The sequence below is a fragment of the Misgurnus anguillicaudatus genome, chromosome 18, assembly GCF_027580225.2.
Source record: "Misgurnus anguillicaudatus chromosome 18, ASM2758022v2, whole genome shotgun sequence".
Classification (NCBI taxonomy): domain Eukaryota; kingdom Metazoa; phylum Chordata; class Actinopteri; order Cypriniformes; family Cobitidae; genus Misgurnus; species Misgurnus anguillicaudatus.
The window spans coordinates 34,963,645-35,035,733 of record NC_073354.2 but is presented as its reverse complement, the minus strand read 5'-3'; the positions used below and the strand labels follow the sequence as shown (position 1 = coordinate 35,035,733).

General features: G+C 41.1%; 7 protein-coding genes across 7 annotated transcripts; all 7 read left to right on the top strand.

Annotated features, from left to right (window-relative positions):
* The first annotated feature begins 931 nt into the window (after nucleotides 1-931).
* LOC141350302 (trace amine-associated receptor 2-like) lies at nucleotides 932-1,951 on the top strand. Its single transcript, XM_073855400.1, has one exon. The coding sequence runs from the start codon at nucleotides 932-934 to the stop codon at nucleotides 1,949-1,951; it is 1,020 nt and encodes a 339-aa protein (XP_073711501.1).
* Nucleotides 1,952-28,382: 26,431 nt separating this feature from the next.
* LOC141350352 (trace amine-associated receptor 4-like) lies at nucleotides 28,383-29,402 on the top strand. The gene has a single exon (XM_073855425.1). It carries the CDS (start codon nucleotides 28,383-28,385, stop codon nucleotides 29,400-29,402), a length of 1,020 nt encoding a protein of 339 aa, XP_073711526.1.
* Nucleotides 29,403-32,584: 3,182 nt separating this feature from the next.
* On the top strand, nucleotides 32,585-33,604 carry LOC141350351 (trace amine-associated receptor 4-like). The gene has a single exon (XM_073855424.1). The coding sequence runs from the start codon at nucleotides 32,585-32,587 to the stop codon at nucleotides 33,602-33,604; it is 1,020 nt and encodes a 339-aa protein (XP_073711525.1).
* Nucleotides 33,605-39,449: 5,845 nt separating this feature from the next.
* LOC129429350 (trace amine-associated receptor 3-like) lies at nucleotides 39,450-40,478 on the top strand. Its single transcript, XM_055185957.2, has one exon. It carries the CDS (start codon nucleotides 39,459-39,461, stop codon nucleotides 40,476-40,478), a length of 1,020 nt encoding a protein of 339 aa, XP_055041932.2. The 5' UTR covers nucleotides 39,450-39,458.
* A 10,743-nt stretch (nucleotides 40,479-51,221) lies between these two features.
* On the top strand, nucleotides 51,222-52,241 carry LOC129429000 (trace amine-associated receptor 4-like). The gene has a single exon (XM_055185422.2). The coding sequence runs from the start codon at nucleotides 51,222-51,224 to the stop codon at nucleotides 52,239-52,241; it is 1,020 nt and encodes a 339-aa protein (XP_055041397.2).
* A 4,493-nt stretch (nucleotides 52,242-56,734) lies between these two features.
* LOC129430003 (trace amine-associated receptor 4-like) lies at nucleotides 56,735-57,826 on the top strand. Its single transcript, XM_055187012.2, has one exon. It carries the CDS (start codon nucleotides 56,735-56,737, stop codon nucleotides 57,824-57,826), a length of 1,092 nt encoding a protein of 363 aa, XP_055042987.2.
* Nucleotides 57,827-64,781: 6,955 nt separating this feature from the next.
* Nucleotides 64,782-65,801, top strand: LOC129429066 (trace amine-associated receptor 4-like). The gene has a single exon (XM_055185541.2). The coding sequence runs from the start codon at nucleotides 64,782-64,784 to the stop codon at nucleotides 65,799-65,801; it is 1,020 nt and encodes a 339-aa protein (XP_055041516.2).
* The last annotated feature ends 6,288 nt before the right edge of the window (nucleotides 65,802-72,089 follow it).

The window sequence follows — 72,089 nt, the reverse complement described above, 5'->3', positions numbered from 1 at the left end:
TTTTGCATGGAGGTGTGCACAGGAATTTTTGTAGCCTGGCTCCGCATCTGAAAATGACCGACCTTGAGGCGATTCCATCCGAGAAGGCAAGCCAGTGATGTATCTCTTTGAACAATTCATGTAAAACAATGCATACTGTTTATCTGACACTCTTAAAGTAAAGTATGGAAACTTTGCCATTTTAAACACAAATTCTTTTAAATGTGATCTTTGGTATTTTTTATTGAAATATTGGTGTAGTTATGGTGTGCTTATATTTGTATTAAATGTATGACTGAGGAAAACAATACTAACCTTGAGATTTCTGTATTGTTTGTTTAGTAAAAAACATTAATGAAATGATAATGTTTAATAAAGACATATTTAAGAGATTGTTGTTTTATTCATGGTCTCATATTTATATATCAAGCTCTTATGTTGCAAGTACCAGGGAAGGACTTTGTCTATCCTCTTCTTTGTCTTGGTTTTGGACACGATTGCTCAAGTTGCCCCCGGTCGTTTCAAAGAATAGTGCAACAGCAACTCAATCAGCATAGGCTTGCGGTTTGGAGAAAAGCACACCCCTACATGTTTTTTTGTTCATATACTTTCTAATATGTAAATAGCCACCATATTATTTTTAACCACACCATTATACATTTATTGACCTTAATTCAGAACACATAGTTCAGTTTTTTATTGTAATCTCATGAGTCACAATGTTGGTTTATCAGTTACGTATACAGCTGGGGAGGTTGAGACCTGATCTGCACTGTATAAATGAACACATCTGAGCTATATCACATTCATTTAGGAAGTTAGATTGAATAGACATGTACTGTATTTATGTTACTTTATATTTTTGCCTGAACCATGTTGTGATTTCTAAAATTATTTTGTTTAAACTTTGGGTTATAATTGTCTACCTGTTAACTAAGTCCTCTCAGGCACGATGTCTTCCAATGAGACTGAGAATATTCTCCTGTGTTATCCTTTACATCCAGACTCTTGTCCTAGAGCTCATCGACTCACTGTAGTTAAAGTGGCAATGTACGCTTTCATTTCACTCATAATCCTCATGACAATTTTTGGGAATCTACTGATCATCATCTCCATCTCTCACTTCAAACAGCTTCAGTCTCCAACTCATCTGATCGTTCACTCATTGGCTGTGTGTGACTGTCTGCTGGGTTTACTGGTGATGCCCTACAGTATGGTGCGATCTGTTGAGGGCTGCTGGTTTTTGGGAGATGTTATTTGTAAAGTACATTTTAGTTTGGACTACACCCTTTGTATCGCATCTACACTGCATCTTTGTTTAATATCTATTGATAGATACTGTGCCATATATTACCCTTTAAAATACAAAATGAGGATCACAAACAACAATGTGACTGTATTAATCACCCTTACATGGATCTTTTCATTTGTGTACTGCTTTTCTGTTGTTTTTTCAGGGGTGTTTGCTGTTGGTCTGGAAGCTCTTATATTACAGATGTCTTGTTTTGGTGGCTGTGTTTTGTTTTTTAACAAAGAATGGGGACTAACTTCTATTATCATGTTTTTTATTATTCCAGGAACTATAATGAGCACTCTGTATATCATCATATTCAATGTTGTGAAAAAACACGCAAAGGTTTTGTCAGAGAAAGTGTCTGTGACCACCACAGGTGTTAACAGTCAAAGCTCTGCACACAGAGAAAGAAAAGCAGCTAAAACTCTGGCTCTTGTTATGGGTGTTTTCTTTATCTGCTGGCTGCCTTTTTCTATTGCTGCTGCTGTCAATCCTTTCCTTAATTTTGTGACCCCAGCTGATGTTTTTGAGGCTTTATTTTGGTTTGCATATTTTAACTCAGCTTGTAATCCTTTGATCTATGGATTTTTCTATCCTTGCTTTCAGAAGGCCTTTAAGACTCTAATATTCACTTATATCTGTGGATTTAATCATTCACATACTCTGACATTTGAATGAATACAGTTTATAAAGATAAATAAATGTACTGTAAAATGAAGTTGAAACAACTTGGTTTTGCAAGTCATTTTAACTTACTAAGTTTTGACCTGTGAATAGTTGACATAACTAAAAACAAGTAAAATAAGTAAAATAATAATAATAAGTTAAAGTAGGATAAAAATATATTGACTGCATTTGGCTGCATTTTTTACACTCTGTGGCTAAATAAATGAAGCTGGTAGTGTTTATGTAATTATTTAATTCATTTATCATACTCACATACTACAGTATGATTTAATCTTTTGCTTATTTGACATTATTCATAACATAAAGTAAATATGAGTCTACAAAAAACTTCAGGCCTGCATGATATCAATAGGAACATCATACATATTAGGTCATTATAATAAACAGCAGAGATTAAACAACACAATAAACAAACAGTGCCCAACAGTTATAGATCTGATATATAGGGTAAGTGTTTTTAACTTGTCTTTTAACGCCATGACCTCAATAGTCTGTATGTTTTGCGATATAAGACATTTAAACCCAAGATAATGATACAAAAGAATTCACAAAAGTATTGACAACTGTGCCACAGGATATTGTTCTCATAATGGGGAATTCATTTGGGCACTATGTAAAAGCCAAGAAAGTTTAGAATATGTCCAACATTTTATTAAGTGCATAAAAATAAATAAAAACATATGCACTGAGACAAATCAACATATTAAAATGTTGCAGAATCGGCTTGTGGCAATCTGACAGTGAGCCAAAATGGCATGCGAGCCCTTAGTACCATAGTTGATGGTTCCCTTTCAGTCGGTCACTACGACGTCACGTCGTGACCGACGAATTGGGAACCGCTTCGCGGGTGACCTATCTACTTCGAGAACTATCAAAAACGCCAATGAACTTGGCATGCAGGTATTTGCATAATGCCGGCGCCGCCCCGCCAGGTGCGTATATAAGGCGCAGGTGCATAATACCAAATCAGCTTTATTGCTTCGAAGCCGGCAGACATCTGCTCACGAGAAGCTGTTCTAAACTGATCTTCGTAGATCCTGTTCTGTGGGAAGAAAAAATCTCAGCTTGCTGAAGTTGGTTGGGCAAAGACACCTCAGCGGAGGCTCGCAGTGTTTTCTCCACCCTTTCTCTCTCTCTCTGTCTCTTTTTTTAGGACTTGAGTTCGAGTGAGTGCGTTTGCCTCTCCCTGTGTGTTTCACCAGCTCGCACAAAAGAGTGATTTCCCTAAAAGAGCAGCACGTTTGAGCTTTGTGTCTTTTTAAAGACAGCCACTCATTCGTGTCACGGTCGGGGTCGTCTTTTTAAAGATGGATTTCCGTCCGTGCTCCGTTTCTGGATGCGGTGTGTTCATCGCCCCCCAGAATGGCCACAAGTGTTGTCTTTCGTGTCTGGGGCTCCAGCACGCAGAGGCAGCGTTGCGTGATAGCTCATGCCCCATCTGCGAGGGCATGACTATGGCGGATTTGCGGAGACGGGTGTTGTTCCTCCGGCAACGGCTCCCGCCTTCCCAGTCTGGTGCTGCTAAGGGCGCAGCTACCAAACTTGCGAAGGATGACCTCCATATAACGGTGCTGGTTCGGTCTGCTGGTTCGTCCAGTAGCTCCCAGCGCCCTGATCCGTTGCCAGTGGAGGTCCCGATGGAGACGAGCGGCACCTGACGCGATGTCCACCGTAACGTCGGAGGGGGGGTTGTCAGCCTCGGACGCCGATCCGGATCCGCTCCCGCCTTCGGGCCAGGTTGCGGGTTCTGCGTTCGACCCTGAGATGGCAGCCATGCTCGCTCGGGCGGCGGAGGCGGTCGGCTTGGAGTGGACTAAACCTCCCCCACCTGAACCGTCCCGCCTCGATGATTGGTTCTTCGGGGGTGCCAGGGCTTCTCAGTCCTCGCCCCCGGTGGCTTTCTTCCCCGAGGTGCATGAAGAGCTGACGCGGTCGTGGAAAACCCCGTTTTCCGCCCGGAACCGGCCGTATCAGCCTTCGCCTCTCACCTCTCTCGAGGGTGGGGATGCCAAGGGGTACACTGGTATCCCGTCAGTGGAGCGCCCGGTCGCGATGCAGTTGTGTCCGGCCGGTGTCGCTTCCTCCTGGCGGGACCAGCCTACTCTCCCCTCACGGGCCTGTAAGCAGTCTTCGGCGCTGTCCGGTGCTGCTTACAAGGCTTGTGGGGAGGCAGCCTCTGCCCTGCATGCCATGGCATTGCTGCAGGTTCACCAGGCTAAGGCTCTGAGGGACCTGCACGCGGGAGGTCACGACTCGGCGGAGTTCTCTGAACTACGTGCGGCTACAGATCGCGCCGTCGGGCGTGCGATGTCGACCCTGGTAGTCCAGGAACGCCATCTCTGGCTGTGTCTGGCGGACATGAAGGACGCCGATAAAACCCGGCTCCTGAATGCTCCGGTTTCCCAGACCGGCCTGTTCGGCGAGACGGTCGAGGAGTTTGAGCAGCAATTCTCCGCGGCCAAGAAGCAAACTGAGGCCATCGCTCAGATCATGCCACGTCGGAAGCGTCCTGCGCCTGCCCCATCCACGTCGGCGCCTCAGCCTGCTCCTCGCCGAGGGCGTCCTGCGGCGGCCGCCTCCGTTCCTCCCCGGGGCTCTTCCAAGAAGCGAGGAACCGGTCGTCAGCAGCCCGCCCCGCCCGCTCAGCCCGCTTCAAAGGGTGGTAAAAGGAGATCTAAGCGGCCCTGAGACGGGCGACCTAGAGATGGAGGGGATCGCTCTTCGGGAGATGGTGAAGGCACCACTCCCCCCACCGGAGGAGGGCCGGTTGGAGAATCTTTTGTTTCATTTTTCTGTTCCGCCGACTTTTCAGTCGGCACCCACAAATTCACAAAAAGAGCGAATTCCACTTCCATCTCTAGGTCTTCAGATGAGCGCCGGAGACACGAGCGGGCTCATAACCCCCCCTCGTTCTCCGACTCATCAGAGGAGAACGAGAGCGGCGCACGGGCTCATAACCCCACCGCGCTCTCCAACTTCTCAGGCGGTAGGAGAGAGCTACGGGCTCATAACCCATCGTCTCCCTCCTCCTTTGCCAGAGGGTGCATCGAGTGGCGTGAGGTGTCTTCAGCAGAGCCTCCCTTACTCGCCCACCCAGCAACGGACTCAGGTGAGTGTTATCACACACAACACTGCTGTCGGTGCGGCCGTTACGCACACACCGGCGATCACCTCCGTTGCGCCCGCCGCGGGTACTTCACAGAATGCCGTTCAAAATGCTGACGCCCAAACGCATATTTCCATGCATTTGTCCAAACGATTGGTTCGCATCTATCGACCTGAAGGACGCGTACTTTCATGTATCGATTCTCCCCCGGCACAGGCCGTTTCTCCGCTTTGCGTTCGAGGGGCGAGCATACCAGTACAAAGTCCTCCCATTCGGGCTCTCTCTGTCGCCCCGTGTATTCACCAAAGTAGTGGAGGGGGCTTTAAAACATCTGAGAGAGAGAGGTGTGCGCATTCTCGCGTATCTGGACGATTGGCTAATAATAGCTCAAACACGTCAGACGCTGTGCGATCACAGAGATTTAACTTTAAAACACCTCGCTCGTTTGGGTCTTCGGGTCAACTGGGAAAAGAGCAAGCTTTGCCCCGTGCAGAGAATCTCTTTTCTCGGTATGGAACTGGACTCGATCGATTTGACAGCTCGTCTAACAGAGGCGCGTGTACAGTCGATTCTGACTTGCTTGGATACATTCAAGAGCAAGAGCGCGGTCCCGCTGAAACAATTTCAGAAGCTTTTGGGGCATATGGCAGCAGCCACAGCTGTAACTCCGCTCGGACTGCTTCATATGCGACCGCTTCAGCATTGGCTTCACGATCGAGTCCCGAGGAGAGCGTGGCTGCGCGGCATTCACCGTGTTACCATTACACCTGCGTGTCGTCGCACTTTCACTCCGTGGTTAGACCGTGCGTTTCTCTGAGCCGGTGTGCCTCTGAGACAGGTCTCCAGGCATGCGATAGTATGCACAGATGCTTCAGACACGGGGTGGGGGGCCACGTACGATGGGCTTGCGGCTTCGGGGGTCTGGACGACACCCCAGCTGCATTGGCACATAAACTGCCGGGAAATGTGGGCTTTATATCTTGCGCTCGTCCGTTTCAGCAACGAGTTACGGGGCAAAGATGTATTAGTTCGAACAGACAACACTGCGACCGTGGCGTACATCAATCGTCAAGGCGGTTTACACTCGCGTCACCTGTCGCATCTCGCCCGTCACCTCCTCACTTGGAGTCAGAAGAATTTGAGGTCTCTTCGTGCCATTTACATCCGGGCACGCTCAATGTAGAGGCGGATGCGCTCTCTCGGGCTGCGCGTCCCGGCGAATGGCGACTCCACCCCATTGCGGTTCAGCAAATTTGGAGACGTTTCGGCAAAGCGCAGATAGATCTGTTTGCTTCCCCAGAGACGACCCATTGTCGCCTGTTCTATTCACTAGCCGACGACTCGCTCGGCGTGGATGCATTGGCACACAGCTGGCCGCGAAACATGCGCAAATACGCGTTCCCTCCGGTGAGCCTCATTGCGCAAACCTTATGCAAAATCCGGGAGGACGAGGAGAGCGTGCTGTTGGTGGCACCGTATTGGACAACCAGGAGTTGGTTTCCAGAACTCTCTCTCCTCGCGACAGCCCCTCCGTGGAAGATTCCCCTGAGGAAGGACCTTCTTTCTCAACAAGAGGGCACATTATGGCACCCGCGCCCCGACCTGTGGAACCTCCATGTGTGGTCTCTGGACGGGGCACGGAGGATATGAGTGATTTACCGCAAGAGGTATCTAACACTATTGCTGCTGCGCGAGCGCCGTCTACGAGACAGGCTTACGCGCTTAAATGGAACCTGTTTGTCGATTGGTGTTCTTCCCAAAGTGAAAACCCCCGAGAATGCCCGATTAGTGTTGTGCTTTTATATCTCCAGCGTCGTTTGGAGAATAGGCTGTCACCATCCACTATTAAGGTCGATATCGCAGCTCACCATTCACCCGTAAACGGTAGAACAGTGGGTCAGCACGACCTAGTCATTAGATTTCTCAGAGGCGCTCGAAGACTGAATCCTTCGCGTCCTCCCTCTATTCCTCCTTGGGACCTGTCCTTGGTGCTGAAATCACTCCAGGAAGCCCCATTTGAGCCTCTGCATAGTGTGAGTGTTAAATTTCTTACAATGAAAACTTTAACTCTCCTTGCTTTGGCTTCTGTTAAGAGGATAGGGGATATTCATGCATTTTCGGTCGATGAATCGTGCCTTCAGTTCGGGCCCGCTGCATCCAGCGTGACACTGAGACCTCGGCCCGGCTTTGTGCCCAAAGTTCCCACCACTCCTTTTAGAGATCAAGTGGTGAATCTCCAAGCACTGCCTTTGGAGGAGGCAGACCCAGCCATGGCTTTGTTATGCCCTGTTCGTGCACTACGTGTGTATATAGACAGGACGCAAAGTTTTAGGACCTCAGATCAGCTCTTTGTTTGTTACGGTGGTCAGCAGAAAGGAAAAGCTGTCACCAAGCAGAGGATGTCCCATTGGATTGTGGAAACTATAGCCCTTGCATATCAAAAGCAGAATGTGCCTTGTCCTTTTAATTTACGTGCCCACTCTACACGCAGTGTGGCATCATCTTGGGCACTGGCTTGCGGTTCCTCGCTAACAGATATTTGTAGAGCTGCAGGCTGGGCGACACCTAATACGTTCACAAGATTCTATAGTGTTCGTGTCGAACCGGTTTCCACTCGGGCTCTTTCTACTAACTAGTTAAGAATGCCGAGGGTCGGCTCGTGTGTCGGCTTGGAGCCTCTATTTTGGTGCTGTACAGTTGCACCAATATGGAAGGCCATCGGGGCAAAAACGTCACAAAAACTGTTTTTGCCTCTCCTCCACCGCCCTGATAGCTGGTGTTGCGGAGCATCCGCTGTCAACCTATCACTGATGTATTCTCTGTAAACCTGTGTAGGCTAGGCGTCCACATTTGTCCCCTACGTGGGGTTCATTTGTGTGTATAGTCCGTGGGGTTCTAATCCTCCACGTTTTTCCTTAGCAGAGCCTGCTCTGCATCTCTCGACATACCATGTATTGTTCAGAGACTTTATTTTGAGCAACCTGTCGGTTGCTTCATATATTTTTATGTCATCCATTTAACCTTCTTAGGGGATGGCTTCCGCAGTGTTCTAGCTCCGCTCAGTTTAGACGCTTCCCCCAGTTCGCTGCTTCACTATCGTGGGTTAAGGAACAGGTAGTGACCGGCCTTCTGCATTTTGCCTTAGGTTCCGCCCCTTTGTGTGGAGGGCGGAGGGCTTTTGCAGGCACTGGAAGGGTTAAGCTGCAGTGGCGTTTTGGTAGGGATTCCCAATTTGTCGGTCACGACGTGACGTCGTAGTGACCGACTGAAAGGGAACGTCTCGGTTACGTATGTAACCCTCGTTCCCTGAAGGAAGGGAACGGAGACGTCACGTCCCGTCGCCACAGTTTGCTGTTCCATTGCTGTTTCAGGCCGGGCACTGTTGCTCGGCTTCTCAGCAATAATATAGCTGATTTGGTATTATGCAAATACGCACTTATATACGCACCTGGCGGGGCGGCGCCGGCATTATGCAAATACCTGCATGCCAAGTTCATTGGCGTTTTTGATAGTTCTCGAAGTAGATAGGTCACCCGCGAAGCGGTTCCCAATTCGTCGGTCACGACGTGACGTCTCCGTTCCCTTCCTTCAGGGAACGAGGGTTACATACGTAACCGAGACGTTTTTAAACAAAGAATGCAAGTAGCATGTCCTGATGTGTCATCCTTTTTTAAGAAATCGGATAATGGAAATATGTGTGCTGCACCCTTAATGTCCATAGCTACCTCAAGCTGCTTTTCCAGCAGTCCCTCACTCTGTCCCAGGGGCGTAGCCAGTAATGGGCCAGGGCGGCACTGGCCCGCCCACATAACTCCCTGGCCCGCCCAGGCAAGTTTAATCAAAATACATTTTTTTTGTTTATTTTTATTATTCAAATGTATTTAAGAAAATATATTAATATAATCCTGATTTATTGTTGACCGGTGTGTGTATAATTTGCTTTCTAAATAAAATGGAGTTGTTAAAGCAAGTTGTAGAAAGCCTCCGGAACGTAATTGGTTGCTAGGGGTTCTGACAGGTAGACTCTGTGGGGAGCGACGGGCTCTGGCAGTCAGCCAGCTAACTTTGCTAACTGCTTTTTTAGCTAATATTAATATTGCCACAATAATGGCTAAAGTTTCTTTAATGTGTTATTTAAAAAAGCAAGAGTTGAGGAAGATGATACGCCACTGCCTCCATCTGCCGAGTCCTACCAGCCCAGTTCTTCAGACTCATCAACCCACAAGGCGGCTAGTCAGGCGCGCTGGTGGCGCTGGTTGCCGCTTGCTCCCTGGCGGCAGTTCCAGTGCGCTCTCCGGTCAGCCTGACACAGGTTGACCCGCCGATCTAACAGCAATTGATGAACCACGTACGACCCAATTTGAATCCACGAGTACTACTCGCCTCAAAAACCTGTGCCTTTTGTTTTTTGAAAAATAACTCTGTGACTCTTTGGACTATAATGAGATATTTCTGTTTTCAACATTACACCCAGGCGTTTGCGTCTTGTTTTGTAGAATGAAAACAACAAAGGTAAGCCTGTTGTTTAACTCATTTCCTTAATTTTTGCTCGGAAAGTGATTTAACTAAGTGGTGTGTTGTGTATAGATGTATGCCTTATAGCAGGGGTCTCCAACCTTTTTTCATTGGAGAGCTTCTTTCTAAAAAATAAAAGTGGTCGAGAGCTACTTGTGTCACATAATACCTTAGTGAGTTAATAGACACCTGTCTATTAACTCACTGTGATTTGAACTCTATCCCCGCCAGCATTTTTTTTAAAAGTTGCCAGCCAGTGCCAGCATTTTTTTCCCCACAAAATTTTAATATCTTCCAGAAAATGCTTTTCTTTAAACATAAACATACGGTACATCAAATGAAAGAACCTTTTTAGACAACAACAAAAAACTTTCATGTTGTCTTTATTTATACTTTTTTATCACCTCTTAGATATGGGTAGGATTCTTCAAAAAAAAAACACGTTTTGAATAAATTTTTTTTTATTAAAGATCAGATTTTGAAAGATGATCCAAACATACACAGAATATTTACTGCTTTTGGATTCATAATAATAGGGATGTGCATGTATGTCATTTTTTCATTTCGATTAATCCATAGGTCTGAAAAACGAGTTCTGGATTACCTGAGGGCGGGGCAGTGAAAAGGGCGTCATTTTGAAAATGAAAATATTTTTTTATTAAAAACACTCAAATAAAACTTAATTTTGAAGAAACTATGACAGAAAAATGAACCCATACTAGATTAATAATGAAATAAATGTTTTTTTTAACAGAAACCTCTAACAGGAAAAGATGGGTGATGAAGTGAAACTAAAGGGTTATAAAAAAACAGACTGATGCGCTTTACATAATATTAAGCCTTAATACAACATAAATGTATTATACAACGTGCATCTGCACAAAATGCAAGACTTAAAGTAAGTTATGTACTGGACAGAAAGTTTAACTCCTGTTGTGGATGCGCATCATCAGCATGCTTTTAAACACGTCCAGTCAAAGCACAAGCTTCATAATATTAAGCAGCTTTAAGTCTTTTGCTATCATTTTAGCGATTAACCATAGCTGTGTCATGTCGTACTCTCACCTGTTCTCAGTCAAGATATAATGCTCGTATGGCTCTCTTGGTAGGCTATCTCTTGACATTTGATGTTTAAGTATGAGATGATAACCCATTGAACTTGTGATGACGACTGTATTTTCGTTTTATCAAAAGTGAATCCGAAAACCACGGCATCCTTTTTAACTATAGTGCCTCGACTCGAGGTGTCAGGCTTAACAGCGTTGCGCGGATCGTCCGGTTCCCGTGGCGCGGGCTTCACAGCATTGGGGGGGATCGGCCAGTAGCCGCGCGCGGGCTTCAAAGCGTTGCGCGAATCGGCAGGTTGCAGCGGCGCCGGTGCGCGGACTTATCTATTTGTTTTTGAATCATACATGTTAAATTACTGATGTCATATGACGCCGGTCTATAGACCCCTTCACGGTTCACGTCACAGGCGGTTCCCACTGCGCATGTCGGGGTCAGAAAAGCCATTACAGCAGATTGAGTTGGGTATTATTCGGTATCGTCAAAAATTCCTACTGACATCGTGGGCTGTGAAAATCGCACCAGGTCTTCCGTTAAGTTTTCGCGATTCATGCAGCATCTCAAAAACAAAAAAATACAACATCTGCGGTTGCAAGCAATTAACGTGCAGACTGGAACAATGCAAATATCAAAGAGGCTTGTGTTTGTAGTGCTCACTTCATTTGAGGTAAGTCATCATTTTTCAGCCCTGTTAGATTAAAGAATAAAGTCTGGATGGTATGAACAGTTTGACCCCATGCTGCGCGCGCACACGATAGTCATTCAATGTTTACAAACCTTGGAGGGGTCTATACCGCTCAACGCGATCAAACACGCACCCAGTCTTTACTACTACAGGCGCTTGTAACACTAACCAGACATCCAAATGCGTCATAAGAACCACAGAAAATAAATAAACCCACAAGCGAGATACCTGCAATTAAGAGACGAGCTACCAGTAGCTCGCGAGCGACGTGTTGGAGACCCCTGCCTTATAGGTAAAGTTACATTGTTTAATTTAAACGAGTTGCTATTTTTTGGCACAAAAGCTTAATTTCCACCAGGCTGATTGCACTGTATATGGTTGATTTAATATAAATTAGGCAGTGTGTTGTTATTTATTTAAAACCGCGTGCTCTGCTGAGAGTTTTCATTATTTCAGTTTCCTGTTACTTTTAGGCTACTTTATTTCAGGTGAACTGTTTTTGCACTACTGACTAGCCTAAATAAGACTGCCTGGCCTGGTTTGTCCAGCTTTTATTGAGCTATGTGTTGGTTGAAAATGTTTAGACAGTGTTTTATTATGGCCTTCGCCGAAAATTGCAAAGGAAAGATGTCACTGTTTTTACAGATTGTCTATTCTTTTTTCTACTCTAAGGTTTAATTATTATTTAAGTCATTTTATTCTAGGATAAACTATTGGCCCACTCACTTTTGCTCCGGCCCGCCCAAAATACATTTTCTGGCTACGCCCCTGCTCTGTCCTAATTCGGTCATCCTGAAACAGAACCAGTACACCTCCTACTGTTGATCACAGATATTGTCACCAGGGTTTAAAACAAACTTTTACTTACCAGCCAATCTGACTACTACAGTTTTAAGTCACACTGTAAAAAAATGTCTTCCCTAAAAAAATTTAAAAAGCTACAATCATAACTACATACTTGCCAGCATATGTAATTTCAGCTTAAATTACATCAAAATGACTTAAAAATTAGATTTTTAAAAGTAAAAAAAACCTTGATGACTGATTTTAACTATTGTAATGTCATGGCTTATTTATGACGTAATTTGTACAGTGTACTGGCTTTTTAGAACATCTACTAGGCATAACCAAGTCACAGTTTATATATAATTAGTTTTCCAATATCATTTAAAAATAACAGGCATCCATTTATGCACTTAAATACATTCATATGGTCATTTTTAAATTTTCTTTAGGAAAGAAATAAAAAAAAAAAACAGTAGACTCTACTTAAAAAAGTGCTAATTTGACAAAACCCTCCACAGTTGTTTCTGCAGGCAATTGACAGGTTGGCATTGTTGGTGTCTGCGGATGTTAATTTTAAACCCTGCAATATTATGAACTGTGAGCAAACTTTTTTATTATGTCATGGATAGGATAGCATACTGTTGTCGAGCTCAATCAGTCTGCATTTGTTGCAAAACTTTAATGCTAGTATCGTTTTGACGTGTTTTCTCCTTATCATAGCAGAACTACAATAGCCTACAATTAATATCCCCTTGTCGTTTTTGAACTATACTAGAAGTCCCCACCTCTCCCCGCTGGAAAAAAAGTAATTTTTACTCTGAGTAAAGTTAAAATGAGTAACTTTTTACTTTTACTTGAGTAGATTTTTAGACCAGTAACTTTACTTTTACTTAAGTAAAATATTACTAAAGTAACTTTACTTTTACTTGAGTACAATATTTTATTACTCTTTCCACCTCTGCACGCGCGCGGACATACACACACACACGTGCGGGCGTGCACACACACACACACACACACACACACACACATACATAATCTGGTTTCCATGTTTTGTGGGGACATTCCATAGATGTAATGCATTTTATACCGTACAAACTGTATATTCTATTCCCTTTCCCTAACCCAAACCCTAACCCCAACCATCACAGAAAACTTTCTGCTACTTCACATTTAGTGGATATTTTTATCCACAAACAACACAAAAGGGCAGTAAATTTGTCCATGGTCTATTATTATGTTTTTGAAAAAAACCCTCCTGGAACATTTTAGATGTCTTCATATAGAAAACACCTGATTCAGTTCAGCAGGTGTGTTAGTGTGTTAATTAAGGAAATGTTTCAAACATTCTGGCAGGAGCCTGATGAGTAAAATCAGGTCATATAAGGAGACATCTAAAACATTTTAGGAGGTAGGATAACAGAAAGCAGGTGTGGCAACAATCAGAGCAGAGCAAAGGAATGGAGTCCTGAGGCTGATGGCCGGTGGCCAGCAGGGGCAAACATGGTGATGATTGTGACACAAATCTTACAAAAAACATTACTGGTGTGCATCTTGAGACAAAACAATGGCACCGATATATTTTAAGATATGTCAGTGCCAGATGCTTTCAGTTAAAACAACTCAAACACACATTTAAGTCTTGGACTGCACTTAAAGCGCCATTTTATCGATAGGAACATCTTCATTGAAAGTGGGTCATATTTGTAGCCGAAACGTAACATAAATTTTGAATTTTGTGCCTATTTGACCAAGAAAAGACAGAACGTGACTTTAAAGCACATTTGTATGAAAAACTACAACTCCCACTATGCACCACAATGCACAGCTCTGCAAGCCACTTCCATTCATCGGAACACGGCTCCAATATGCTATTGTGTACATAAATGCCACATTAGTAAAACAAAGAAAATAGCCACCACTGTGTCTTAGGGCTGCTTGATTATGAGAAAAATCATAATCCCGATTGTTTTGATAAAAATCTTAATCTCGATTATTTAACACGATTACTTAAATTACTGTAAAAACATGCATTTATACATGGGCTTGACATTAACTTTTTTGCTCACCAGCCAAAATGGCTAGTTGTGTATCACGTGCGTCCGATGAAACAGTCTATAGATCATATCATATATTTAGGTGCATAAAAACAGTCCAGTAAGGCATTAATAGCTTTACATAGAATGAATATATTAAAAGTGGAGCAGAGGTGTAGAAGATTAACTGAAAAGATAAACACAAAACCCCTCGACAACCACTTTAAATATTTATTAACAACAGCAGAAATGTACATGAATTTTACTTTCAACTTGTTTATGCAGATTGTATTTTATATGCTTGATCATGTTTTCTGTTAAAAATGATTTAAGACTTTTAATGACTTACTGTCGAGAGGGCGTTATTGTTGCCCAAAGTAGCCTACATTAAAATGATGCGCAAAGTTCGAACCTCTCAGCTGGCGGGTTTCCTTTGATTTCATGTGCATTCAGGTATGCGCTGAATTTCTCTCTGCTCTTGCCCTGAGAATGTGCACGCAATATATATCTCTCTAATCACTTCCATGCAATTGTTTTGTCTTTCCCGAAGTGTGTATGCGCTCAGACTGCGTCCTCTTGTGCATTCGCTAATCCATCACCTCTGGCGCGCTCTCTGGGAGGTGGCGCTTTGGCCCGCAACGCTCCGCTGTCTTTGTGTGTTGCGCTCGGTGCAGGGAGTGATCATGGGAGTTGTAGTTTTCCAGTGTCGAATTGCGCATTGGTTATCATTTTGCATAACTTTTAAGAAAACTACAAAAATGTATATTCAACCAGCCAAAGTGGCTAGTAAGATTGTCTTACCCGCCGCAGCCGAAATCTACCCGCATTTGGCAGGTGTTAATGTCAAGCCCTGCATACATTCAATGCATTGTTTAGTGTTGCTGCAGAAGGCTACACGTGTCAAAGCAGTAATGTTTAAGTGCCAGCAGAACGCGATTCACGTTTTAAACACGATCGCTTAAAATGCATATAGCTTTACAAAAATAATAAGGATTATTACCTAGTGGTCTGACTTTAAACAGATGCCTGAGCGCGCAGCTCTCTGCACGTGAGAGAGAGAGAGAGAGAAAGAGAGAGAGAGAGAGAGAGAGAGAGAGAGAGATCGGCGCCACGATCCAGCTGATAATATTTTAAATGTGAGTGATAGTTTGCCTCCGCTCGCTTGAAAAGCATAAAACTGAACTAATACATGAGGATTTCTACTTTGTGTGCGAGGCGCAGCTACTTATGATGCGCTGGATTAATGACTCAAAACAAAATAACAGAAATGCGGCACACTAATCGATCTCCCTCGATTATCTTGTTTTTGCAATCGAAATGTGCAAAAATCGAAAAACGATTAATTGCACAGCCCTACTGTGTCTGACAGACACCAATTATGACTTACTTTTAAACGTGATGTTACGTTGTGTTACACACAATAACACTCTGGTCTGGTGTGTAGCAAAGTCTTATTCAAATGGTAACGTGAGGTGTCAGATCCGCAGTACAAAAGTCTTTTCAAGTAATTAAAAAAGGGTATGCATATTAAATGTTTATTTAGTTTTACCAATTTCCTTTTTGTCTCTTGTTTACTGTAATTACATATGTGTTATATCGGCCTCACTGAGTCACTGCTCTTACAATATAGACATATTAAGCACTGCTCCGATATGCTATTATGTACATAAATGCCACCTTAGTATAACAAGAAAATAGAAACACTCACTTTAGTCAGACGTCCGTTTATCCCTGCTTTCTCCACACAAATGCGTCCCCTGCACAATATCTCCACAGACGCGCCGCCTAAGCTCTTGGAGCTTGTGCTCGTAAGCCGAAACACGTCTTTGAAATAACACGCCAAAGTGCCCGGAAACATTCACAAAACAAACGTTCATATCCTTATCTGATGCATAAACGTTAAACAGAAAGCAGACAGTGAGAGTCAGTCCAAGCTCATATACTCCGCAGCGTGTCTGCTTGTAAGCCGAAACACGTCTTTGAAATAACACGCCAAAGTGCCCGGAAACATTCACAAAACAAACGTTCATATCCTTATCTGATGCATAAACGTTAAACAGAAAGCCGACAGCGAGAGTCAGTCCAAGCTCATATACTCCGCAGCGTGTCTGCTTGTAAGCCGAAACACGTCTGTGAAATAAACACGTCCAAACACGCGCAAAGTTGCTCTCTTGCCGGGAAACATTCACCGAACAAACGTCCATATTCTGATCTGATGCAGAAATGTTAACAGAAAGCACACAGAGAGAGCCCCTATTAGTCCGTTCAAGCTCAAGCCAGTCCGGGCTTCTCTACGTAGCAGAGGCCGAGGGTTGCGACATTTTCCCTTGGCTCCTCTACTCAGCCGAAGCCCAGGCTCTGGCCTACTCCTCGGGCTTCTGTTTCTCCATCTGCCTCAGCTCTTTGCTGTATTGTGGCTCATAAAGCATGACGCTTGCAAAATCACCCTCTTCCATATCATATTGATTAACTTCCGTTGTTATTGTAACATGAAGTCTGGCTCGCTCCACATTGTCTGTTTATCTTAGCTTAGCATAAAGATGGCAGCTGATCGTTTTTCGTCTGTGTTCGTATATTTTCGTAAGTCCCACCCACTGATCTGTGTAACATCTGGCTGGACATCAACTGGAGGTCTCTTCAGTCTGGGTCGTTAACGGTGTCATGCTGTGACCCTAGATTGACTTTTGTCACCAGGTCGGCTCGGACGCTTTTGTCATGCCCAGGGGCTGGCTACTGTTTGACTAAGCCACGCCCCTTTACAACTTCCACCTCGAGGAGGTCCCCAAAGCCAACCCAATTACCAGACAACAACAAGAGCAGGTAAAATATAAAACAATCTTTATTGAATTAAATATTTAAAAGAACTGGGAAATGGGGAAAGGGGAATTAAAACTAAACTTCTACGCTGCCTTCCAGGCAGGCTATGGCCCAGCGAGTGACAGAAAAGGGGGGGGCAGCGGGGGTCCAAGGCACTGCAGGCCCAAGGGAGACGTGGAAAGCAGGCTCCTGCCTGTCCCCGCTATCCGTGGCACCCTCCTTTTCTTTCCTGGAGGCAGAGGTAAAACGGTGTAAGTTGCTGAAATATATCTCCTATTCCACTTCGCGGCACTTCACCGCTCGGACTCGTACAACTCTTTGTCGTCTGCTCACTCTCCTTCCCTCTCTCTCCACAGGCAGTGGCTGGGACACAAAGGACACGATTAATCTGACTGGGATGGCTCTCACCTCTCCGCTGACTACAGCTCTTGGTAAGTACAGGTTCCACAACGCTCGTTCTCTTAGTGCTCACTCTCGTTCTCTTTCTCCACAGGCAGCAGCTGGGACACAAGGACACAATTAATCTGACTTGGATGGCTCTCACCTCTTCACTGGCTACAGCTCTTGGTAAGTGCAGGTTATCTCACAGCTCGTTCTCGTAGTCCTCACTCTCGTTCTCTTTCACCACAGGCAGCAGCTGGGACACAAGGACACAATTAATCTGACTTGGATGGCTCTCACCTCTTCGCTGGCTACAGCTCTTGGTAAGTGCAGGTTTTCTCACAGCTCGTTCTCCTAGTGCTCACTCTCTTTCTCTTTCTCCACAGGCAGCAGCTGGGACACAAGGACACAATTAATCTGACTTGGATGGCTCTCACCTCTTCGCTGGCTACAGCTCTTGGTAAGTGCAGGTTCTCTCACAACTCGTTCTCTTAATCCTCACTCTCGTTCTCTTTCCCCACAGGCAGCAGCTGGGACACAAGGACACAATTAATCTGACTTGGATGGCTCTCACCTCTTCGCTGACTACAGCTCTTGGTAAGTGCAGGTTTTCTCACAGCTCGTTCTCTTAGTGCTCATTCTCTTTCTCCACAGACAGCAGCTGGGACACAAGGACACAATTAATCTGACTTGGATGGCTCTCACCTCTTCGCTGGCTACAGCTCTTGGTAAGTGCAGGTTTTCCTCACAGCTCGTTCTCTTAGTGCTCACTCTCGTTCTCTTCCTCCACAGGCCGCAGCTAAGACACAAGGACACAATTAATCTGACTTGGATGGCTCTCACCTCTCGGCTGGGTGTGACGTACCGTAAGTACGGGGTTTCGACAGTGGCTCCTCTCGTGCCAATGTACACCGCACACTCTTCGTCTCTGTCGATCAACGGGCTTAACAGGTTAGTATACAACTTTACAGGGTGGCGGACTTACGACAGCTGGTATCTACAGTGTGTCAGATGGGCAGTAGTTCCTATATGGCACCGGGGACAAACCCTCTCGGCGAGCTCGTTGGTCTGCAGAGGGGCGGGAACGTCACACTGTCTCACCGGGTCGAGCGCTGCCCTTTCCTCGCAACCCGTTGGGCGATCGAACACTGGACAGGGGCGCCCTTTCGTAGAGACCTCGGGGCGGCGGATCTCCTTCGCCTCTAGCTCTGCGACAATGGAAATCACACAGGTAAGGTATCAATGTTAATAGTCCGAAGTCATACTCACACACTACCAACTTTTCAGTTCTTCACCACCACTCTATAAAGTCCGCCAAGTGTTCAGATGGGAAATCGTTCCAGGATACCACACCGTTGCTTGACGCTGAAACACACTCACAGCATATAATCTACAGGTTTCTCTAGGGCCGCTAGCCTCTTCGTCTTTCCTCGACGAAATAAGTAAAGGCAGGGGTACGTCTGACAAGACACAGCAATTTCACTGCAGTACACAGCAATACACAGCACCACTTCAAAGTGAAAGTTTCTATATCCAAGGACTCACCCACCACACTCAGGTGCACACAAGGGACGCCCGTCTTCCTCCACTTCGCTCTGGGCGAATACGGCGATGGATAACACGGCCTAGTTGCTTGTTTCGTCGCTGTAGTTGCTTCGTAAAAAGGCTCTTTCGGCTCACCCACCACGCTATCTCAGGGGTAGGGCCGCCCTCCTTCTCCTGGAGGTACTCAATAAAAATGCAAGTCAAATATACACTTCGTTCCAATAGAACAGTTTGTTACTCACGGCTGCTGCGCTTTCTTCGTCCCACGTTTCTCCGCTTGGATCCACACTGCAAACACTCCAAACGCACTGACAGGGCGGTTTCGTTCGCCAACCGGTATGCCACACTTCCGGTAAATCACCACTTCTCCACAGGTGTATACTCACAACAATACGTTTCCTTCTCCTTTGTTTCTCTCCATATATGTCGGCATTCGATCGTTCTTCAACCTATAAGGTTCGCTGTATCTCCATCAACATCCAACAACAGCACAAGAAAGAGAGAGAGCATAAATAGCTACCAACAGCGTACCGGGCGAGCACAACTCAGCACTTCAATATACACCAACAGCACTGCAAACTGTGATTTAAACTGTTCTTAAGTACTGCCCTGCATGCTCCTGTCTTCCAATCACCCGGCGCTCCTCTTAACAGCGCACAGCTGCGCTCGATTTCCTGATTACAGCCCTCGCGGCGCTACCGGATGTCCAGTGTTTCCTCTTCCCGGCCCGGGTGGAAACTTCTTTTGGTTCCGCCCCTAAAAGATCGTCACCTTGTGACACTTTCATCAGAAGATCCTAATCTCCTGATAACACACATTTCCAGACCTATCGACTCTCTCTGGCTGTCTTTATTGCGCCAATATAAGCAAATTAACACCTCAAAGCAAACTTCAAACTGTGGCAAGAGACGAAGCAGCCATGACACAAATGTGTGTCTGTCTAAGATCACAGCTAAGACCAAAATAAATTGGTTTAAATTGTATATAATATAGGGGTGGAACGGTACACAGAAGTCCCGGTTCGGTTCGTACCTCTGTTCAGGCGCCACGGTTCGATTCACTTTCGGTACAATGGAGGGAAAAGCAAAACAAAAATGAAGAAGGCATTTTTTTAGTACTTAAGCTAATCTTAAAAACATAGGTGTCCTTATCAGTGTTATTTTGAGATGTCATGAATATGAACTGAAATGCATTTAACATACTATCTCGTATTTCTAAAATGTATACCACTTTAAGTAATCTTGTACTCATCTTTCATACAAATATGGGTTCAAATGCATTACAAGTGTTACCTAAATACATTTTAAAATTACATTTTTATTTCATATCAATGTACTAAAGAACAAAAAAATAGGCTTGTAGGATGAATTATTAGGTGAGTACGACTTCACAAGGCGCTGCAAAAAAACGACAAGTGGATGACGTCAGAGTAACGCGAGAGCGATTTGAAATCAGCCTCTTCCGCAAGATTTCTCACGGTACTCTGACGCTGATGGCGCTGCGTAAAGTTGAGCACGCTTAAAAAACTGAAAGCAGCTGAACTCGACAGAACTGCCCTGCGTATGCCTGTTGTATATAGCAGGACAATTTATCTCCTACTTCTCAGCGTGAGAAATACAAAGTGTGGCGTTTGAACTGACTGAAATGCAGGTGTGTCAAGGTTAATGCGTTAGACTTGAGCGCCCTGATTAGATGTATTTCCACTTACATACCTAACAACTGCTGAACAACGCCGACGCACTGTCCTCGTCTTTCCCACCACTCTCTCGCCTGTACTATTGTAACTGACTGGAAAACGGAAGTTTTGCCAAACTTGCTATCTTAAAGAGGCTGGCGGAGTGTCTAACTCTTGTGGAACACCACTTGCCATCCTCGCTATCGCTGTTCACTAACTGACTGGACCGGCGTCGACGTGACAAAAAAAATGCAGAGTGCCAGAGAATGTAGACGGGCTCTGATAGAGTGCATGCATAGGCGGAGCTCGGCTGCATCGGCGCTAATCAGAGGTTCAGAGCTAAAGCGGGGCAACAGATTAGCTGTCCATAAAGAACCCGCGTATCTAACAGTAGTTCCGCATTACATTAATTATTTTGCACGCAAGTTTTTTTATTTTCATACTGTGTATTCTCCATTTAAATTCATGCACCGAACCGTGACCCCCGTACCGATTCGGTTCGAACCGAATACATGTATTGTTCCACCCCTAATATAATATATATCCTTGTATTGCATGTTTGTATCTGTAATGTACCACTTTCTTGTAAAACTATATGGATGCTTTGTTTACCTTAGCTTGTCTCATAATTCACATTTATGAGATTACTATTTGATGTGTGTTTCAAACCATACCTTGTTTACACTCTCAATAATGCCCTTTTCCTTTCCTGATCAATGATGTGCATCATCGTACCATAACTTATATCAAACTTGTTCAATATTAATCCAAATTATTATTTTAACATCCCTGGCATAGCACATCTATGCAAATGAGTCTGGTGAAACAAAGACAACGTTGTCCTGCTCGATCAACACCTTTCGGATTGGTCATCTAAACTTCAAGGGGTTGGTCTAAGCTCAGGTTAAGAGGCCTGCACCCCAATTCATCGATGCTCACAGCTCACAGCACACAGCTCACGCACAGCACGCCACACGGCTGCTCAACAGCGAGGCCGCGGCGCCCAGCCTATCTTGGATAGTTTTTCGGGCACCCTGACACTTGGACAAACTTCAACAAACTGGACAAATTAATCGCCACAGATTAACCCGACCGACGGATTAACAAAAGAAACTCATGTGCATCACAAAAGCCAACGCAAGTATCGCTTGTTCATTCGCTGTAAAAAGTTATTGCCCCTTATTAATTAAGGTGTTTCTCAGAGTTCTGATGGTTTGTGTAGAAGTTAAGTCTATAGTGATATTGCCCTTCTTTTACTCTCTCTCTCTCTCTCTTAATTTTCCATTCTTTCTCTTTCATATATGTTTCTCGTTTATTTGTTTGTATGTATAGTTAGTCTTGTGTGTTTTTGTAGTGTAACATAGTGTAATAAACTGGTTTTGCATTTCACAATTGAATTGTTTCTGTGTTCAATGCTCATGAAATCAATGTCACTTAATCCGCCTTTAAGATCTTAAAGCTACATGCTTAAAAATACTTTATAGCAGTAAGAATGTTATTTTCTAAAGGCCACGGAATTAACTTCTTAAATGTACAATTATGAGTATTTGCTGGACAAATACACAAATTAATTGTTATTATTTTTCTGCTAAATCAGTTTAAAATCTTAATAATTTGTATAATTAATTACAGTTAATTGTACTTATTATTCCATTTGAGCTAAATCTGGGAATTTCCCCAAATTCCCTTAAATTCCCTTAGTGTTTCGGTCGGAGGGTTATAGTGTTTTAAATAACGTTATTCTCCTCCTCCTGCTGATTCGCTACATCTGTAATAGGTCTGTAGCGTGAGTGGGTCCCACACATAGCCCCCACCTTGGAAAAATGAGGAATGAGTTTCTGTAGTCTTTCACACTCATCAAAGATACAGCATTCCCTTTTTTCAATGAAGCAAAATGATGATTTTAACATAATTGAAAGAAGGAAGTGCCTTACTTTAATCAGTATTTCTCCCGTCTCAGGGGAACCTGAGGGAATGATGCACGACCATTCAAAAACATGACTGGGGTTCTAATGATACAAAACTTAATGCAAATGGGAGAAGTTTTTTAAGCCCTGTCAGAGAAACTGCCCCTATATGTTTAACAGTTTGTGTAACATCATCTTTAATATTAACCTACATTATTAACATTTAAAGGGTAGTTCACATTATAATGATAAGTATATTAACGTCCACATCACTGGATGATAAAAACAACTTTATGCTAATTTGCTCGTTAGGCACAGTACTCATGCAAATCATTTAGCTTTAATGACATTAATTAATATTGCATGTTTCTGTTAATAAAAATGAATGTTTACATCATAAATGTATAAATATTAGAGATGTGAAGACTCCTGGATTCGCCCGGAACATCGGCATAAAACGATGCAATGCATCTGTTTAAAAACTGTACATCGGATACAAATTAGCATTTGCATTGCGATGTATCGTTTCTAACACACTGCATTGCTTAAAATATATTTATTCATGTAAAATTATTAATAGATGCACTATACTTTTATTATTTAAAAAATTACCAATATTTTAATGTTTAGTAAAGACATTTATATATCAAGCTCTGATGTTACAAGTACCAGGGTTGTTCCAGGGAATGACTTTTATTTTCTTTTTTGTTTGTGTTGGTTTAGGACTTGATTGCTCAAATCAACCCTTGTCATTTCAAAGAATAGTGTGAGTATGTCACGGTAGGAAATCCTCTGTTTCCTCCGTGTCATGTGTGTGTGTGTTTGTTTGTTCACTCACCTCTGCCATGTGCTCGTTTGATTAAGTGTTGTCACCTGTGTATGATTGCCTCGCTCCAGCTGGTCCTCATTACCCATCTGCTACATATACTCACTCAGTTCTCTTACTGTTGTCAGATCCTCATTTCATGTTTCAGCAGTACCACTTGGATTATCGTCTCTCGTCTTCGTGTGCATTGGATCAGTGTTCGTGTTTGTCGTCTCTGTGTGAGTGTTGGGTCCGTTCCTGGTTTCGTCCATTGGCCATTATCACACTCATCACCGACTTCACGTTTCATCACTCTTCAGCCACCGTAGACCTTCGATCACCATCGCCAACATCCTGGACTCTGTCACATGTTCTGTTGTTTCTCTGTTCTTACCATCATTTACAATAAATCTGTGTTGATCGCCTGCGCTTGCTTCCTCCACTTTATTGTGTTGTTACAGTAGGATCTGACCATCATGGAAGCAGCAGGCGATCGCTCCCCATCTCATCTGGAGGAATTTTTACAACGCACTGTGGGTCATATGGATCGTCAAGAGAAAGCGATAGATGAGATGGGTCGAGCTTTCCAAGCGATGGTGACGAAGGTTTCCGAGCTCGCTCTCCAGGCTCAACAACATCATCCATCGCCGCCCACTGCGCCCCCCACGCCACCCACACCGCCGATCACCACTGGGGGTTCTCCCCAGTCCGAGCCACGCCTCCCCATTCCTGAGAAGTATGCGGGTGAGCCTAAATTTTGTTGATCATTTTTTTCTCATTGTTCTCTGCACTTCGCCTTGCAGCCCCGTACGTTCACCACCGAGGAGATGAAGGTGGCGTTCGTTCTCTCCCTTCTCACGGGGAAGGCTGCCCTCTGGGGGACGGCGGTGTGGGAGAACCAAGATCGCTGCTGTGCTTCGTTCCACACTCTTTCGGAGGAGATGAGACGGGTCTTCGACCGCTCCTACGGCAGGAGGATAGGTCCGTATCAGATTATTCCATTGAGTTCCGCACCCTGGCGGCGGAGTGTAAGTGGAACGAAGAGGCGCAGTGGGATCATTTCCTGCATGGGTTGGCTGACCGCATCCAACAGGAGATTCGAGCCGTGGAACTTCCCTCTTCACTCAACGGTTTAATAGATCTCACTATCCGGATTGACAACCGGCTAGATCAAGCAGCCAGACGGAGGGGGAGGACCACTCGCACCACCAGTCCAGAGGTTCAGCATCGGCGGCCAGAGGTTGCGGTCAGCCCACCTGGAGATCTGGAACCCATGCAGGTGGGGCGAGCTCGGCTCTCCCGGGAACTGAAAAGCTGCTTTGTTTCAGCTCCAATTCTTGTCACCCCTGATCGGCTCTCCCGGGAGGAGAGGATCAGGCGGAGATCCCTTGGACTGTGTTTATACTGTGGCAGCTTGCAACATCACATCCAGTGCTGCCCAGTAAAAGATCAAGCCCGATAGTAAATCTGAGGCTACTATCGGGTGGGATCTCTGCCAGGAAGACCTCATCAACATCAACACTCCTTCCGGTGAGACTACGGTGGTCCACACATACACTGGATCAGCACGCTTTGGTGGATTCTGGGGCCGAGGGGAGTTTCATGGATTTCAACTTCGCACGTAAGATCAACATTCCTCTCACCTCCCTCAAACACCCCATTGCACCTTTTGCACTTGATGGACACAAGCTTCCAGTCATCACTCAGACCACCATTCCTGTTTCACTCATCACATCTGGTAATCATACGGAGAACATTTCATTCCTCATCACAGACTCACCTCAGACTCCCATTGTTCTCGGTCACACTTGGCTCCATCAACACAACCCCAGGATTGATTGGCGTCTCGGATCTGTGGTTAGCTGGAGCAAGGAGTGTCATTTGTCTTGTCTTTTGTCTGCTGGTGTTAATGTTTCTGAGTCTGTGTTTCAGGGGGAAGCAGTGGATATGACTAACGTGCCCGCGGAGTACCACGACCTGAAGGAGGTGTTCAGTAAGTCGCGGGCTGATTCTCTTCCTCCTCATCGTCCCTATGACTGTGCAATAGAGTTGCTGAGGCTGCGTTTGCCAAACTGAAAAGCTGCTTTGTTTCAGCTCCAATTCTTGTCACCCCTGATCGCTCACGTCAATTCATAGTGGAGGTTGACGCGTCAGAGGTGGGGGTAGGAGCAGTGTTATCCCAGCGCGCATCCTCAGATGGAAAGGTTCATCCTTGCGCGTATTATTCTCATCGTTTATCCCCTGCGGAGGTTAACTATGACATTGGCAATCGGGTGTTGTTGGCCGTCAAATTGGCACTGGAGGAATGGCGTCACTGGCTTGAAGGTTCGGGTGTACCTTTCATTGTATGGACGGACCATAAGAATCTTGAATACATTAGAACTGCTAAAAGACTTAACTCCAGGCAGGCTCGTTGGGCATTGTTTTTCGGTCGTTTCGATTTTACACTTTCTTACCGGCCGGGTTCCAAAAACATCAAACCCGAATGCTTTATCCCGTCTTTTTGAGCGTTCCGATCGTACTGCTACTCCCGAGCCCATTTTACCGGAGACCATCATTATCTCCGCGCTCAGATGGGAGGTCGAATCGAAGGTTTTGACTGCCTTAGAAGGGGTAACACCCCCGGCTCGTTGCCCCCCGAACCGTTTATTTGTGCCGGAGGGGTTACAGTCAGACGTTCTCCAGTGGGGTCATTGTTCCAGTGTTGCTTGTCACCCAGGGGTTAGTAGAACTAAATTTCTAGTCAAGCAACGATTTTGGTGGCCTGGTATGGCTCGTGATGTCCACGATTTCGTCTTGGCTTGCTCGGTTTGTGCTGTTGGTAAGACTTCCAATCGACCTCCAGATGGGTTACTCTTACCGCTGTCTGTCCCTTCGAGACCCTGGTCCCACATCTCGCTAGATTTAATTACCGCCCTCCCACCCTCTAAGGGTAATACGGTGATTTTAACCGTAGTGGACCGGTTCTCGAAGGCGGCTCATTTCATTCCCTTGCCCAAATTGCCATCAGCCAAGGAAACAGCGGTAGCTGTCATTGACCACGTCTTCCGTATACATGGCCTTCCGACAGACGTGGTTTCTGACAGGGGTCCCCAATTTGTGTCCAAATTTTGGCGAGAATTTTGTAAATCGTTAGGGGCGACTGTTAGTCTTTCATCCGGGTTCCATCCCCAGAGCAATGGTCAAACCGAGCGAGCCAATCAGGATGTCGAAAGGGCATTGCGATGTTTGGTTTCCAACAATCCTTCGTCCTGGTGTCAACAACTCTCAATTGTGGAGTACGCACACAATTCTCTGCCGGTGTCATCTACGGGCATGTCTCCATTTAAGTGTAGTTTAGGGTACCAACCACCTAATTTTGTCAGTACTGAATCCGAGGTGTCGGTCCCCTCCGCAAACGCACTAGTCCAGAGGTGTCACCGCACCTGGACCAGAGCTCGTAGAGCTCTGCTCCAGGCAAGGTCACGCACCAAGGCTAAGGCCGATCGCCACCGGTCGAAGCCTCCCCGATACGTCGTCGGTCAAAGAGTGTGGCTTTCAACCCAGAACATTCCGATGTGTTCCGTTTCGAATAAGCTTGCTCCCAAATTTATTGGCCCGTTTTCTGTTACCAAAATCATTATCTGGTAACAGTGCGTCTTAGCCTTCCACCGGCGTACAGGAGGGTTCATCCCATCTTTCATGTGTCCAAAATTAAACCGGTGATTTTTTCCCGTCTTAATCCGCCTGCCCCGGTTCCCCCACCGCCTCGTATCGTTAATGGGGAGACCACATATTCGGTTAATCGTATTCTGGACTCTAGACGGAGGGGACGCGGTTTTCAGTACTTCGTGGATTGGGAAGGTTACGGTCCGGAGGAGAGAAGGTGGGTTCCTGCTCGGGACATACTGGATCACCGTCTTATTGATGATTACAATCTTCAGGTAAAGCAGGCTGGGAGGCGTTCCTAGGGGAGGGGGTACTGTCACGGTAGGAAATCCTCTGTTTCCTCCGTGTCATGTGTGTGTGTGTGTGTTTGTTTGTTCACTCACCTCTGCCATGTGCTCGTTTGATTAAGTGTTGTCACCTGTGTATGATTGCCTCGCTCCAGCTGATCCTCATCACCCATCAGCTACATATACTCACCCAGTTCTCTTCCTGTTGTCAGATCCTCATTTCATGTTTCAGCAGTACCACTTGGATTATCATCTCTCGTCTTCGTGTGCATTGGATCAGTGTTCGTGTTTGTCGTCTCTGTGTGAGTGTTGGGTCCGTTCCTGGTTTCGTCCATTGGCCATTATCACACTCATCACCGACTTCACGTTTCATCACTCTTCAGCCACCGTAGACCTTTGATCACCATCGCCAACATCCTGGACTCTGTCACATGTTCTGTTGTTTCTCTGTTCTTACCATCATTTACAATAAATCTGTGTTGATCGCCTGCGCTTGCTTCCTCCACTTTATTGTGTCATTACAGAGTATAAACAAAGCCTATAGTGCCTGAAGCAGGGAGGTGTGTGGATATGCAGACACAAACAGATGCGCAGGGAATAATAAAATGGACGGAGTTGGACCAATAAAACCAGAAAACTGCAATTTACATGCGTGCATTGGACAGTGATGGGTGTAACGAATGATTCAATATTATAATAAGAATGTGGCATCCCTAGTAATTGTTATCAGCAAAATCACAGATATTATCTAAAATGTTTAGCCTGCACAGCCCATGCCCTACACATTTGTCCATGTACTTCCTAATATGTAAATCGCCACTACATATCTATAACCCCTCCATTACACCCCCATTGACCTTTAAGTCAGAAAACACAGTTCAGTTTGTTTATTCTAATCTCAGGAGTCACAATGTTTGTGTATCAGTTAGTTACGTATACAGCTTGGGGGGGTTGAGACCTGACCTGAGCTGTATATATGAACACATCTGAGCTATATCACGTTTATTTAGGAAGTTAGATTGAATAGACATGTACTGTATTTATGTTCATGTTTCTTTATATATTTGCCTTAACCATGTTGTAAAATCTAAAATGATTCTGTTTAAGCTTTGGGTTATAATTGTCTGTCCATTTTCAATTACTAAGGAAGTCCTCTCAGATGTGATGTATTTCAATGAGACTGAGAATATTCTCCTGTGTTATCCTTTACATCCAGACTCTTGTCATAGAGCTCATCGTCTCACTGTTGTTAAAGTGACAATATACGCTTTAATTTCACTCATGATCCTCATGACAGTTTTTGGGAATCTGCTGATCATCATCTCCATCTCTCATTTCAAACAGCTTCAGTCTCCAACTCATCTGATCATTCAGGCATTGGCTGTGTGTGACTGTCTGCTGGGTTTACTGGTGATGCCCTACAGTATGATGCGATCTGTCGAAGGCTGCTGGTTTTTGGGAGATGTTATTTGTAGAGTTCATTCTAGTTTGGATATGACCTTGTGTTTCTCTTCTTTAATACATCTTAGTTTAATATCTATTGATAGATACTGGGCCATCTGTGACCCTCTGAGGTACAAAATGAGGATAACAGACAACACTGTGACTGTATTAATCACCTTAACATGGATCTTTACATTTGTGTACAGCTTTTCTGTTGTGTTTTCAGGGGTGAATGCTGTTGGTCTTGAAGCTTTAGTATTACAGATGTCTTGTTTTGGTGGCTGTGTTCTGTTTTTTAACAAAGAATGGGCACTAACTGGTGTAATCTTGTTATTTATTATTCCAGGAACTATAATGAGCTCTCTGTATATCATCATATTCAATGTTGTGAAAAAACACGCAAAGGTTTTGTCAGTGAAAGTGTCTGTGACCACCACAGGTGTTAACAGTCAAAGCTCTGCACACAGAGAAAGAAAAGCAGCTAAAACTCTGGCTCTTGTTATGGGCGTTTTCTTTATCTGCTGGCTGCCTTATTCTATTGCCACTGCTGTTGATCCTTTCCTTAATTTTGTGACCCCAGCTAATGTTTTTGATGCTTTAGTTTGGTTTGCATATTTTAACTCAGCTTGTAATCCTTTGATCTATGGATTTTTTTATCCTCACTTTCAGAAGGCCTTTAAGACTCTTATATACACGTATATCTGTGGTTTCAATCATTCACATACTCTGACATTTGAATGAATACAGTTTGAATACAGTTTTCTGTAGATAAATATTAACCAACAACTGAATAAATGTTGTGAAGCTGGTGGTGAAGATTTCTAATATTTTCTAATATTTAGTTTGATATTTAAATCATCTATCATTCTCTTTATGTAGTTTCACATGCTATAGTTTATGTATGATTAAATAATTTGCCTTTTTGACATTATTTAACAAAACAGTAAAAATGTAAGTCCTAAAACGCCAGGCCTATAATGATCACATTGGAAACATCATACATATTTAGATACGTCATAATAATTAATAGCAGAGGTCTGTGCCAGACAGTTTTAGATCTGAGATCTATAAGGCAAATGTTTTAACTTGTCTTTTAACGTCCTGACCTCAATAGTCTATATGTTAGATAATATATTTAAACCCAAAATGATGTTTAATACAAAAGTATTCAGAGGAAATGACAGCTGTTTAATCATACATGAATAAACTCATGATTCAGATAATACTGTATATGTTTCTGAATTATAACCATAGTGAAGGTACTGGAAGACATTTTTTCAAGAAATTTTCTTCAAGTATTTTTATTAGTGACTGTTAAAGGGTAAACAACCTGGAATAAAACCAGATGAAAGTTAAGATATGATTATAGTCTACTCAATGTGCATATCAGGTCATAAATCCAGGTCTATGATCTTATGGTCTGGTGACTGAACCATAGTAAAGGCACTGTTACACCAGTTTACAAGAAACAAACAATCAAATGTGCATTACAGGTGACTAAAGATATTTTAAAGAAATTTCAAAGCCATTTAAAGCAAAGTAAGATAAGGAGTAGTAATTACGGATTGATCTGATATGAGACATGACATCAAATCTATGACAACTAAATAAGTGACTGTCAACTATGAGAGGTTAATGTTGTTAAAAGTGAAAAATTATAATAAAACTCATGTGTGTTGCTGTGTGTTTTTGTAATAAACACAGACATTACATCCAGTTTTGGGGAAAGTTACTTTTAAAAGTAATGCATTACAATATTAAGTTACTGCCCAAAAACGTACTAATTGCGTTACTTTTCATGGAAAGTAATGCTTACGTTTCTTTTTAGTTACTTTTGTGTTACTTTTGCTTTACTTTTTCTTGGTCTTTGATGTGTTTTTATGACCAAAAAGTTCTGCATTCAGAAAGTGCTTATTTCCTCACAAAAATCTCGAGCTCTGGCCTGCCATCTCAGTTTCTGAGTCAAACTGTTCCCACACAGACATGTGTGCATAATGTGACTATGTTTAGTTTAATTCAGTATGTATTTTTTTATCAAATTAATTAAACTGAAAAGTAACTTGCATTACTTTGTAAAAACATTTCAGAAAATTTGACCAATCCACAACTACTTGAACATTTTGAGGGTCAATTTGTATATGACAAGGCTTGAAGACATTTCTAAAGTTGTACATACAAATGGGATTGGTATGTTGAGAAGAATTCGGCATTGTTGACTTGAGGAGCCGCCTGTATTAAAGTTGAGACGTGCTCTTGGAAGGACCTTGAGAAGATGCGGATATCATCTATGTAGACAAACACAAATTGGTTAAGCATGTCTGAGTAGTGTCTAAGTAGTGAGTGCATAAAAGACTGCAGGAGCATTAGTGAGGCCAAAAGGCATGACTAACTATTCATAGTGTCCAGTGTGTATGTTGAAGGTGGTCTTTCAATCATCTCCTCGTCTGATGCGCACAAGATTGTAGGCATTGCACAAATCAAGCTTAGTGAACATGAAAGCTTCTTAAAGAATTTCAACTGCTGTGGCCATTAGTGGCAAGGGATATCAGTTACAAAAAAAATATGGCCTCTGGGGGAATGGTTTCAAGGAGTAGCTTAATGGCATAGTGGAGGTAAGGATATGGCCTTCCTGGCCAAACCGCCAAGGAGTCCCTGGCACATACACCAAGGTGGCTGATCCATTTCTTCAGAGAGGGAGGAGGTGCTCACGTTGTGAGTGGAACCTGAGAGTGGATCTTGACCGACAGTTGAGGTTTCCAATAGAGATCACCACAGCCAACTTTTGACCAGACATCATTCTCTGGTCTGACACAGCCCGGGTAGTAATCTTGGTGGAGGTTACTGTCCCATGGGAGGAAGAAATGGAAGCAGCCTTTGAGAGTGAAAAAAGCTGCTACCGTACCTCGACCTCACAGCTGAATGCAGAGAGGCTGGGTGGTCTGCTGTTAGCTACCTGGTGGAGGTTGGCTGTAGGGGGGCTGTGGGAGCTTCCACCCAGCACTTCCTGAATAACATGGGAGTCACAGCCCCCAAATTAAAAAGGCCTTGAAAGATCTGTCCAAGGAGGCTGAGCAGGGAAGCTTCTGGCTTTGGTTAAGAAGGAAGGACCAGGCTTGGGGAAAGCAAGGGTCTTAGGGTTAGCTTCAGGGGTCGATTTTTTTATCAAATAAATCAACTTTTGATAAATTTGAAAATAAACATACATGAGACATGACACTCTTAAAGTAAAGTAAGATAACTTTGCCATTTAAAACACAAAATCTTTTACATATGAATCAGAATTGTTGGCTTATATTTGTATTGAATGTACCACTGGATAAGAAATAAAATGCAGACACAAACAGATGTGCAGGGAATAATAATACAGACAGAGTTGGACGGATACAACCGGAACCCCGCAATTTACATGTGTGCATTGGACAGTGATGGGTGTAACGACCAAATCAATATTATATTAAGAATTTTGACATCCCTAGTTATCATTATCGGCAAAATCACAAATATTATCTAAAATATTTTGCCTGCACACCCTTATGCCCTACACATTTGTCCATGTACTTCCTAATATGCAAATCGCCACCACAAATCTATAACCCCTCCATTATACCCCCATTGACCTTTAATTCAGAAAACACAGTTCAGTTTTTTATTCTAATCTCATGAGTCACAATGTTTGTGTATCAGTTAGTTACGTATACAGCTTGGGGGAGTTGAGACCTGACCTGAACTGTATATATGAACACATCTGAGCTATTTCATGTTCATTAAGGAAGTTAGATTGTATAGACATGTATTGTATTTATGTTTATGTTTCTTTATATATTTGCCTTAACCATGTTGTAATATCTAAAATGATTCTGTTTAAACTTTGGGTTATAATTGTCTGTCCACTTACAATTACTAAGAAAGTCCTCTCAGATGCGATGTCTCTCAATGAAACTGAGAATATTCTCCTGTGTTATCCTTTACATCCAGACTCTTGTCCTAGAGCTCATCGTCTCACTGTGGTTAAAGTGGCAATATACGCTTTCATTTCACTCATGATCCTCATGACAGTTTTTGGGAATCTGCTGATCATCATCTCCATCTCTCACTTCAAACAGCTTCAGTCTCCAACTCATCTGATCGTTCAGTCATTGGCTGTGTGTGACTGTCTGCTGGGTTCACTGGTGATGCCCTATGGTATGGTGCGATCTGTCGAGGGCTGCTGGTTTTTGGGAGATGTTATTTGTAAAGTTTATTCTAGTTTGGACATGACCCTCTGTTTCTCTTCTTTGTTACATCTTAGTTTAATATCTATTGATAGATACTGGGCCATCTGTGACCCTCTGAAGTACAAAATGAGGATCACAAACAACACTGTGACTGTATTAATCACCTTTACATGGATCTTTTCATTTGTGTACTGCTTTTCTGTTGTGTTTTCAGGGGTTAATGCTGTTGGTCTTGAAGCTTTTATATTACAGATGTCTTGTTTTGGTGGCTGTGTTCTGTTTTTTAACAAAGAATGGGCACTAACTGGTGTAATCTTGTTATTTATTATTCCAGGAACTATAATGAGCTCTCTGTATATCATCATATTCAACGTTGTGAAAAAACATGCAAAGGTTTTGTCAGAGAAAGTGTCTGTGACCACCACAGGTGTTAACAGTCAAAGCTCTGCACACAGAGAAAGAAAAGCAGCTAAAACTCTGGCTCTTGTTATGGGAGTTTTTTTTCTTTGCTGCCTGCCTTATTCTATTGCCACTGCAGTTGATCCTTTCCTAAGTTTTGTGATCCCAGCTGATGTTTTTGATGTTTTAGTTTGGCTTGCATATTTTAACTCAGCTTGTAATCCTTTGATCTATGGATTTTTTTATCCTCGTTTTCAGAAGGCCTTTAAGACTCTCATATTCACTTATATCTGTGGATTCAATCATTCACATACTCTGACATTTGAATGAATACAGTTTCTGTAGATAAATAATACCCAGTGACCGAATAAATGTTGTTAAGCTGGTAGTTATATAATTCTTTATAATAAAGTTAATCATTCTCTTAATGTACTTTCAAATGCTATAATTTATGAATGATAAAATATTTGAAATTATTGAAAACATACAGTAAAAATTTGAGTCCCAAAACCTCCAGGCCTGTACTGATCTCAATAGGATCATCATACATATTAGATCAGTTATTATAATAAACTGCAGAGTTTAAACAACACAAACTGTGGCATTCAGAGGAAATGACAACTGTTTATTTATACATGAATAAAGTCATGATTTAAATAGTATATGTTTATAAATTATAACCATAGGGAAGGTAACTTACTGGAAGAAAAGTTTTTCAAGATATTTTCTTCAAGTATTTCAAATATTGACTATTAAAGATGAAAGTTCAGTTATGATTATAGTCTATTCAGTGTACATATCAGGTCACAAATCCCGGCTATGATCCTATGGTCTGGTGACTGAACCATAGTAAAGGCACTGTAACACTAGTTTACAAGGAACAAACAGTCAAATGTGCTTTTTAAGTGATTAAAGATATATATAAAAAAATTCAAAGCCATTCAATGCAAAGTAAGATGAGGAGTAATAAAAAAGAATTGATCTGAGATCTAGATAAGTGACTGTCAACAATAAGAGTTGATGACCTTTCATAGGTAAATGTTGTCAAAAGTGAAACGTTATAAGAAGACTCCTGGGTGCTGTTGTGTGTTTGTGTAATAAACACTGATATTGTAAAGCCATTATCTTAAGCTTTAAGACTTCAGTGAACTACAGTGAGAGCCATTATCCACAAATGGAAAAAACATGGAACAGTGGAGAACCTTTCCAGAAGTGGCCAGCTGAACAAAATTACCCCAAAAGCTCCAAGAGGTCACAAAAGATCGCACAACAGCATCCAAAGAACTGCAGGCCTCATTTGCCTCAGTTAAGGTCAGTGTTCATGATTCCACCATAAAAGTGGTAAAAATGGTCTGCCTGGCAGATTTCCTAAACGAAAACCGCTGCTGAGAAAAAAATAAAACAAAGGCTTGTCTCAGTTTTGCCAGAAAACATCTTGATGATCCCCAAGAGTTTTTTAACTTTTTGAAAGGTGTGTGTCCATTTTGTCTGCCGTAAAAGTAACACCAAATTTCAGAAAAAGAACATCATATTAACAGTAAAATATGTTGGTGGTAATGTGATGGTCTGGGGCTGTTTTGCCACTTTAGGACCTTGAAGACTTGCTGTGATAAATGAACTGTCTACCAAAAAGTCCTGAAGATCAATGTCCAGCCATCTGTTCGTGACCTCAAGCTTAAGCGAACTTGGTTTCTGCAGCAAGTCACTGACCCAAAACAATCCAGCAAGTCCACCTCTGAATGGCTGAAGAAAAATAAAATGATGACTTTGGAGTGGCCTAGTCCTCAATCCTATTAAGACTCTCATATCCACTTATATCTGTGGATTTAATCATGCACATACTCTGACATTGAATGAATACAGTTTCTGATAATCCATGACTGAGTAAATATTGTGAAGCTGGTAGTGTTGATTTGAGGTAATAAATTACTTAGAATAAAGTTTAACATTTTAAAGTAGTTTCACATGCTAAAGTTTATTTATGAATAAATATTTTGCTAATTTGACACTACTGCAAACATAGAGTAAATATTTGATACAGTCTAAAAAAACAAAGCAGCCTGCAGGTCTGTAATGATCTCAATGAGAACATCATACATATTAAATCAGTTTTATAATAAACAGGAGTTTAACAACACAATGAACAAAAACTGTCAAACAATGTTAGATCTAAGATGTATTTTTATGTGTTATGATTCTCCAACAATCTGCTATTTTACTCACTGGAAAAAAGCCTTTTAAGATATTCTCTTCAAGTATTTCTAATAGTTTAAAGCTAAATATGGTAGAATAAGGCCAGATGATGGCTTATATATGATTCTGACATATCAGGTGTTTGCATCCATAAATCCCAGACTGCTGTGGTCTGATAACTGCACCATAATAAAGAAAAAGTAAACACACTGTAAAACCAGTTTTAAATGGTACAAAAGGTCAACTTTTATTTAATTGATTCCAAGGTTATTTAATACATTTGAATGCATTTAGGGTTGAACACTAAGATCCTCCATGCTCAAACAAACAGGGTTTATCTGATGCAAGATGTGACAGCAAATCTGTGACACCTGGATAAGTGACTGTCAACAATCAGAGGTGAAGACCTTTGAGAGGTAAATGTTGTTAAAAGTAAGAAATTATAATAAGACTCCAGGGTGCTGCTGTGCCTTTTTGTGATAAACACAGACATTGCATCATAACTAAACATAAGTGTGTGTGTGTGTGTGTGTGTGTGTGTGTGTGTGTGTGTGTGTGTGTGTGTGTGTATAAAATATTCATTTACAAACTGTATATGAAATGTAGTTATAAAGGGTCTCCATAAGTCTGTAGGGTTCTGTGCATTTAAAATGGAGAGAGGTTCAATTGAAAAAAAAGTATTCATTATGTTACATTAAGTCATTTGGACGATAAGTGGAGGATAAATAACATAGCAAGCGGTTACAATACTGTCCTGCAGCTTTTCTTCATCTAAAAATATTTAAACATTTTATTTTTTAAAACAATACTATACATTTTAGCTTTTAAATGTGGTATTAAAAATTAAATTTTATTCTTGGGTGGCCCTGCAGAACCAATAATGCAGAGTTGTGCGTTCAAATCTCAAGCGCTTGTGTTAGAAATTTCATATTTTTCAGCAGATTCATAAGCCCCTTGAATCTCTCAGTAAACATTTGTAAGTTCCACATTCCATCCAACATGACTGACTTCCTGTTGGGTGGAGTCAAACACAACTTTGTAAACTTGACTCTACAGGTGTTTCTCAAATGTGAGGATGCGTCCTAGAAAGGCAGCATATCTCAGCTGCCTTGTCATCATCATGCATTGTCGAAGGACATCTCAATTTGAAGGGTGCTGTTTTTATGTGTGCCTCTGCCACGGGTCAGGTATAATATTAGCAGCATATTATACTAATTTAAAATGAATGTGAATTTGCCAAACAGAACCAGGAGCACCCAAACTATCTCACGTGTGTTATTCCTAGTCATTTGTAAATAAAAGTTATTTGTATCTAAATCTCCTGGTTCCCTCATCTTCTTTGAACAGGCTACATGACAGATTACAGGACCCAAAAATGAATGTTCCAGAGGACTTCAGGCTCCTTTTCCTCAAACAGAGTGGACACCTCTGGAGCGTTATAGAAAGAAGTTTGTGGACCTCATAGACATGGTGAGCTGGGGCGACGCCAAGCTTAATACGTGCTTTTGTTTGGGACTGGATAATCCTTGGCTTCTCCTTGTTACACACAAGCTTGTTCGTTTACTCCTGATGGATTTTCTAAATGTAATCCTCCAATTTTCTGGCTCTAATTTTGAAGTCCAGATTGCTGAGGATTTAATTAGTAATCATCCAGTCCCAACCTGAAAACCTGTCCAGTGCTCCATCTCACCTTAAGACTGTCCCTGTGTCCTCCACCTATCCTGATTGTTTCAAGTGCCATGCTCGTGCAACGGATAAGCACAAGTGCCATGTTTGGTCACCAGATTGACTCAAGTGCCTCACTCACTCACCAGATTGTCATGAGTGCCACACTCACTTACCTCATTGTCGCAAGTGCCATGTTCGCTCACCTGTACGTCACGAGTGCGACACTAACTCTCCTAGTCTCTGTGAGGTGTGCACTTGTTCTCCTCAATCCAGCTAAGGGGTACACTCACCCTTCTGAACTCTGCCCAACACTCTTACATCTCCATTAACTATGCCAAGAGCTCCTACCCTACCCTGAACTCTACTCAGAACTGGAGCTAGAAGGTAGTTGTGACGGCCGCAATAGGGCTGGCCTTAGGGTGTGTCTAGGCCACACACACCTCCCATATGAGACTGAACACTGCCCGAGCTCCCCTGAATACACTCCCCTGAGCTTCTCCAAGAAAATTTTGGGGTGCTATTCCCCTACGGCTGTCTATATAACCTCTTTGCCTTTTCTCAAGCTTCCTGCTCTGCCGGCTTCTCTGTGGCTTCTGGTGTGGGCTGCACCCCTGTAACTTCTAGTGTGGGCTGCACAGCCTCAGCTTACTGAACTGCCTGCACCTAACTGGGCCTCGGTGTGGGATGCAATGCCTTGGCCTCCTGAATTACCTGCACCTCCCTGCGTGGGTGGGTTGCATAACCCTGGGTGCCATGCACACCATCCTGGAGTCCTCCTGTCCTTCATGCACCCCCCCCCCCATAGTTTCTGTATATATATAGTTGTTTTGGTATGAGGTTGTGCCTTCTGCAAGGGGTAATACTGTCAGAATCCCAGTCTGTCTGTCTGTAATGTTCCTCTGTTTTCCCCTGTGGCTGTCCCGTATTGTTTATTGTCATGCAGTGTGGTGTTTTTCCTAATAATTTGTAAATAAAAGTTATTTGTATTTGAATCTCCTGGTTCATTTGTCTCCTTCAAACACGCTATAGACCCCTTCAAGGTTTCTAAACATTGAATGACTATTGGGTGCGCGCGCAGCATGGGGTCAAACTGTTCATAGGCTTTCTAGTTTAATCTAACAGGGCTGAAAATTATGACTTACCTGAAATGAAGTGAGCACTACAAACAGAAGCCTCTTTGATCTTTGCATTGTCCCAGTCTGCACGTTTAATTGCTTGCAGCCACAGATGTTGTATTTTTTTTGTTTTTGAGATTCTGCAGGAATCCCGAAAAACTTAACGGCAGGTGCAATTTTCACAGCCCACGACGCAAGTAGGCATTTTTGACGATACCGAATAATACGCAACTCAATCTGCTGTAATGCCTTTTCTGACCCCGACATGCACAGTGGGAACCGCCTGTGACGTGAACTGTGAAGGGGTCTATGTGACTGGTGGTAGGTTAATTTTCGTTGACACTCTCCTGTCAATCAATTTTAAATGCACATTTTAGTTGTTACTTTGGTGTCATCAATTTGGATGCAAGGCTAACAGGGTTTTTTTTCTGTCTGACTGGTAAGTGCGGAGCTGCAGACGATGTCGTTTACATTCGGTCCAGTCATGTTTAAAAAAAATGGCACTAGTTTAGGTCAGACTAGGATATAATTTTCTAGGGGCTTATCTAGGATTGGGTTCAGGTAAAAAACTATTTGGGTTACTTCGGGATGGGTAATTTTTTTTTCTGGACTCGAGAAGACTTCTAACCCCAGCTGTCAATTGGGCAAAAGTACACCTTTGTACCTAAAGATTCAATTAGGTTTTTTAAACCTCAGAGGTACATAATAGTACCTTAAAAGTAAGTATTGGTACCAAATGTATACATATTTGTATCTAATGGTACATATTTGGACCTTTTAAAAGCATACCGCCTCAGTGACCATTTTTTCTAACAGTGCACTCCATTAACCTTTAATTCAAGACATACAGTTAATTTTTTTTTTAGTCTCATGAGTCACAATGTTTGTGTTTCAGTTAGTTACGTATACAGCTGGGGAGGGGTTAAGACCTGACCTGTATATATGAACATATCTGAGCTATATCAAGTTTATTTGAGAAGTTAGATTGAATAGACATGTATTGTATTTTTGTTTCTTTATATATTTGCCTTAACCATGTGGTAACATCTAAAATGGTTTTGTTTAAACTGGGTTATAATTAGTTGCCTGTTTACATTTACAAAGGAAGTCCTCTAAGTCGAGATGTCTTTCAATGAGACGGTTTACAGTTTGGTCAATACTTGCGTGTCTTTTAACTTTTACAACTGATGTATCGAATTGTGGATGGAATGTCTTCTAATGAGACTGAGAATATTCTCCTGTGTTATCCTTTACATCCAGACTCTTGTCCTCGAGCTCATCGTCTCACTGTTGTTAAAGTGGCAATGTACGCTTTCATTTCACTCATGATCTTCATGACAGTTTTTGGGAATCTGCTGATCATCATCTCCATCTCTCACTTCAAACAGCTTCAGTCTCCAACTCATCTGATCGTTCAGTCATTGGCTGTGTGTGACTGTCTGCTGGGTTCACTGGTGATGCCCTACAGTATGGTGCGATCTGTCGAGGGCTGCTGGTTTTTGGGAGATTTTATTTGTAAAGTTTATTCTAGCTTGGACATGACCTTTTGTATCTCTTCTTTAATACATCTTAGTTTAATATCTATTGATAGATACTGGGCCATTTGTGACCCTCTGAAGTACAAAATGAGGATCACAAACAACACTGTGACTGTATGCATCACCTTTACATGGATCTTTTCATTTGTGTACAGCTTTAGCATTGTGTTTTCAGGGGTGTGTGCTGTTGGTCTGGAAGCTTATATATTACAAATATCTTGTTTTGGTGGTTGTGGGGTGTTTTTAAACAAAGAATGGGCACTAACTGGTGTAATCTTGACATATATTATTCCAGGGACTATAATGAGCTCTCTGTATATCATCATATTTAATGTTGTGAAAAAACACGCAAAGGTTTTGTCAGAGAAAGTGTCTGTGACCACCACAGGTGTTAACAGTCAAAGCTCTGCACACAGAGAAAGAAAAGCAGCTAAAACTCTGGCTCTTGTTATGGGAGTTTTCTTTATCTGCTGGCTGCCATTTTCTATTACCATTGCTGTTTACCCTTTCCTTAATTTTGGGACTCCAACTGTTGTTTTTGAGGCTCTAGTTTGGTTTGCATATTTTAACTCAACTTGTAATCCTTTGATCTATGGATTTTTTTATCCTCGCTTTCAGAAGGCCTTTAAGACTCTCATATTCACTTATATCTGTGGATTCAATCATTCACATACTCTGACATTTGAATGAATACAGTTTCTGTAGATAAATAATAACCTATGACTGAATAAATACTGTGAAGCTGGTAGTGTTGATTACAGAGATATTTACTTGATCATTTTTATTTTATTATTGATATATTTTTGTTTATTTTACATTATTGAAACACACACTAAATATTTAAGTTTAAAAAAGCCAGGGCTGTAATGATCTCAGTGGGACTATCATACATATGTGGTCAAACAACACAGTAAGCAAAAAGTGCCAGAGAGTTTTAGATCTAAAATGTATGTTGCAAATGCTTTTAACTTGTTTTTATGTCCTGACCTCAATATACTGTATGCTTTGTGAAGTGAGAAAAAATTATGTTTAATATAAAAGTATTCAGACGAAATTACAACTGTTTAATCATACATGATTAAAGTCATGAATTTTAATCGTAGTGAAGGTTACTTACTGGAAGAAAGTTTTTCAAGATTTCTTTTCACACTATTCAGCTTCATAACCACGACCAAGCCTATTAACAACCAAACTTTTTTATTTTTCAGTAAGCAAGACATGCATTTAAGTGGACCTTTAGGACATGTTGAACAGTATGTGAATTACTGTTTCTAATTGGCGGCCACAATGGCCACATCCATGTGATTAGCCACTATGACCAAACATACAGTTTAAGTTTGACGCAGATCACTTGATGGACACAAAAGATATGAGACACCAGGGTTTTTCCTAGCTCAAAATGAGGTGGACAATCCTGATGCACACATACTGTACGTGTGTGTACTGTAGCTCAACCACATTTACATGCAACATATTTTTTGTGTTATTAATCAAATTATTAAAGAAAATCACTAATATTAACTTTTTATTTTATAACACATTAAATTAATTAAAAACAACATAGCAGCAGTGTTCATTTACAGTTAACAAACAGCAACAAAATTAAATGTAACTTTTGAGTTGTCTTTGGTGATGTCATATCCTGATCAGTGTGTGCAGTTCAGCATAAGGTCTTACATGCCCAAACCTGCGAGCTCTGTTTTCAACACCTGGCACAACTATTTGGTTACCATTTGACTTTAGTATTTAAGTCATGAAGGATGATAAAGGCAAGAGTTTCGCTTTCAGAACAAATCCATGACACCCATGGCCATAACTAAAAGATGTTTTCACGATAAAGATGAAGAAGGGCAATTGTACTGTATGTGATTAAGTCGTGTCAGCTTTGCTTGCCTAAAGTTATACCATTCGAAATATCCGTGTAATTTCGGGTTTTCTGAGAAGACACATTACAAAGAAACCTGTCAAGAGCCGGAGGCTGCACAACATTTCATTAAGGCAGCTGCCTCCAAAATCTCATTAGAGGAAAACACTTTATTGTTCCCTTTCTCGCCATGACAACAGTTTTCGAGATATCAAAAATCCATTTGCAATTTAGAATCTTGAATGTTTTGCCATGTTGGCCAAATTTGGTGACAGTCATATAAAACCTCTAAGTGGAGTACTTAAAGGGACACTCCCCCTTTTTTTAAATATGCTAATTTTCCAGCTTCCCTTGAGTTAAACATTTTATTTATATCATTTTGGAATCCATTCAGCTGATCTCTGGGTCTGGCTGTACCACTTTTAGCATAGCTTAGCATAATCCATTGAATCTGATTAGACCATTAGCATCACGCTAAAAATAACCAAAGAGTTTTAATATCTTTTCTATTTAAAACTTGACTCTTCTGTAGTTACATCATTAAGACCAACAGAAAATTAAAAGTTGCGATTTTCTAGGCCGATATTGTCATGATTTCGGTCTTACCGGCTGCCTTGTCTTTGTTTCCTTATGTGTTGTGTTTTGACAGCTCCACACGTGCGCGCCTCCCACCTGGTGTTCTCATTATCGCTGACTCTTCTCACCGGCGTCACACACCTGAATTTTATTTTTTGCCCATTCCGGTTTGATTTAAATTCCCCTCGAAAAAATGGAACAAGTTGAAGAGAGACTGGCTGAAGAAGTCCATCTGTATGATACAACTTCTTTGCATTATAAAGATGCGCAGATGGCCAGTAATTCTTGGTAAGAAATCGCTGGCAATATGGGGTTGGAGAAGAATGAATGCTTGAAACGATGGAAGAACATGCAAGATAAATTCGTTCGACTTCGCAAAAAGCTAAACAGTGCCAGGAGCAGCGACCCAGGAGGAAAGAAAGTTCCAGCACTTTCCATTTTTCTCTCTTGGCTGGAACCGCATGTAAAACATCGGCAAACCAAAAGTAACTACGACAAACATGAGATAAATATAACTTTCATGCTTATAGTTTTTTTGAGTTGCATAAAAGCGTGTCTAGTAGAGATGATCGTAAGCTAGCTTACTAGCCAACGAGCTAGTTGGTTTGTTTGTTTGTTTGTTTGCTTGCTTGCATGACCCGAATGGTATTGTTCTTTATTTGGTACGAAAACGTGCTCATGAAATTGTTTATGTGTTTTATTGTAACCTCGTACAATTTTTTACAGTGCAAATTAGAACGAAGTTGTGGCCAGCTCACACGCCGACGAGACGCAGACAGAGGACATGCCAGCAGAGAAGACGCAAACGCAGTCAATTGCAACGTCCTCCAGCCCGTCCTGCCCGCCATTTCCCCTTTTCACAAGCCCGAAATCTACACAAAAGAGAAAGAGGAGAGAACTGAATGAGGACTTGTCCAAGCAGCTGGAGTTGCTGGAGGCCCGTCGTTGTGAACTCCAGAACAAACTTTACAAGAAACCGACGAATACTGTCAGTTTGGAGAAACTGTTGCGGACCACAGGCCATGTTCGATATCTATAAACTATTATTCGAGAAACAGCAACAGAAATAAACTGTGCTGCCACATTTAATTGTGTGCACTTTTTTCATTACACAAGTTTCATTTTTATTGTATTGCCTTTTAATGTCTATATATGTATATTCCATACTTAAAACAGCAACAGAAATAAACTGTGCTGCCACTTTTAATTGTGTGCACAAACTTCCAGGGCATTAATTACCTTAGAGCAGTGTTCTTCATTCCCAATCCTGGAGAGCAGGTGCCCTGCAGAGTTTAACTCCAAACTTAATCAAACACACCTGCAAGCTAATCAATGTCTTCATGATCACTAGAAAATCACAGGTAGGTGTGTTTTATTAAGGTTGGAGCTAAACTCTGCAGGACACCGGCTCTCCAGTGTTGGGAGTGAAGAACTCTGCCTTAGAGAACCTTGTCTTAGGTCGTCTGAAGGACCTCAGGCAGATGGTACTTTTCAAGCATACTGGTAAGTTTACATACATTATGTACAAGGCTGGTAAGTTTCAAGTTTATTGTCATTGTAAAAATACAGTGTATTAAAACAACTAAATTCAAAGTGCCACTCTCGATCAGTACTTAAAAAGATAATAGTAATAAAAAGTAAATAATAAATGAATAAATTATCTAACAGAGAACAAAATCAACAATCAACAATCCCTCCTCATCCCTCCCAAACAATACAAACTCATACTCGCTCCCTCCCAGTCACATAAAATAGCAGCAACCATCATTACAAAGGCTTACAATTGTACAAAGTGCAATAGGTTACGGTGGGGGATGAGTTGTGGTAGGAGAAGGCCATTTAGCACAGGATAATTGTTTGTTCACAGAGCGTATAGCCCAGGGAAAAAAACTGTTAGTTAGTCTGGTTGTTCGTGCTGTCAATGACCTATAGCACCTACCAGAGGGAAGCAGATTAAACAAATGATGAGCAGGATTAGCAATGTCCTTGAGTATAGATTTGGTTCTATTGACACAGTGGGAATTGGCAAGCTCCTCCGGGGATGGGCAGGGTACAGCATAAATTTTTTTGGGCTGTGCCTATGATCCTCTGCAGTGCCTTCCTGTTCGCCGCAGGACATCCAGCATACCATACTGTAATGCAAAAGGTGAGTACACTTTCAATGGTTGACCGGTAAAAAGACTCCAGCAGTTATCTGTTCAAGGTTATTTTCCCTGAGGATCCTCAGGAAATATAATCGTTGCTGGGCTTTTTCAGAGATGTGTGTTCCTAGAAATTTAAAGGAGGAAACCCTTTCCACACAGACGCCATTCAGGTAGAGTGGGGCGTGAGTAGTGCTGTTCCATTTGAAGTCTATGATGATTTCTTTGGTTTTTGATGTATTCAACTGTAGGTTGTTAGATGAACACCATGTTGACATTTGCTGTACCTCATCTCCGTACTCTGTTTCATCTCTTCCTGAAATGAGACCGACCACCGTGGTGTCATCCTCAAATTTTATGATGAGATTAGAGGGGTGGGAGGAGGAGCAATCAGATGTATATAGTGTATACAAGAGTGGGCTCAACACACATCCTTGGGGGGATCCAGTGCTGAGTGTGAGGGGAGAGGAGAGGTGGTGACCAAGTCTCACTTGTTGCGATCTGTTGGAGAGGAAATCTTTGATCCAAGCACAGGTGGAGGGAGGAAAGTTTAAGCTCAATAGCTTTTCCATTAAAATGTCTGTGATTATTGTATTAAATGCGGCCACACACAGCGCAACACACAAAACCGTCTAAGGAAGACAAAGTTTCAAAGCATTTGTCACTATTCTCCAATTAGTTTTTTACAGACTGACAACGGTGTAAATTGTCTTTATAAAGTAATGGTAATCAATTCCACATTCCATGGTGGTTTTCTTTAGTGGTGTGGATGTGTGATCATTGATTTTGCCTTGTACAGTGTTATTTTGTTTGGTCCGTGACTGAATGATGTGTATTTACCAAAATTGTACAAGGTAAATCAGTCATGTAGCTATGGGTGGGCTGTCAGCTAGGTGACCTATAAAATAAATCATATTGTTTTTAACTCTTGTTTGCTATTATGATAAGGAATAAGTTAATTGTGTAAATAGTATTGCAATAAATAGTGCATTTTCGAACAGTGTATTTCCTCCTCACCCCCCCCACACACACACACATCATGGAACTGGACACCTGGTTTAAGGCTGACATGCACGGATAAATGAGAGCTTTATTACAGCTTTCTGGTGCACACTTTAACATCACCGTTGAGGATTCTGAACATTAGGTGTTTGTGTAGACACTAAAAAAAGTAGTGCCAGATAATATTTGCACCCAATTTTGCACCCATTGGCATTTTGGTCTGAAATTAAGGTGTGTTCAGACACATTGTTGGTGCGTTGCTATTTTGAGGCAACTAAAATGGACTACGCCATTGACCAACTGAAACCTGGTCTAAAGTCTAAAGTAAATGGTGCAATATTGCTTTTGTTATTTCATGAGCGCGTTAGTGTTATAAACGGGATGACAACGCACGTTTGCTTATCACATACATGGATGCGCAGCAGCAGCACACAGACGTTTAAAATATGAAAAATCAAAGAATTAAAATGTAAAAGATTATTATTGAGTCTCTTGGACAAAAATGTGGATCGATTATGAGACAATAGAAGGCGTAAAAGAGCCTGGGTGCCAGACGATCTTAGCCCCGCCCACCACATTTTGAAGAGGGGAAGATCGGTCTGGGGTTTTTCCATTGAGGAGCTACTATGCGAGTCCCAAAGCTGGTCGAACCAATCAAATTGTGAGGGCGGGCCTTATACGATGATGGACAGATGTTTAACAGTAACGTAATCAACCGCGTCACTTATACGATGATGGACAGATGTTTAACAGTAACGTAATCAACCGCGTCACCAAAGAGCGCGTGTGTTGAATCTGTTTACAACGAAATGGCTGCCGCTGGAGAATTCAGATGTGTGGATTCTGACATTGAGTCTGTTCTAAAAGATATCGACAGAGCATTGATTTTAAAAGAGGAACAGAGAAACGCGAGCAAGGCATTTGTTTATGTTTTTGTCGTCCTTCCTACAGGATTCGGCAAAAGTTGGTCGCATTTATGGAGGACAAAGTTAAAGAAGCAACTGAAATGAGTGTCACGGCGATGCAATTCGGCGTGCACGACGAGATGGATATAATTAGCGGTCGTTGCCAGCTTCTTTTCGGAACCCCAGAATCGTGACTGCTGAATAAGTGGAGGGACATGCTAGGCTCCAATATTTTTCAAGCCAACGTAACGTTAATGGGTATTGTTGTGGATGAAGTTCACCTAACGTACAAATGGTAAGAGATAGTCTTACTGTATGACTTAGTAAATACTTAATGTTGTGATATAAATGAAATGTTGTAAACGTAGGTGTTGATGTACGTTGCTAACTCAGACTTAGTATAATCACAATGTTAGTGTCATTGTAGCGAAATAACTAGCAGTTCGGTCAGGCTACAAAAGACGACATTTCAACATGTTACACACTCCGTTGCTCTGATTGGTCGTAGGTCTATCCAATTGAGTGCAGAGGCATTTTTCGGTTGAGACACGCCTCATAATTATAGCTCAATGGAGCGGTATCAGACTCAAATTCTGACTAGAATTGAGTATGACAACGTCAGGCTAGATGGCTTTTAAAGGGGATGAGAGATGAGACTCTTATTGGTTTATTGCACATTACGCCCAAAACACACCTATAACTCATTACAAGAATACGAACAACGCTTTTAGAATGTGCGCTTGGCACACAATCCATTTTCCTATTGTTAAGTTAACACAAGTGGCATCGGACACGCCCGTTTAGATCGTACACTTTAGACAATGCGCTTAGATCATTAAAATAAGACCCATACAGGCTTTTGTTCTTATTAAACGGTGATATATTAAAGCTGACGTAGTTGTAGTTGTGGCACTGCTATGTTCCATTCATGACAACTTATGCTCTCCACTTCTGTTGGCATCTCACAACACTTGCTACAAGAACTATAAATAATGAGTTTCACATTTCACAATTTATATTTAACCCGGGGTTAAGAGATAACCCTGGGTATTCATGATCTGACGTTTTACACTGTGCATTCCTAAACCCTAGGTCAGGTGTCTGAAACCCTGCTCCCTGATCAACTTGATTTGCTGCTTCAGCTGTGTTAATTGGGGTCATAACATGCTATGCTTTCAAAAAACAAGGGTTAAAAGCAGGGTTTAGAACGAAGATAAGCCAGGGTTAAGCGCAGTGTGAAAAGCCCTAGAGTTAATATTTCCAGTTCTGCTTTGAATTTAAAAGTTTAAATGAATAATCACAATTAAGTAGTTGTGTTCTTCTTTTTAGACAACTAGTGTGACAACTAACATGCCGATGGGGCAAATTGGCACAGGTGAACATTGTCTATTCAACGGTCTACAACTCCGTAATGCAATATGAAAATGTAATGAATACAACATATGTGCCCTTCTTTCATTTGGTATAAGATTTATACTATTGTGATGTATGGTGCTCAGTAAATGTTAGACAGTTTGAAAAGTGTGACAACTTACCCCACTCTCCCCTACCGCAAGGAGGAATGAACAAGGACAAAAAAACACATACCTATATAGTGCTGAAACATGCAATAGTGCGGCCACTTCTAAAGAAACCAAATTTAGACTTAAATGTTTTGGCAAACTTTAGACCTGTTTCAAATTTACCTTTTATTTCAAAGATTTTAGAGAAAACAGTGTTGCAACAACTACAGAGTTTTTTGGATAAAAATAAGGTTTTTGAGATTTTTCAATCAGGTTTTAAAAAGTATCATTCGACAGAGACTGCACTCCTGAAGGTCCTAAATGATGTTTTAATATCTGTTGACTCTGGGGTTAGTACCATACTTGTACTACTTGATTTGAGTGCGGCGTTCGATACAATAGACCATTCTATCCTTCTTGCCCGCTTAGAGCAGTGTTTCCCAATCCTGGTCCTCGGGCACCCCCTCCCAGAAAGTTTTAGATGTCTCCTTATTTAAAACACCTGACTCGACTCATTAGCCTCCTTCCAAAATGGTAAACATAGGTGCGTTCCATTCGACCGTAAGTGGACTGCGAAGTGGACTTCACAGGGTATTCCGCCATCTTAAGTGAGATTCCAATCCGAAGGGAGCGAACATGTTCAGTTCGAAGGGCACTGCGCACGGCATAGGGAATCAGGGAACATCGATACATCACTTCACAGGAAGTGGAGAGCGATAATCACCCAACTGTCATTGCGCGCATCACGTGATCACCAGTCAGAACGGTCAGACCGCTATGCAATTATATGACAATCGTCTAAAAACACATATATACACATAATTAACCAAATAAAAGTTTACTTTCATATTTGCATGACAGTTACAGCAGGGCTTCAATTCTGTTAGTCAAATAGCAGCAGTAGTCAATTAAAGTGTATAATAAACATACGTTTTTCATTACGTAGTACTCAATTTTTTTATTGTATAGTGTACATATTTTAAATGTGATAGTAAATAAAAATTAAAATATGAAATGTAGTCCTATATAAATGTATGTTATATCAATCTGCGCGACCCCGTCGTTTACTTCTTTGATGACGTTTGCAGGCCGTTCCAAATGAGCGGTTATTGTCCGTGAAGTCCACTTCAACTGATATACCGTGCTCAGGGAGTAGGGAGCAGTGAACACTCCGCAGGGACCCTGTCGAATGGAACGCACCTCATGTCTCCTTAACAAGCTGATGAGTTAAATCAGGTGTGTTAAATAAAGAAACATCTAAAACTTTCTGGGAGGGGGTGCCCGAGGACCAGGATTGGGAAACACTGGCTTAGAGCATTGTGCGGGTATTAAAGGTGCTGCTCTAGAATGGTTTAAATCTTATTTGTCAAATAGGAAGTTTACTGTTAACATTGGGGAATATTCGTCAGAGGCGGCCGCTCTAACATGTGGTGTTCCTCAGGGATCTATTTTAGCTCCTATCCTCTTTACATTATATATGCTCCCATTAGGATCCATTTTTAGGAAACATGGGTTGTCATTTCATTGCTATGCAGATGACACCCAAGTTTATTTACCCCTTAAACGTAATACTGATGGCTTGGAAACACTTAGGGTTTGCTTATCTGAAGTGAAAGACTGGTTATCATTAAACTTCCTGAATTTTAATGAAAATAAAACTGAAACAATAGTTTTTGGTGCTATAAACTCCCCTAATCAAATAACATTAGGTAATTTAACTATACCTGCAAAGCCTTGGGTCAAGAACCTGGGCTTTGTTTTTGATGATGGCTTAAAATTTAATAAGCAAATAAACACAGTGGTTAAATCATGTTTCTTCCAGTTACGTCTTTTAGCTAAAGTTAAACCTGTTTTATCTTTTAATAATTTTGAAAGATTAATTCACTATTTTTAACATCAAGACTTGATTATTGTAACTGTATTTTGGGATAAGTCAAACAGCATTCTCCCGATTACAGACTGTACAAAATGCGGCGGCAAGACTTCTGACAGGAACAAAAAAACGAGACCATATTACTCCTGTACTACGCTCTCTGCACTGGTTACCTGTACGGTACCGGGTTGATTTTAAAATTCTCCTCTTAGTATTTAAATCTCTTAATGGTATGGCCCCTCCTTATCTCTCCGATTTGTTGACTGAACACTATCCAGTCATGTCTCTTCGGTCAGCCAATCAGAGACTGCTACGTATTCCGAAAACAAAACTGAAAAATAAGGGAGATCGTGCTTTCTCGATAGCTGCCCCCAGACTGTGGAATGCGTTGCCTGTTAGTATCCGCTTTTCTCCTTCCATATCGGTTTTTAAGGTTAGGTTGAAAACTCACCTTTTTGGATTAGCATATGGTCCAGGATGAAATATGTTGTATATTTATCTTGTGTTTGTATGGTGTTTTACAGTTGTGATTCTTTTTTTTTTATCTGTTATGTATAATTTTTAGAGTTTTTATTGATGTGAAGCACACTGGTCAACTAGTGTTGTATGTAGTAGTGCTAAACAAATAAAGTGACATTGACATTGACATTGACATTGTATAGTAGCACAACACTGCTTATTTGGAGGGTAGTGGCAGTTGCTGTGTAATTTCTTTCTTTTCTAATCCATTTTCGAATGTCCATGCTAAAATTAGTTAATGCAATATACAACCTTGAAATTATGGGATGTTCGTAGCCTTTGTGTTTGCTTTCTGTAATGCAAGAAATTTTTCGTAATGTTAGCTTGGGGGAACATGCTTAGTCAAGCGACCAATCGAAATTCAACCTTGCCTCACAGATCACTGTTGGAAGGCAATAAAATAGGCAAATGTGATTTTTAAATAGCACATTTTCTCATTAAAATTCTATTCAACATTAATAGTAATATGTTGGGGCAGGACAGTGCCGAACACCCCCGTGGCGTCAGCCCTGCTGTTGACATATTAATTTTACAGCACTTTTAAGAATGTCTTTATTTTAATGTAGGGTTATGCACTCTACCAATTTATCTTAATTTTTCTTGTTAAATATTTTGGGGGTTTTAATGCCTTGATATTTTGATAATATATAACTAACTTTATACGGCGAGTAAGGATATGCCATTTCAATTAATGCTTTGACCTCGTCCTCTTTCTTGCTTGCATCCTAGCAGGGTGGAGCTAAGACGCGTGGAAAGGAATTGAGGAAGGAAATGAGAATGCACAAATAAGAATTGAGAAGCATGAACAATGTTTGTGTGTCAGTTAGTTACGTATACAGCTGGGGAGGGGTTTAGACCTGACCTGTATATATGAACACATCCAAGCTATATCAAGTTCATTTTGGAGGAGTTAGATTGAATGGGGATGTATTGTATTTATGTTCATGTTTCTTTATATATTTACCTTAACCATTTTGTAATGAATTTGTTTAAATTTTGGGTAATAAATGTCTGTCTGTTTACAATTACAAAGGAAGTCCTGTCAGACGCAATGTCTTTCAATGAGACTGAGAATATTTTCCTGTGTTATCCTTTACATCAAAACTCTTGTCCTAGAGCTCATCGTCTCACTGTTGTTAAAATGGCAATGTATGCTGTAATGTTACTCATAATCCTCATGACAGTTTTTGGGAATCTGCTGATCATCATCTCCATCTCTCACTTCAAACAGCTTCAGTCTCCAACTCATCTGATCGTTCAGTCATTGGCTGTGTGTGACTGTCTGCTGGGTTCACTGGTGATGCCCTACAGTATGGTGCGAGCGGTCGAGGGCTGCTGGTTTTTGGGAGATGTTGTTTGTAAAGTTCATTCTAGCTTGGACATGACCCTCTGTATCTCTTCTTTACTACATCTTAGTTTAATATCTATAGATAGATACTGGGCCATCTGTGACCCTCTGAAGTACAGAATGAGGGTCACAAACACCACTGTGACTGTATTTATCACCTTTACATGGATCTTTTCATTTGTGTACAGCTTTAGCATTGTGTTTTCAGGGGTGAATGCTGTTGGTCTTGAAGCTTTTATATTACAGATGTCTTGTTTTGGTGGCTGTGTTCTGTTTTTAAACAAAGAATGGGCAGTAACTTGTGTAATATTGGCATTTATTATTCCAGGGACTATAATGAGCTCTCTGTATATCATCATATTCACTGTTGTGAAAAAACATGCAAAGGTTTTGTCAGAGAAAGTGTCTGTGACCACCACAGGTGTTAACAGTCAAAGCTCTGCACACAGAGAAAGAAAAGCAGCTAAAACTCTGGCTCTTGTTATGGGCGTTTTCTTTATCTGCTGGCTGCCTTTTTCTATTGCCACTGCTGTTTTTCCTTTTTTTAATTTTGTGACCCCAGGCGTTGTTTTTCAGGCTTTACTTTGGTTTGCATATTTTAACTCAGCTTGTAATCCTTTGATCTATGGATTTTTCTATCCTCGCTTTCAGAAGGCCTTTAAGACTCTCATATTCACTTATATCTGTGGATTCAATTATTCACATACTCTGACATTTGAATGAATACAGTTTCTGATAATCAATGACTGAATAAATACTGTGAAGCTGATTGTGTTGAGGTAATAAATTCCTTAGAACAAAGTTTACATTTAGTTTTACATGCTATGGTTTAATTATGAATAAATATTTTGCTTATTTGACATTATTGCAAACATAGAGTAAATATTTGATACAGTTTAAAAACAAAGCAGCCTGCAGGCCTGTATTGATCTTAATGAGAACATCATAATAATCATATTAAATCAGTTTTATAATAAACAGGAGTTAAACAACACAATGAACAAAAAGTGTCAAACATTGTTAGGTCTGATATGTGTTTTTATGTGTTGTGTAGCTTTTCACTGTTTAAAATTTACCGTATTGTAGTCAACCATTTAATAGGACTGGTTGACATAAATAATATTCACTAGAATTTACTGTCTGCACACCATCTTAAGATACTCTTTTTTTTATATATATTTATAATAATTAAATTTGGTAGAATAAGGCCAGATGATGGCTTATATATGATTTCAGTCTGACATATCAGGTGTTTGCATCATAATTCGCAGACTATGGTTCTGTGGTCTGATAACTGCACCATGGTAAATTTCATTTTAAGTGATTCAAGGATATTTAATACATTTGAAAGCATTTAGGGTTGATCATGATTCTCAATGCTTGGACAAACAGGGTTGGTCTGATGCAAGATTTGACAGCAAATCTGTGACACCTGGATAAGTGACTCTCAGTAATGAGATGTGATGACCTTTGAGAGGTCAATTTTGTAAAAAGTGAGAATTTATAATAAGACTCCTGGGTGCTGCTGTGTGTTTGTGTGATAAACTCAGACATTGCATCATAACTAAACATAACTCTGTGTGTGTCGGTGTGGTGTGGTGTGTGTGTGTGTGTGTGTGTGTGTGTGTGTGTGTGTGTGTGTGTGTGTGTGCGTGCGTGCGTGCGTGTGTGCGTGCGTGTGTGTTTGAATGAGTGTCATTTGTAAATGTATTACATAAACAGATCAAACACTGTGGTCAAGTATAAAATATTTATTTACAAATATAAACTGCATATGAATTTTATTTATAAAGGGTCTCCATAAGTCTGTAGGGTTCGGTGCATTTTAATTTGGAGAGAGGTTTATTTGAAAAAAAAGTATTCATTATATTCATATAAGCGGATGATAAATAACATAGCAAGCAGTTACAACTGTCCTGCAGCTTTTCTTCATCTTATAATTTTGTAAAAACAATAATATACTTTTAGGTTTAAATGTGATTTTAAAAATGTCACTTTATTCTTAGGTGACCTGAAGAACCAATAATGCTGAGTTGTGTTTTTAAATCTCAAGCGCTTTTGTTAGAAATGTCATATTTTTCCAGCAAATTAATAAGCCTCTTAAATCTCTGAATAAATATTTGTAAATTCCACATTTCATCAAACATGGCTGACTTCCTGTTAGGTGGAGTCAAACACAACTTTGTAAACTTGACTCTACGGGTGTTTCCCAAAACACAAACACAATGGTGGCACCACCAACTTTAAGTCATGAAGGATGATAAGGGGAAGAGTTTCGCCTCCAGAACATACACTGTAAAAAAAAGATGGACGTAGTGTCCATGACGTCATCCATAGGTTTCGGAAGATCGTTTTTGAAGCTTAAAATAGGCTGTGTCTGCCATCCCATCTTGCCTGTGCACTACTCGTGGATTTACGAAAATAGGTAAAGAGACGGGACGTAGGTGAAGCTGAGGTGGCTGGTTGCTGAAACCACACCCGCCTACAGTAGCTTGACTCAAATGACAGCAGTGGTTGTTCAACCGTCACTCAAGCAGCCACGCCCTTAATTATGAAATACTTGCACCCTTCTCACAGATGTCATGAAGGGCAAAATTAGTTATACAGACCAAAAACTATTTTTGTACCAGGCTGTAAACACATTATTTTCTACTGTAAAGTTGTCATTTTAACATGGGGGTCTATGGGAATTTACTCCCTTTTGGAGCCAGCCTCTTGCGGCCAGTCAATGAATTGCAGTTTAAATCACTTCCGTATTGGCTTCACCAGAGAGATTGGAAGATTGACACTCAATCTACAACAAATGCATGACACCCATGGCCGCACCTAAAATATGTTTTCACAATAAAGATGAATAAGGGCAATTACAATACTGTATGTGATTAAGTCGTGTCAACTTTGCTTGCCTAAAGTTAAACCATTCGAAATATCAGCGTAATTCTAGAAATCCACTGAGTACAAGGATTGTTCGGGTTTCCGAGAAGACACATAACAAAGAAACCTGTCAAAAGCAGCTGCCTTCAAAATCTCATTGGAGGAAAACATTTTACGGTTCCCATTCTCCCCATGACAACAGTTTTCGAGACATCAAAAATCCATTCGCAATTTAGAATCTTGCATGTTTTGCTATAATGCTGGCCAAATTTGGTGGTAGTCACATAAATCCCCTACGTGGATTACTTAAAGGGAAACTCCACTGTTTTGAAAATATGGTCATTTTCCAGCTCTCCTAGAGTTAAACATTAGATTTGTACCGTTTTGGAATCCATTCAGCTTAATGTTTTTCACTTTTAGCATTGCTTAGCATAATCCATTGAATCTGATTAGTCCATTAATGTTGCGCTAAAAAATAACCAAAGAGTTTTGATATTTGTTCCTATTTTAAAACTTGACTCTGCTGTAGTTACATTGTGTACTAAGACCGACGGAAAATTAAAAGTTGTGATTTTCTAGGCAGATATGGTTAGGAACTATACTCTCATTCTGACGTAATAATCAAGGACTTTGCTGCTGTAACATGGCGCTGCGTAATATCGTTGCAATATCATATAGTCAACTTCGTGTTCACATGTGGTCCAGATCACTGTAATCTGACGTTAGCACAATTTTCGTATTTTTTGTCTTGAAGGTCCCGTTTTTCCTGTGTTTTTTAAGCTATGATTGTGTTCATGGTGCGCAATATAACATGTGCAGCCGCGGACGTGAGACTGCATAAACATCATTGTAACTTTGAAGCATTAAATCTTCAAAATATATGGTCATGCGGCACATCGTTTGAAAGCTTAGACTCAGGATTCCATTAAGCCAAACACACAAAGCATAATATGATTTTTAGCAGTCATAAAACTGTAGTTATTAGTTACCTCAACCCAGAGCGGCGGGTTATTTACTTTCTGCTACTTCACATGTTCAAGAAACATCATCCTGTTTGATCTATAAGCTTGTTTTCTAATGGGGACCACAAAATGTCCCCACAAGGTCATAAAAATACTGGTATTCCTATCTTTGTGGGGAAAATTGGTTAATTATAGTAACACGCAGCATTTATTGTCAGTAACGGTAACGGCGTTATAGCGAGGGAAACAGTAATTTATTTGATTACTTGTTACTGAAAAAATAAAGGCGTTAGTATTGCCGTTTATTTATAGCGCTGCTATTCCCATCACTGGCTCCTACGCATGTCTGTAATGTCTGCTTCAGCTGTGTTTATTTGGGGTCATAACATGCTAAGCCTTCATTTTTTATACTGCATGCATTTGGCACCGCAATGCGGTATTAACCCCACAAAAGCAAGGCTAACCCTGCTTCCGGGTTTCATAACCCTGGGTTAATTTCAAGGATAACTCCGCTTATAAATTACAAGTGTAAGAGGATCCTTAACCTAGGGTTAAAAGCAGGGTTTAGAACGAAGATAAGCCAGGGTTAAGCGCAGTGTGAAAAGATCTAGAGTTAATATTTCCAGTTTTGGTTTTGAATTAAGTAGTTGTGTTCTTCTTTTTAGATAATCTAGTGTGACAACTTATTGTCACAAGTGAACATTCTCTATTCAACAGTCAACAACTCTGTAATTAGATAAGATATGAAAATGTAATGAATACAACATATGTGCCCAAGACTTTCTTTTTTCATTTGGTATAAGATTTATACTATTGTGATGTATGGGGGTCAGTAAATGTTAGACAGTGTGAAAAATGTGACAACTTACCCCACTCTACCCTACCGCAAGGATGTGAGGATCGAGGAAAAACCGCATTCCTATATATATTAGCACGACACTGCTTATTTGGAGCACAGACCCAGAGGGTAGTGTCAGTTGCTGTTTAATTTCTTTCTTTTCTAATCAATTCGAATGTGCATGGTGAAATTAGTTAATGCAATATACAACCTTGAAATTATGGGATGTTCTTAGCCTTGGCCAATTCACTTAATGCTTTGACCTCGTCCTCTTTCTTGCTTGCATCCTAGCAGGGTGGAGGTAAGACACGTGGAAAGGAATCGAGAAAAGGAAATGAGGATTTAGAAGCATGAACAATGTTTGTGTATCAGTTAGTTACGTATACAGCTGGGGAGGGGTTGAGACCTGACCTGATGTGTATAAATGAACACATCTGAGCTATATCACTTTCATTTTGGAGAAGTTAGATTTAATGGGCATGTACTCAATTTATGTTCATGTTACTTTATATATTTACCTTAACCATTTTGTAATTTCTAAAATGAATTTGTTTAAATTTTGGGTGATAATTGTCTGTCTGTTTACAATTACAAAGGAAGTCCTCTCAGACGTGATGCCTTTCAATGTGACTGAGAACATTCTCCTGTGTTATCCTTTACATCCAAACTCTTGTCCTAGAGCTCAACGTCTCACTGTTGTTAAAGTGGCAATATACGCTTTCATTTCACTCATGATCCTCATGGCAGTTTTTGGGAATCTGCTGATCATCATCTCCATCTCTCACTTCAAACAGCTTCAGTCTCCAACTCATCTGATCGTTCAGTCATTGGCTGTGTGTGACTGTCTGCTGGGTTTACTGGTGATGCCCTACAGTATGGTGCGATCTGTCGAGGGCTGCTGGTTTTTAGGAGATGTTATTTGTAAAGTTCATTCTAGTTTGGACATGACCTTCTGTACTTCTTCTTTAATACATCTTAGTTTAATATCTATTGATAGATACTGGGCCATCTGTGACCCTCTGAAGTACAAAATGAGGATCACAGACAACACCGTGGCTGTATTTATCACCTTTACATGGATCTTTTCATTTGTGTACAGCTTTAGCATTGTGTTTTCAGGGGTGAATGTTATTGGTCTTGAAGCTTTTATATTACAGATGTCTTGTTTTGGTGGCTGTGTTCTGTTTTTAAACAAAGAATGGGCACTTACTTGTGTAATATTGGCATTTATTATACCAGGAACTATAATGAGCTCTCTGTATATCATCATATTCAATGTTGTTAAAAAACACGCAAAGGTTTTGTCAGAGAAAGTGTCTGTGACCACCACAGGTGTTAACAGTCAAAGCTCTGCACACAGAGAAAGAAAAGCAGCTAAAACTCTGGCTCTTGTTATGGGCGTTTTCTTTCTCTGCTGGCTGCCTTTTTCTATTGCCATTGCTGTTTTTCCATTTTTTAATTTTGTGAACCCAGCTGATGTTTTTCAGGCTTTACTTTGTTTGGGATATTTTAACTCAGCTTGTAACCCTTTGATCTATGGATTTTTCTATCCTCGCTTTCAAAAGGCCTTTAAGACTCTCATATTCACTTATATCTGTGGATTCAATCATTCACAAACTCTTACATTTGAATAAATACAGTTTCTGAAGATAAATAATAGCCAGTGAATGAATAAATGTTGTGAATCTGATTGTGTTGAGGTAATAAATTCCTTAGAATAAAGTTTATATTTTAAAGTTTCATATTTTAAAGTAGTTTCACATGGTATAGTTTATTTATGAATACATGTTTTTCTTATTTGACATTATTGCAAACATACAGTAAATATTTGATATAGTCTAAAAACAAAGCAGCCTGCAGGCCTGTATTGATCTCAATGAGAACATCATACATATTAAATCAGTTATTATAATGAACAGCAGAGGTTAACAACACAATGATCAAAAAGTGTCAAACAATGTAAGATTAGAGCTGTATTTTTTATGTGTTGTGTAGCTTTCCAGTGTTTGAATTATTATTAAATTGAAGTCAACGACTCAAAAGGTTTTATGTCACTGGTTGACATAAATAATATTCACTAGATTTTATGGTCTGCACACCATCTCAAGATACATTTCTTTTTTATATATATATTTTCTTCAAGTATTTCTAATAGTTAAAAGCTAAATATGGTAGAATAAGGCCAGATGATGACTTATATATGATACTGACATATCAATTGTTTGCATCATAAATCCTAGACGGTTCTGTGGTCTGATAATTGCACCATAGTAAACATGGTACAAAAAGTCACATTTCATTTTAAATGATTCAAGGTTATATCATACATTTAAAAGCATTAAGGATTGAACACTAAGACCCTCCATGCTTGGACAAACAGGGTTGATCTGATGCAAGATTTGACAGCAAATTTGTGACACCTGGATGTGTGCGTGTGTGTCTGTTCAAATGTTATTTGTAAATGTTTTAAAAACATATCAAACACTGTTGTCAAGTATAAAATATTAATTTACAAACTGCATATGAAATATATTTATAAAGGGTCTCAATAAGTATATTCATTATGTTACAGTAAGTCATTTGGACTATAATTGGATGATAAATAACAGCAAGCATTTACAATACTGTCCTGCAGCTTTTCTTCATCTACAAATATTTCAACATATTTTGTAAAACAATAATATACATTTTAGCTTTTAAATGTGGTATTAAAAATTACATTTTATTCTTAGGTGGCCCTGCAGACTCAATAATGCTGATTTGTGCTTTGAAATATCAAGTGCTTGTGTTAGAAATTTCATATTTTTTCCAACGATTTCATAAGCTTTATAGCCTAGAAATCTAGACGCACCCTAGCGGCCGCAAAATATATTTGCTGCCAGGGTTTAGTCTAGGCACTCACAATACACTTAACAGCTCCAAAAACCAAAATTTGGTCAGGCCAATCACATCGTGTGTAGCGTCTGTGGGGCGGGCTTAACATGATGACGACAGAGCTGCCTTCGACGGTTCCTACTTGAAAACAAAGAATGACTGCTGCTGCTGGCGAACAGCTTTTTTTGAAGCGGCTTTGGCCGCGACTCTGGAGGACTTAGACTTATGTTTTTCTTTGAGAGAAGAGCAAATAACCCTACTGAAGTCCTTTTTAAGCAAGAAAGATGTGTTTGGAGTTTTGCCGACTGGTTACGGTAAAAGTTTGATATACCAATTAGCTCCACCGGTGGGGAAACGCAGGGGACTGATACGTCACCTTCTTCGTTGCTCTGATTGGTCATAGCGCTATCCTATTGCGTACAGAGGCATTTTGAGGGACAACCTTATATCCCGCCCCTTGCATTGAGCCGTTTGTGTGAAGAGTTGCCAGACCTTACATCTTGATGTAGGTCTGGCTAACCAGGCTATAAGCTTTATAAATCTCTGAGTAAATAAATTCCACATTCCATCCAACATGGCTGACCTCCTGTTGGGTGGAGTCAAACACAACCTTGTAAACTTGACTCTATGGGTGTTTCTCAAATGTGAGGACGTATACTAGAAAGGCAGCATATCTCAGCTGCTATGTCATCATCATGCATTGATTGAAGGACATCCTAATTTCAAGGGAGCTTCAATGGCAGCCTTTGTTTTGTGTCGCATTGGGTTGCATTGGCCTCTTTAGAAGGACCCTTGAAGTGTATCACTTCTGGCCTCAATTAACCCACAATTATTTGCACACATTCCAGAAACTTTGCGAAAATCAAGTAGGCACTTACACGTTTCCCAATTTCATTCTGAAACACAAGCAAAAAACAACAACAACAACAACAAATGGTAGCAAACAAGTTGGCACAGAGCTCACTCAATTTTGTTATGACATATAATGCAAAAACATGTTTTTAGAGAAGACAACATTTATGTTTTGTTGTAAATTATTAACATATTAATTTTAAACTGCCCATGTTGTAAAGAATTGGGAACTGGGAGACCACAAACCATCTAATTCAGGCTGTTGAGGAAGACTCAAACCCCAAAGCGCCAGAAGGACTGGTCTAAGAAGGATGCAGTCTCCAGAGGAGGCAACTAAACATTTGAGAAACATCCTACATGATGAGAACAATGGTCATACTAAGTCCCGTGAGCATGTATGCAACTCATCCCAAACATTGCCTGTGTTTGGGGATGCTATTTAAGTTAATGGCCACACCCAGGCCTGTTCACCTCAGAGTTTTTTTATTTTCACCAAGCATGGCACATATGCTAAGTTTTTTGAGCATGTTAAGTGCTTCACCTTAAGACTGTCCCTGTGTCCTCCAGCTCTCCTGATTGTCGCCAATGCCATGTTGGCGCAATGGATCATCGCAAGTGCCATGTTCGCTCACCTAAACATCACGAGCGGTAAAAAAATAAAATAAAAATAAATTGAATTGAGTGTGATGCTCACTCTCCTAAACTTTGTGATGTGAGTGCTCGCTCTCCTGACTCCATCGAAGGGGCACACTCGCCCTCCTAAACCCTCTGTCACAAGGTGACAATCTTTTTTTCTTTGGGGCGGAACCAAAATTATAGAAGTTTTGGTTCCGCCCGGACCGGAAAAGACGAACACCGGACTTCCGGTAAGCGCCGCGAGTGGGAAAATCGGCGAATTGGACGCAGCTGTGCGTAGTTAAGAGGAGCGGCCGATGATTGGAGGATACGCTGAACAGGGCAGTATTTAGAAGCAGCAAAAATCACAGTTAAGGGCGATTGACACGAGAGGCGATTGACACGGGGAAGCTCGTCTGCCTAAGGCAGAAAGATGATCCGCACCTTTTGAAGAGCCTGCAGGCTCTGTTGATCCGGGCTGTGCTACGAAGCGCGCGGAAAGAGGACAGGAGCCACGAGAGGCGAAAGAAAGGCAGGACGGGAAGAGAGAGTAAAGGAGCACCCCGAAGAGAGCTTTTTGGCGGAAACCGTATGGTTGTGGAAGACATCGCGAACCTTAAAGGTTGAGAAGTGAACGGAGTACATTTCAAACGGAGATAAAGGAAAAGGGGATTGAAAACGGCATTGATGTGAGTACTAAGATCAAGTTGAAAGCATCCTGTATATTTACCTGGCTTTATGTTGGATTCCTCCAGGAGAAGGAGGGCGGCCCCACCCCTAGCATAGCGTGGTGGGTGAGCCGAAGGAATATTTATTGAAGCAGTCACAACGACGACATCACTAGCTAGGCCGCATATTTCATCGCCAGATCCGAACCAAGCGAAGGAAGGAAGACGGGTGTCCTTTTTGTACACTGAGCGTGGTGGGTGAGTCCTTGTACGGTGAACACCTTTAATTTTGACGTGGTGCTGTATATTTGCTGTGGGTTGCTGGGTATTGCTGTGTGTGTCCTGTCAGATAAACCCCCGCCTTCACGCACTTCGTTGAGGAAGGACAAAGAGGCTGCTGATCCTAGCCTATTCCAGTACAGCATATGTTGTGAGCGTGCTTCAGATCTCGGGAAATAGCACGGTGCCTTGGGACAATCTTTTTCCGTCTGGACCTTGGGCGGATGTGAAGGGTGGCAGTAAGGAGCTGAAGAAACAGCAGAGGTGTGAGTACGATTTGGGGGCATTACCATTGATACTTTCATTTGCATAAAGATTGTTGTTGCAGAGAGAGAGGTGGAGGAATTCCATCGTCCCGTGGCCTCTACAAAGGGGCGCCCCTGTCCAGAGTTCGAACACCTGACGGCAGCGAAGAGAGGGAAGCGCTCGGCCCGGTGAGACGTTGAGATATCCCACCCCTCTGCCACCACCGAGTAGTCGAGAGGGTTCGCCCCCGACGCCAAGTAGGAACTACTTACCCCATCAGACGCCTCGTAAAGTGCTGTAAGTCCGCCACTGCTGCCAGTTGATACCTGTAGAGGGAAAAGGAGAGAGTGAATAATCTGAGGAGAAAACGAGAAGACCTGTACTTGCGGTACGCCGAGTCCAGCCAAGAGGTGAGAACCACTGTGCTTTTGTGTCCCAGTCGATACCTGTGGAGATAAAAGGAGAGAGAGTGAATAATCTGAGGAGAAATCGAGGAGACCCGTACTTACAGTACGCCGAGTCCAGCCAGGAGGTGAGAGCCATCCAAAGCAGAGTAACTGTGCCCCTTGTGTTTCCAGTGGTGGCCTGTGGAAAGAGAGAGAGAAAATGAGCGACCCGAAGAGGAACTGTGTGAAATCCAGCCGGTGAAAATACAAGAGCCTGAAGAGGGCGTTATTTTAAGTTCCCCTTCCTCCCTCCCCTATTTATTATTTTAAGTAATTTAAATAAAGTACATTTTAATTTTATGCTTACCTTGTGTGTCTGGTCATTGGGGTGGCTTTGGGGACCTCCTCGAGGTGGAAAAAGGGGCGTGACCTTATTTACATCTGGGTCCACCCCGACCTGTGACACCTCCCCAACACCCTACATCTCCATTAACTATGCCAAGAGCTCCTATCCTGAACTCAACCCAGAGCTGGAGCTAGAGGTAGTTGTGACGGCCATGATGGCGCTGACCTTAGAGTGTGTCTGGGCCACACACACACACACCCCTTATCATTCCCAATAAGATGCACACTCCAAGTCTCCGTGAGGTGCATGCTCGTTCACCTGATTACAGCAAAGTGTCCTTTGTCTCACCTGAACTCATTCCAGTGCCCGTTGGCTCTCCTGAACTCTGCCCAGTGCCCACTGGCTCTCCTAAATTCTGCCCAGTGCACACTGGCTTTCTTGAACTTTGCCCAGCACCCCCGTATCTCCTGAACAATTCTCGGAGCCCCCACTCTAGCCTGAACTCTCCCCAAGCTCTTACGCTTCCCTGAACACACTCCCCTGAGCTTCTCCAAGAAAATTATGGTCATCTGCCTCTCCTACTCTCCTGTCTCCTGAGTTGCGGCCTCTGTGACTTTTGTCTTTTTAACCTCATGTGGCTTCTGGTGTGGGCTGCACCCCTGTAGCTCCCAATTTGGACCCCAGTGCAGGCCGCAAAGCCTTGGCCTCCTGAACTACCCACACCTCCCTGACCCACCCCCCCATAGATTCTCTGTTGTTTTGGCGTTACAGACTGGGATTGTCACGGTCGGTCATGGAAGCATTGCGGCTAATGAAGGCGAAATCCTCGGTTCTGGAATTCTGATAGTCACCGTATCATCACTAGGGATCACAAGTACCCATTTTTAATGGTTTAGATCTAATCTCTCTGATAGATCCTTCAGGGTGTCATGGAGGGGCAAGTTGTCCACAGCCCACCAGATGGTCACTGGGATCCTCAGGGATCAGTGCTTGGTCCACTCCTTTTCTCCATCCACACAACATTCTTAGGCCCTATTATACAGGCACATGGCTTCTCCTACCACTGCTATGCTGGTAATGACACTCAGATCTTCTGATTTCACCCAGATGATACCACCATAGCCGCATGCATTACAGCCTGCTTAGCCAACATCTCAGCTTGGATGAAGAAACACCAACAAACACACCTCTTATATCTAAAAAAAAATCAACTAACTCTTTTTTCTCTCAACAGGCATTGTTTCGGAATTATGAAAACTCGTAATTCGTTATAAGCACTTCTTGTATTATTGCCTCCCTATGACAAATCGCCTAAATGTACGTTATTTGTATCTGAATGTCCTGGTTCCCTCGTCTCCTTCGAACAAGCTATGTGACAGTGTGATTGGCGGTAGGTTCATTTTCTGTGAGACCGTCCCGGCCAATCAACTTTAAATGCACGTTTTAGTGGTTACCTTGGGGTCATCATCAGATAACAAAGAAAAAAATGTATGCATGGCAAATTGTATACAAGGCTAAAAGGGTTTCTTTCTGTCTGACTGGTGAGTGCGGGGCTGCAGACTGCATACATGTCGATGCCGTTTACATTCAGGTCCGGTTAAAAAAATTGCCACTTGTTTTGGGTCAGACTCGGATCTAATTTTCTTGGGTTTGTCTCCGGTTGGGTTCGGGTAAAAAGCAATTCGGGTCATTTTGGGTCGGGTAATTTTTTTTTTTTTGGACTCGAGAAGACCAAAAGTACACCTTTGTACATAAAGAGTTCATATTAGCAAATCAGAGGTACATAATAGTACCTTAAAAGTAAGTATTGGTACCAAATGTATACATATCTGTATCTAATAGTACATATTTAGACCTATTAAAAGGGTACTGCCTCAGTGACAGCTGGGGTACATATTTTGACCATTTTATTTTAACAGTGCACTCCATTAACCTTTAATTCAAGACATACAGTTCCATTTTTTCTAATCTCATGAGTCACAACGTTTGTGTATCAGTTAGTTACGTGTACAACTGGGGAGGGGTTGAGACCTGATCTGATCTGTATATATGAACACATCCGAGCCATATCAAGTTTATTTGAGAAGTTAGATTGAATAGACATGTACTGTATTTAAGTTAATGTTTCTTGAGATATTTGCCTTAACCATGTTGCAATATGTAAAATGATTTTGTTTAAACTTTGGGTTATAATTGTCTGTCTGTTTACAATTACAAAGGAAGTCATCTAAGTCACAATGTCTTTTAATGGGACGGTTTACAATTTGGTCAATACTTGTTTGACTTTTTACTTTTACAACTGATGTATCGGGTTTTGGATGCAATGTCTTCTAATGAGACTGAGAATATTCTCCTGTGTTATCCTTTACATCCAGACTCTTGTCCTAGAGCTCATCGTCTTACTGTAGTTAAAGTGACAATGTACACTGTAATGTTACTTATAATCCTCATGACAGTTTTTGGGAATCTGCTGATCATCATCTCCATCTCTTACTTCAAACAGCTTCAGTCTCCAACTCATCTGATCGTTCAGTCATTAGCTGTGTGTGACTGTCTGCTGGGTTCACTGGTGATGCCCTACAGTATGGTGCGATCTGTCGAGGGCTGCTGGTTTTTGGGAGATGTTATTTGTAAAGTTCATTCTAGCTTGGACATGACCCTCTGTATTTGTTCTTTAATACATCTTAGTTTAATATCTATTGATAGATACTGGGCCATCTGTGACCCTCTGAAGTACAAAATGAGGATCACAAACAACACTGTGACTGTATTTATCACATTTACATGGATCTTTTCATTTATGTACTGCTTTAGCATTGTGTTTTCAGGGGTAAATGTTGTTGGTATGGAAGCTTTTATATTACAGATGTATTGTTTTGGTGGCTGTGTTCTGTTTTTAAACAAAGAATGGGGACTAACTAGCGTAATCTTGTTATTTATTATTCCAGGAACTATAATGAGCTCTCTGTATATCATCATATTCAATGTTGTGAAAAAACACGCAAAGGTTTTGTCAGAGAAAGTGTCTGTGATCACCACAGGTGTTAACAGTCAAAGCTCTGCACACAGAGAAAGAAAAGCAGCTAAAACTCTGGCTCTTGTTATGGGCGTTTTCTTTCTCTGCTGGCTGCCCTGTTCTATTGTCAATGCTGTCGACCCTTTCCTTAATTTTGTGACCCCAGGCGTTGTTTTTGAGGCTTTAATTTGGTTTGCATATTTTAACTCAGCTTGTAATCCTTTGATTTATGGATTTTTTTATCCTCGCTTTCAGAAGGCCTTTAAGACTCTCATATTCACTTATATCTGTGGATTCAATCATTCACATACTCTGACATTTGAATGAATACAGTTTCTGATAATCAATGACTGAATAAATATTGTGAAGCTGATTGTGTTGAGGTGATACATTTCTTAGAATAAAGTTTATATTTTAAGGTTTCATATATTAAAGTAGTTTCAGATTCTATAGTTTATGTATTAAAAAATATTTTGCTTATTCAACATTATTGCAAACATAAAGTAAATATTTGATACAGTCTAAAAAACAAAGCAGCCTGCAGGCCTGTAATGATCTCACATCATACATATTAAATCAGTTATTATAATAAACAGGAGTTACAACTGCACCATAGTAAAGACACTGTAAAGCCAGTTCGTAATGTTAATTTTAAGTGATTCAAGGTTATTTAAGAAATTTTACAGCATTTAGGCTTGAACACTATATGATCCTCAATGCTTGGACAAACAGGGTTGATCTGATGCAAGATGTGACTGGAAATCTATGACACCTTGATAAGTGACTGTCAACAATGAGAGGAGATGACTTTTGAGAAGTAAATGTTGTTAAAAGTGAGAAATTATAATAAGACTCCTGGGTGCTGCAGTGTGTTTGTGTGATAAACACTGATATTGCATCATAACTAAGCATAACACCGAATGTGTGTGCCTGGTAAAAATATTGTGTGTGTGTGTGTGTGTGTGTGTGTGTGTGTGTGTGTGTGTGTGTGTGTGTGTGTGTGTTCTGGTAAAGTTAGGAATATCAGTACATTTATGACATTTTACCCACATTTCTTACCAAAAACATTGTGAGAGCAGAGTAGGCCGAGAACAGAGAAAGCACTTATTTCAATTGCCCAATTTCGTTCTAAAATACAAGCCAAAACATCTCTGCACAGAGCTCTCCCAATTTAATTATGTCATATTAGGCAAAAACTTGTTTTTAGAGAAGACAACATTCATGTTTTACCCTTTTTTTTGGTCATTTATTAACATTAAAGTTAAACTGCCCATGTTTTAAAGAATTTGGAACTGGGAGACCACAAATCGTCTCATTCTAGATTTTAATGTTGAGGAGGACTCGAACTTCCAAGCGTCAGAAAGACTGGACACAGCCTTGATAGCATGCAACTAAACGTTTGAAAAACACTCTCCTGATGAAGGCAGTGGTCATACCAAGTACTGAGAGCATCTATGCCACTCAACTATGTTGCCTGTGTTTGGGGGTGCTATTCAGCTTCATCACCATGCCCAAGCCTGTTAACATCAGAGTTTTTATATTTTTACCAGGTATGACACACATGCATATCGCTTTTTGAGCATGTTAAGTGATATAAAAACAAGTGAAAAGGGCCAAAATGAAAGCAATGACATGCCCAAGCACTCCGGTGCGATCGCTGCATGGTGACACTTTAAAAAAACAATGGCGTGTAGATTTAAGTAGGAAGAATCTGAGGATTATTTTGAAGTATGTTTTAAGTGACACACGTCCTGCTGTCAGTTGGTGGCACCACCAGTCGGCGGACTGGCCATCGGGAGTTTCGGGAGCAATCCCGAACGGCCGGTCCATTTCAGGCCGAGCAGGCCAGAGGTCAAAAAGTTTTTTTTTTTTTAAATGCCTGACCAGGCGCTCTGCAGCTGCAGCGGAACGCTGTGTCTGTTTCAGACCGGGCCAAACCAATTCTTCAAATCTTGAGGGGGGATAAGAGCGGCCCCTCCCAACTTGGACTGATCCTCGTTTTTCCTCACATCCGATTGGCTCAAAGGCGCCGATCAAAAGAGTTTACTTTTGGTCAGGTTTGGATTCGTGTGAATGCAACATAGACAAGACGGTAAAAATTGCCTCGCTCTACATTATCCCGCTTATGAAATTGATGAAATAGCCTGCGTGCGCATTTTGGCAACAGAAGTGGTGTTGTTCCCCAGTGGTTTTAACGTGTTAGCAACTCACAGTTTCCCAGCATCAAAATGTCTGATAATTGCGTTTGGTTGCACTAATAATATATTAATATACGTATATATGGTCACTTTATATTTGGCCATCTGCTAACGTCTTCTATTCACTCCACTATAGTACACGGATCTGGTAGCTGTGTTGAAAAACTTGATTAAGTCAATTTTTAAATATAACTTTCTCTGTCTGTGTTGCTGCTGATTCTTGCCATACTTCCATTGCCAACATGCGCGTGCATACGTTTCCACGTCATCATTGTGTTCAAACAGTAAAATGGTCTAAGGAATCCCTGTATGTCTGTATATTAGCTGTTAAGGTCACTGATGGAGAGAGACAGGTTGATGATGACCCTTGCAGTCATATTGATGATGAGGAGGAAGGAAAGCAGAACAAGAGGAGGAGGAGAATGGAACCAGTACAAAAACAGTGATGGGTCAGTGTGCAGGGCTGGGTAGGCAATCATATTACCCTGCTGGAAAAACCAGCATACCAGCATATGTTGTGTTTTTGTGCTGGTATGCTGGTGACCACCAGCTAAACCAGCATCAAACCAGCATAGACCAGCATAATTCCCATGCTGGTTTGATGCTGTTTTTTTCAGCAGGGTAGGCATATCAATCAATCAATCAATCAATCAAAGCTTTATTAAGGACACACAAATAGAAAAATACAGCACATTACATATTTACATATAGAATAAAATGCAATAGTTCCACTTACTAGATTATAACCTTACTAAAGCACAGATTGAATAAAAAAAAGGAATTATTCTTAGTCATATTTATTACTGATGTTCTTCTCATGCATATGTAGCTGTACAATCAGTAAGCAGAGGCAGGGTCCAGCACAGGGGAAGTGGAGCCAGGGAGAGTTGAAAGTGAGTACGTACACACACAATCTCTATTTTATGGGACTGTATTGTAGTTTTTGATTATCTGAGTGGGTATGTGTGAGTAATTGTAACAATTTTATCACTCCAACTGACTGTACACATGCTGGTAGTTAGCAGTATACTGTGACTTATGTGTTCGAGATTAGGTTTTGCTGACCTGGTTGTGTTTAGTGCAGTGGTGACTTGCTTATACAACCTGAGGAGGCAGGTGTTATCCTAAAATTTCTTTAAGGTCTTCAGCATAATCTGATTCACTTCATACCATAAAAACACTACTAGAATTAAAATAACTGCAAAAAATCCTGCTCGTGCACCAAGGGCACTCGCGTAAAAGGCCTCTCCATCTTAAAGTCCCGGGCTGAATTTCAGTCCCAGTACGTCCCTGGGTGGCACTGTACTGTTTCCCACAATAACCACATCTACCTATGTGATTGGACCTCATAATCAAACATACAGTTTAGGTTTCTAAATCACTTCATGCATGAAAACATATGAGGTGCACTATTTCTCTTTCTACGCATACACGTATTGCCTCCCTATAACTACATCGTTCAAAATCTCAAAAAATATTTTCGAAATTGTTTAGCATCTTTAACATCTTGTTTGCCAGTTTAAGGTGACCAGTTTTTTTTTTATGAAAAGTGGGGACGTTTCCTAGGTCAATGGTCAAAATATAATTGAAATCTTATTAGTTATTATCTATGTATTAGAAAAGGAGACAAAACCTTTTTGAATGTTTTTGTCTTTTTATTGTTGTGGGATTGTGGATTAGGGTTAGGATTTCATGGTTCCCTTTGTATTTAGAGAAGCTGTTTGTGAACAAACAAGATCTATAAAGTCGCAAATGTTAAAGTTTCAAACCCAAAGAGATCTTCTTTTTAAATGTGAAGCCTCATCAACGCCTTCCTAAAATGGCTTGTTTAAACACAACCCTGCTTTTGGATGTCATAATGCAGGGAACATTTAAATATCACCGCCCTAATGTATAGGCAAAGAAAGAAAATGTAACTTTCATTCACACTGTAGTATTGTTGCCACCGCCACCGCTGAATTGTTCAGTTGTGTGCTGCATATGAAAGAGTACAAGAATGGATGTGCACAAAGGCCTCTCTAAAAATTGAAGTACAATCTAGGCTCTTCTGATTCACAGCCTGTAAGTCGCCTATGTTTTCATATTACAGAATTTCTTACTGACGATTCAAACTTTTCATTTAAGTTTTGGACAGCGTAGAGTAGAACTTGTTGTTTGTCATTTCTATGATTACAAATGCAGACATATTTTTATGTTTTAGTATTATTCTTACCTTACAGATCTAAGTCACGGTGGTAAAGTTGATCGATCAACTTAGTCATTTGCATTTGGATCAGATTCAGGCTCATATTGATTAGGTTGTAAAGATGATGTTATCTCCTTTCACCAGCGTTGCCAAGTCCGTGGCCTTTCGATTGGGCTACTTTTAAACTGTTTCTACAAGTTGATGTTTTTCTTTGGGTTTGAGATGGAAGGATTTTTTTAAATTAATTGTTGGTATTTGGGCTGTGAATAGTTATTGGGCTGTTTTGGACTAATTCTGAATGGTTATTGGACTTGTTTTGATACGTGGATTTTTGTTTATTCACTGGAGGTATTCGGCCAATCACAATACACTGGAAAGCTGGCCAATCGAAGAACATCGTGCTTTTTTCAGAACATCAAGCTTTGTAAAAATCAATGTTTTCAGAAACGGTATGTGGAAAATAATGAGTTTATTTACCACGCAAACACATTACATTACACCAAAAACCAGAGGTGGACAATACTTGAGTACTTTGAGTAAATTTTCCAAGCATCTGTGCTTTATCAGAGTGTTTGGGAAAAAATTTACTTTACTAAAAAATGTTCACTACATTCTAAAGCATAGAATCATACTGTGTATTCCTTATTGCATATTAAAATTGATGTTATACCTAATTACATAAAAATTGTGTACTTTTACTTTCTTGAGTAAAAGTACAAAAGTACTTTTTACTTAAGTAAAAGTAAAAAAAAGTCCTAGATGTTTAATGTACTCAAATATTAAGTATAAACCAAAAACTTGAAATTGTGAAATGTACTACATTGAGTTAGTAGTACATTTCACATTTTAATACATCTTAGTTTGATAAATATTGATAGAGAGGCTGGCATAGCCAGGTAAGCAAACGACAGGTCATTCAAGGCAGATACTACATTGAATTCAGTAACAGTCATCTTGAGCCAGGCAGAGAGTTCAGAATCGGCCATCTTAGACAGGTCAGAGTCTACGGTTCACCGTTAACTCTCGCAGGACTCGATGAACCAGAATGTGATATAGGATAGGATGTTATAAGTACAATAATACAATGGTGTGCACCTCCCACACATTTTTCATGTATTTCGTGATATTTAAATAGCCACCAGATCCACTGTCAGAAAAAAATGATTAAAATATGTATCCCAAATGTCACTCGGACGGTACCCTTTTAAAAAACCTCAGAGGTTCATATTAGTACCAAAGAGTGCATATTAGCATCTCAAAGGTGCATAATAGTACCTTAAAGGTAAATATTGATACTAAATATACATATCTAAATATTTGGACCTTTTAAAAGTGTATTGCCTCAGTGACAGCTGGGTATTTTTACCTTTTTTTTTCTAACAGTGCACTCTGTTGACCTTTAATTTAAGACACACAGTTCAGTACAATTTTTTATTTTAATCTTACGAGTCACAATGTTTGTGTATCAGTTAGTTACGTATACTGCTGGGGAGGGGTTTAGAACTGATCTGTATATATGAACGCATTAAAGCTTTATCAAGTTTATTTTGAGGGTATTTAGATTGAATGGGCATGTACTGTATTTACTGTATGTTGATGTTTCTTTAGATATTTGCCTTAACCATGTTGTAATTTTTAAAATGATTTTGTTCAAACTTTGGGTTATAATTGTGTTAACAGGTGTTAACATTCAAAGCTCTGCACACAGAGAAAGAAAAGCAGCTAAAACTCTGGCTCTTGTTATGGGCGTTTTCTTTCTCTGCTGGGTGCCTTTTTTTATTACCATTGCTGTGGATCCTTACATCAATTTTGTGACCCCAGCTGATGTTTTTGAGGCTTTATTTTGGTTTGCATATTTTAACTCAACATGTAATCCTTTGATCTATGGATTTTTTTATCCTCGCTTTCAGAAGGCCTTTAAGACTCTCATATTCACTTATATCTGTGGATTCAGTCATTCACATACTCTGACATTTGAATGAATATGATTTCTGATAGCCAATGACTGAATTGATATAGTGAAGCTGAAAGTGTTGATTTCATGTAAAAAATTATGTAAACTGTAAAAAAAATCAGTAGAAATTACAATATTACTGGCAGCTGTTTGCCAGTAACTCACTGTAGATTTAAATGTATGTTATTTATTGGCAATAGTTTGTTTAAAGTTAAATGAACATAAAACATTAACATGTATGCAGAATAAAACTAACATAATAGCCTCATGCAAAGCAT

Coding starts and splice junctions, on each gene's coding strand:
- LOC129430003 (XM_055187012.2), top strand. CDS start 56,735: ATGAATTTGTTTAAATTTTGGGTGATAATTGTCTGTCTGTTTACAATT.
- LOC141350302 (XM_073855400.1), top strand. CDS start 932: ATGTCTTCCAATGAGACTGAGAATATTCTCCTGTGTTATCCTTTACAT.
- LOC141350351 (XM_073855424.1), top strand. CDS start 32,585: ATGTCTCTCAATGAAACTGAGAATATTCTCCTGTGTTATCCTTTACAT.
- LOC129429350 (XM_055185957.2), top strand. CDS start 39,459: ATGTCTTCTAATGAGACTGAGAATATTCTCCTGTGTTATCCTTTACAT.
- LOC141350352 (XM_073855425.1), top strand. CDS start 28,383: ATGTATTTCAATGAGACTGAGAATATTCTCCTGTGTTATCCTTTACAT.
- LOC129429066 (XM_055185541.2), top strand. CDS start 64,782: ATGTCTTCTAATGAGACTGAGAATATTCTCCTGTGTTATCCTTTACAT.
- LOC129429000 (XM_055185422.2), top strand. CDS start 51,222: ATGTCTTTCAATGAGACTGAGAATATTTTCCTGTGTTATCCTTTACAT.